This window comes from Suncus etruscus, chromosome 16, assembly GCF_024139225.1.
Source record: "Suncus etruscus isolate mSunEtr1 chromosome 16, mSunEtr1.pri.cur, whole genome shotgun sequence".
Taxonomy (NCBI): Eukaryota; Metazoa; Chordata; class Mammalia; order Eulipotyphla; family Soricidae; genus Suncus; species Suncus etruscus.
The window spans coordinates 64,248,072-64,320,160 of NC_064863.1; the positions used below are offsets into that span (position 1 = coordinate 64,248,072).

The 72,089-nt window shown below is 37.6% G+C and overlaps 1 non-coding gene across 1 annotated transcript; it reads left to right on the top strand.

Moving 5' to 3' along the window:
* The first annotated feature begins 41,332 nt into the window (after positions 1-41,332).
* Positions 41,333-41,466, top strand: LOC126033280 (small nucleolar RNA SNORA61). The gene has a single exon (XR_007504389.1). It is a non-coding gene; the product is annotated as a small nucleolar RNA SNORA61 (small nucleolar RNA).
* The last annotated feature ends 30,623 nt before the right edge of the window (positions 41,467-72,089 follow it).

A 72,089-nucleotide genomic window follows, 5' to 3' on the forward strand; every position in this document is an offset into this window, starting at 1 on the left:
TAAGTAATTGTATGTCTGGGGGACAATGTCTGAGAACTCAAGCCTATTCCACTGATCTGAGGGTCTGTCTTTATTCCAATACCATGCTGTTTTGATAACTATTGCTTTGTAGTACAGTTTAAAGTTGGGGAAAGTAATGCCTCTGATTTTCCTTTTCCCTAGGAGAGTTTTGTTGATGTCTTTGACCGTTGATTCTTCCTGGAGATCTCCTACCTGGGTCTCTGGGACTCCAATGATTCTTATGTTGTTTCTGTTGAGTTTATCAAAGACTTCTATTTTCATCTGTTCACATTCCTTGAGTACTTTTTCCATTGCCTGTTAGTTTGTCTTAAGGTTCTTTTCCAATTTCTTCTGTTGTGTTGAGTTTTTCTGCATCACATCTTCCAGTACTCTGATTCTCTCCTCAGCTGCTGATACCCTGCTGGTGAGGCCATCCATTGAGGTTTTCAGTTGAGATACCGTGTTTTTCAAATCTTTTATTTCAGTTTGGAGTTTTCTGATTTCTGTCTTTGTGTTCTGTTCAGATTTATCTATGCTTTCTTTGAGTTCTTCAAACATCTTCCATATTGCTATTTTAAGTTCCTTATCCCAGAGGTTAATCAGGTGGTTGGAATTTATTAGGTCATCGAGCTTTCATCTTCATTCTCTGTGCACGGTGTTTGCCTGTGAGGTTTCCCCATTGTCACTCTTGTAGTGTGGTTTTTCCTGCATATTGTTGTGAGGTTCATTGGTTAGAAAGAGTGCGCGGCCCCGAAGCAAACGCTCTTCTGCTGCCTCTAGTTGACAGTTTTCTGGGGGTGTGCTCCCTAGGCCTCTAGGGAGACCTTCAGGGATTCAGAAATACAGGCAGACAGGGGCATGAGAAGTTTCCCTTGAAGTCCTCAGAGTGAACAAAGGCATAGCAGGGCAGAGCCTCTGCAGGCCAGAGAGCTCAGCTTATTGGACGGCGACCCCCACAGCCAGAATTTTCTCACTGGGCAGCTTCAAAATGCAGTCTTTTGGGGGTGCGCTCCCTAGGCCTTGAGGAGACCTTCAGGGATTCAGAAACACAGATAGCAAAAGGCTTTGTTTAATTCATAAAGATAAGAAGCATAAGCATCACCATTTTTTCTACATACTTGTGCATTATGTATCTGAAAGCAGTCCTTTAATGATTACAGAAACTTTCAACTTTCTATAATGTATACTAAAAAACACCATGTGTATCTGAGCTAATCTTGTAAATAAGTCTTCTTTATAAAAGAAAATGAGATTATATGATTAAGGGGTTTAGAAATAATTGAAAGAGGGTTAAAACTATAACAGAGGCAGAATATAGCTATTGCCATGCCTTTAAAATAATGTCCCAAATAATTAATTTATGAAAATACTTCTTTGTAAGAAATAGTGGATAAATCTTTAAGTACCTGAAGGGCAATCTTCCCTGAACAAGATACTTTAAGCCATCTTTGGAAAATAGTTGAAAAATGCCTGTGCAACTCTAAAAAAACAATACTAAATAAGTGGATTGCAACAATAGTACAGGAGGTAGGGCATTTGGATTCAATCCCCAGCATCCCATAATATTTTCTTCCAAGTCCAACAAGTTCAGGATCCCTGAACACAGAGCCAGAAATAAGCTAGGTAGGTGCATAGCAGAATGTGACCCAAAATATAAAAAAAAAAAAAAAAAAACCTTTTAAAAAGGGGCCAGAGAGGTGGTGCTAGAGGTAAGGTGTCTGCCTTGCAAGTGCTAGCCAAGGAAGGGCTGTGATTTGATCCCGCAGCTTGGGGCAATTTCTGAGCACTTAGCCAGGAGCAACCCTGAGCATCAAATGGGTGTGGCCCAAAAATACAAATAAAAAAAACTTTAAAAAACTAATGTCTAAAACACATTTCAAACCACTCAAAAATGGAATGAACCACCTCTGGACATTGATATTTGTCATTATTAACATTTAACTCAGAAAAAAATTCTTTATCACTTCTTTTGTAGAGGTGATACATGGGTAAGATGGCTATATCATCCCAAAATTCCCTTCAACAAAATAATTCTGATCAAATATTTTCTTCCAAGGAAAATAAAAATCTGCATTGGTTTCCTATTGCTGCCATGCCAGATTTATTAATTTATCATTCTTTAGGTAGACTCTACACAGATCTCATAACTCACTGGAATAAAATCTCGGTGTCAGTAGGACTGACTTTCTTTTTTAAAAGGATACATTTCCAAGCCTTTTTCAAGCTATGGTCCCCAGATCAGCATCTTAATTTTATTTGCAACCTTAATTTCCCTTTGCCATAGAACATAGCATATTTATAAATTCTGGGGATTGTGACATGGATATTTTTGGAGGATAAATAATGAGGACCAGTCTGAGATCTCCATACAACAAAAAAACTTTAAGAAGTTAAACCAGTATATTCTACCAGTTTGAGCTGCACGTGATTCACTACTTTTCATAAAGATCACAAAAGACAGGAAAAAAAGTTAGTAAGAGCAAGGTTTATATTTATTTTTGAGACTCAGTCTCCACCTAACTCCAAAATAACAAAATAAAACATCAGTAACTAATTTCATACAGGGTTAATTTTGTGTCCTGATATAGGATACCAAAATTTAATAGGCCACTGAGCTCCAGCCATAGCTAAGAATATAGAGCTTCAGTGATTAAGCATTCAAGTAGAAATATCTAACCAGGAAACTTCCAACATTTGATTGGATATGACAAGAAAGTAAAAGTAAAAATGCAGTGCTCCTCTCCTTTTGTCATCAGCATATAACAGAAACTTGATGTGGTGTTTTCATTCACCCTCCTACAACTTACCACAGACTTCAGAGGTCTTTCCAGTCTGTGCCAATGCAGATCATAATAATAGTAGAAATGAGATATAAGAAAAATTGTTTGGGATGACATCTAAGAATTAAAATCCAGAATATACTCAATAACAACTGAAAAGGGTGCAAACACCAATTTCACAACTTTACAACTTTGATTAATTTTGTCTAAAACTGAAATAACTTCTAAATTTAAGAAAACATAAATAAAATAAGAGGATCAAACTCTTTGGAATGATGCAGCCTGAGTTCAAGTACCTCTACTTACTAATTTTATGAATAAGTACCTGCCATATATCCTCTCAACACCTTGGTACTGTCTCCTGCAAAAATAGGTTAGTAATAGGTTAGCCTACCAGCAGTGATTTCTGAGCACTGAGCCAGGAGTAATTTCAAGAGCTACCAGGTGTGACCCAAAAACCAAAAAAAAAAAAAAGACAAAATCAAATAATGTTAGTAAATAACATTTCTCAACCATATGATTTTCTGGTCTTTTTCTCTTTATGGATCTTTGTAATGGACACTCTTCACTTAATTGGTTGACAACACAAGGCAGGGCATAGTGATTTATAAAAAAAAATAAATAAATAACTTTTTAAAGGCAAAGAGTTTGAGAAATAACCTTCCACAAAAGAGTTGATATTAACCATGAATGTCTGTTCTTTGTCAACAGTAGGAAGAACCAAAACTATTAATTTCACCATAATGGGATTCCAGAGTTTATGTCTTTTTTCTTGAAGAGTTTCAAATTTCCAAAGCCAGCTTTAAAAACAAAATTTCACTTAATCTATCTTAAGCAATAGTACTATTGTCTTAATAAGATTTTAAATACTCGCCCACCCACTCCTTTTATTTACACCAATTCTTATTTTTACATCTCTATTTTATAATTGCGTGTTCCTGCAAAAAATATTAGTTGAAATTGGAACAGTCATTTATTTGAGCATGTATGTTGATTTTTCTTTTACAAAAGATTCTGGTAGTCTAAACTGGCACATTCCATCTAAAGAAAACATGAAATACCAAATTAGAATTTGAGACTAAGCTTCCAAAATAAATAAAAATTATACTTTAAGTTTTTTATTTTGGGTGGGTTGGGCCATTCCTGGCTCTGTGCTCAGAAATTACTCCTGGCAGGCTCTGGGGACCTTATGGGGTGCTAGAGATCGAACCTGGGTTAGGTGTACACAAGACAAATGACCTACCTGCTGTGCTTTAGCTCCAGTCCTATACTTTAAGTTTTTATGATGCAAAGTCACAATGACTCACTCAAGGTGGCAAAAATTCTTTGCTGATTTTAAGTAATAGAAGGGAGTTATTTAATTATTAGAATAAAAAATAGAAATGACATATGAAATATTAATATCTGTTTATCTTATTTGTAGAGCAATGTAAGTAGTGCTAAATTAACAAGTGCACAAGTAAAAAGAAGAAAAATGTCAGCACTCTCATTTTGAAAAGTAATTTCTAAATTAAGGAGAAACATTACTATTTGGTCAAATTTGAACTTTAAATATATCCTTTGAAAAATGTACATATTAGAATTCAAGTAGGTGATAATATGTTGCTTTTTTATGGTTTGTTTTTGAAAAATCTGCAGCTGAATAAAATAATAATGTTTATACTTCAAGTATATTTTAATAATTAATATTTCAAGTTTATATAACATTTATACTAATGAAATGTGATATTTTAAAAATTAGATTTTTACTTCAGCAAAGTAAAACTTTACTACATTTTATTAGTAGTAGTTCCCATTCTACTTGAGTTCCAAGAACCAATTAAGAGCTTTTAGAAAATTCTAATGTGATTATACTTATTAAGAGTTAATGTATTAACAAGTTTTCAAGCTTTGATTTTTTTGTTTAAAATGAGACCCACCTCTTTGGCAAGAGTTATAATCATTTAAATTTCTAAAATGTTGATTTCTCAAAATTCCTCAACTATTTCCTGACATAAATTCTGTTATTAATTCCCAGTGACTTCTCCAAAAAATTTATTGCTTCAAAAGCATAGTTCTTTTTCTCAGTATCTTCCAAATGAAAGCTATTTGCTTTATAAGGAAATGTGATAAATTAAAAAACCAAGAAACCTTAACAATCTAAGCTTCAAAATAATTCAAAGTATCTGAAATATATGACATCATAAAATATTTACTTGTGGGGATTTCAAGTAAAGTACGTAAAGTGAGTTTTCATTTTTCAAAACTGAACTCCTCTGTCTACTACTAAATATAAATCCTTAGGCACACTTTAGCCAATAAAAAAATAAGGAGTTAATCTAGAATTGATTATTTACATTCTTAAATTTTCCCATATTTCCATAATATTCAAATAATGAAGAAACAACATATAAAACCTAACAATGCTACCACACTGCTTCCGGATTTCCCTAAGGGAAACTATTCATCTGAATTGTTTACACTGTAAGTAATTGGAATTTATTGCTGGTTTCTGGTAAGAGTATTTTTGTCTAGGTATTTATGGTGCTTTGGTTTTTTGTCATTGATTTTGTGTATTTTACATTTTAGGGGTGTGTTAATGTTATCTGTTTCCACCAGATTCATCTGTTTTCACCAGATTCGTTGTCTTGGTGATGAGACATGCTGACATTTGAAATAAAATATAAAAGGTGAAAGAGGATTGAAGAACAGGTCAGCGTCAAATTTTAAAGAAATTAGAAGCAAAAATAGAAAAATAAAGTAAAAAGTGGTTTAAAAAAAGAAAACAGAAGAGATATGAGAAAGAAAACAATAACAATAAAGTGTAAGAAGAGAGAAAAAAATGGCAGAGAGATAGTAGCAGCAGTATGGCAGCAGTTAAGTACAGAGGATCGGGAAAATGTCTAGAGCAAACTCATCTCATAGTGACCAAAGTGTGAGGTTCTTAACCCGGCCAATGGATTCCCAGACACCTGGAAAACATGCGAGGCAGCTCACTAGATCAAATATCAAGCACCAGGGGGATTTCTGGGTAAAAGAAAAAAATTAAAAAGAATGGGGGCCTGAGCGATGGCACAGCGGTAGGGCGTTTGCCTTGCACATGCTAACCCAAGAGGGAACGCCGTTTGATCCTCCAGCGTCCCATATGGTCCCCCAAGCCAGGAGCGATTTCTGAACTCATAGCCAGTAGTAACCCCTAAACATCACCAGGTGTGGCCCAAAATCAAAATTTAAAAAAAATGGCAGCAAACAGCTTTAGCAAACAGAGGCAGTGCTGTAAACAGCGACTGCAGTCAGTGTTTCCAGAGACAGGAGTGAGTGTTGCCCTGAATTGGTCCTAAAGCAGGGCTGGAAATGGTGGAACATGGCAGCAGAGCTGGGAGTTGAGGACTATGTCATGAACCCATTAGTAAGGTCTAGCTCAGATTGTAGACATTAGCACAGAGTGGTGAAGCAGGAGCCAAGCTGCAATAGGAAAGTGCCGATTAAGAAGTACCAGTAGGAAAATTCGTTTAGTAGCAATATCCAGACGATTTTCGTTTAGTGGCATATCAAACGTTTTTTGGGGATATACTCGGTGTATAAGACGACCCCAGATTTTTGGTTGACTGTTTTTGTTTCAAAAGTCATTTTATATGCCAGAAAATATGGTATTGTCAGAAATCTAACCTGGGGATCAACTGTCTGCAAGCTGCATTCAGGGATTATTCCAAATGGCATGAGACCATATATGATGTCAAGGATCAAACTAGAGTCAGGTGACTTTTGCTACAGAGGAGCCAGTATCTCTACAGAGGTTGCATGAAGCAGAACTTAAAAACCCAATTACAAACATGTTTGTAACCATTGTGCTTAAATAAAGAAATTTAGAAGAAAAAAAAAAGAAGTACCAGTAGGACGCTACTAGACAGGTAACAGTGGGGTATGGCCAGGAGATGGAGTTGTTGTTGCTAGGAGACCATCTGGGAGTGCTTCCCTTACTCATTCTAAGATCAAACTCTGAGCCCACTGACTCTTAGCCAGACACATCTGCTAAAGAGGCATGGACATTAGCATTGAGGGAGTGAGCTAAAACTATGTGCCACAGGAAGGCCCCTCAGCAGCATGGCCGTGGGATGGTCAACTGAGCAGCGAGTTGGCAGTGAGGCTTATTTGCTTTCACAACCTCACGTTGCTCTTAAGCAAAGAGCCCCATCAAATCACATAAAAAACCACCACAATGGAAAGACAACATAGAACCCGACCATGTAGAGAATAAAGAAAGTAGTTCTTGGGAGTCAACCAACATCAGCCGCCTACATAGCTTCTCTAATAAGGTCTTTAGAAAGGAAAGATGGACAGTGTTAAAAGAACTCAAGGAAACCATGGAACGAACCAAATAAACAGCAAATAATACTCAAGAGGATATGAAAGTGGAATTGAGAAAACTTCTAACTGAAATAACAGGTCTGAAAAACTTCGTAGGTGAAATGAAAACTCACTAGAAAGCCTCACTAACAAAGTAACACTGCTGAAGATAGAACTAGTGAGCTGGAAGATAGACTGTATAACACCTCCATACAACAGAAGAAATTAGAAAAGAGCCTTAAACCAAATGAACAAAAGATAGAAACAATCCTCAAAATAAGCAAACAGACAATAAACTTTTGGGATAAAATAAAAAAGAACAACATAAGAATCACAGACAGGGTCCCAAAAAATGCCTATGAAGAAGCAAAGACATCATTGCTGAAAATTTTCCAGAGCTGAAGAGTGCATGCACCCACATCCTGAATTCCCAAAAAGTATCATCCAAGACCCAAAGAAAAGAACCCAAGGGACATCCTAGTCACGATGATTAAAACTAAAGAGAAGGGTAAAATTCTGAAAGCAGCAAGATCAAAGAGGGAAATTACATTCAAAGAAGCATACTTAAGATTTATAGCAGATTTATCACTAGCAACCCTCCAGGCCTGAAAACAGTGGTGGGATATACAGAAAAACATCAATGAAATTAATGCCTTGCCAAGAATTCTTCATTCAGCCAGGATTAAAGAAAGAATACATTGCTCCATGGGTAAACAACAGCTCAAGAACTTTACAGACCCAAATCCAATCTTTTTTTTGGGGGGGGAGGGGAAAGTTGGGCCGCATCTGGTGGTGCTCAGACATTACTCCTGGTTCTGTGCTCAGAAATAGTTTCTGGCAGACTTGGAGGACCATATTATATGCTGGGGATTAAACCAGGTTCCGTCCCTGGTCCGCTGCATGCTATCTCTCTGGCCCCTCAAAGCCATTCTTAGAAAAAAGAACTGAAGGCTGCCGAAGAGATAGCATGGAGGTAAGGCATTTGCCTTTCATGCAGAAGGACGGTGGTTCTAATTCCGGCATCCCATATGGTCCCCCAAGCCTGTCAGTAGCGATTTCTGAGCATAGAGCCAGGAGTAACCACTGAGCACTGCCGGGTGTGACCCACAAACCAAAAGAAAGAAGAAAGAAAAAAAAGAAAGAAAAGAAAGAAAGAAAGAAAGAAAGAAAGAAAGAAAGAAAGAAAGAAAGAAAGAAAGAAAGAAAGAAAGAAAGAAAGAAAGAAAGAAAGAAAGAAAGAAAGAAGAAAGAAAGAAAGAAAGAAAGAAAGAAAGAAAGAAAGAAAGAAAGAAAGAAAGAAAGAAAGAAAGAAAGAAAGAAAGAAAGAAAGAAAGAAAGAAAGAAAGAAAGAAAGAAAGAAAGAAAGAAAGAAAGAAAGAAAGAAAGAAAGAAAGAAAGAAAGAAAGAAAGAAAGAAAAGAAAGAAAAGAAAAGAAAAAGAATTGAAGAGTCTACATTAAGGTAGGCAGACCTCACAAACACACCAAACTTCTACAAAAATATGGCACAAAGCCCCATGACAATAATCTCTCTCAGCATTAACAGACTAAATGCACCAGTTAAGAAATACAGAGTGAAAAAAATGAATCAGAAAATTGCATCACCTTTTAATAAAATTGATTTGTATCAAATCAGCAGACCAGCTATCTTGCTGAATGAAACTAAAATATCCAAGTAAAATATAAATCATAAAGAAATTGTGATATACTAAGACAATATATCTGAGAAAAATAAATAAATCCAAAGATTTGCCAAAAGCATGTTAGTCAATCTGGACATCATTTTAGTACTGAAAGAAATTGAAGAAGACAGTAGGAAATGGAAAAATATGCCTTGCTCATGGATTAGAAGAATCAGAATTGTCAAAATATCATTTCTATGCAAAACATTCTATGTAATTCCTATTTAAATTCCAATGTTTGGGCCAGAGAGATAGCACAACAACAGGGCTTTTGCCTTGCACACAGCCGACCTGAGACAGACAGTGGTTCAAATCCCAGCATCCCTTATGGTCCCCCGAGCCTGCCAGGACTGATTTCTTTTTTTTATATAAATTACTTTATTTAAACAGCATAGTTACAAGATTTTTCATAATACAGTTTTTTCACAGATGCAAAGTTGTTTATAATTGAGTTTCAGTCATACAATGTACAACACCCTTCATCAGTGCACACTTCCCACCACCAATGTCTCCAGGTTTCCTCCCACCCTCACCCCTGCCTGACTTTGGGGCAGACATTTTATAGAAGTAAATATATGTTTAAAAATTCAGAAAACACAAGAGATCTGTGGGACATTGTTAAGAGGAATAATAACACTAATCATGATCTAGAGGAGAAAGACATTTTTAAATTGCTGTTTGAGGAATGGAAAGATGGTATAATGGGAAGAATGCTTGCTTTGCATGTGGCCAACCTGGATTTAATCCCTGACACCCCTTATGATCCCCAGCGTTACTAGAATTGATTCCTGAGTTCAGAGCCAGGGTTTACCCCCTGAGCATTGCTGAGTGTAGGCCACCCTCCAAAAAATGTACAGGACTGATTTCTGAGCACAGACCCATGAGTAACCCCTGAGTGCTACCTGGTGTGACCCAAAATCAAGTAAACAAACAAAATTCCAATGCTATGTTTTATTTCATTTTGTGTTTCTTTTTTAATTAATATCTTTATTTAGCACCATGATTACAAACATGTTTGTAGCTGCGTTTCAGAAAAAGAATATCCCCCTTCACCAGTGCAACATTCCCACCACCATCTTTCTCATCTTCCTCCTCCCCCACACTCTGCCTGTATTCAAGAAAGCCATTCTATTTCTCTCACTCACTAGAATTAGAAAATTCAGAAAATAGCTAAAGCAATTCTAAAAAAAAATGAATGATGGTATGACTTGTATTTCTTTACTTTGAGTGGTATTGCAAAGATATAATAGACTCAGAGACCAATAGAACAGGATTGTAAGTCTAAAGATAACTGTTGGGGAAACTGAGTCGTCACATGTAAAAAACTGAAAATGTAACTGTACCTCACACTATTCAAAAATTCTTTAATTTATGCATTTTCACATATAAAATGTCAGAAGAATAAATGTTTAATCAAAACATAAGAAATTGGAACAATAGTACAGTAGGTAGGCACTTGCCTTGTACATGCCCTACCCAGGTTCTATACCTGATATCTGATATGGTCCTCCAAGACCTACCAGAAGTAATTCCTGATTGTGGAAGTAGCCCCTGATCATGACCAAGTGTGCCCCCCCCCCAAAAAAAAACCAAATACAAAAAAGCAAAGAAAAAAATCAAAGCATGCATGCTCACTAAAAAATAAAATTAACAAAGAGTTGAATGCAGTATTCTAAAATTGAGGAATGGTTTTAGCTTCTATGACTAAAGTTTTGAATCTTGATAACTTTTATAAAATAATTACAAAAAAAGGGGCCAGAATGATAGCATAGTGGTAGAGCATTTGCCTTGTACGTGGCCAATCCAGGACAAACTTAGGTTTGATCCCCTGTGTCCCATATGGTCGCCCAAGCCAGGAGTAATTTCTGAGCACATAGCCAGAAGTAATCTCTGAGTGCCACAGGGTATGGCTCAAAAAGCAAATAAAATAAATACAAAGCAAAGATAAAGTACTTAAAACTAAAATAGCTAATTTGCTTACTCATCATGTTTAATATCTTGCATGCCAAACTTTAGATCAGGCACAAAGGATAAAATCATGTACAAAACAGATCAAAATAAATCACCTCATAGACTTTATATTTATCTAGAGCAAAACAGAGAAACAATGACAAGAAACAAGGAAGTTTCACGTGATAAATATTGTGTAGAAAAAATTTTAAAAAAAATCAAAAGATGATGGAGTGAAAAGGAAGGGCTTTTATTTTAAGCATGCATAGGAAAGTGCTAGAGTTGATAAGGTGACATTATTTGAATCAATCTTAATAAAATAAAAAATAAAATTTTAATAAAATTAATCTTAATAAAAATCTTAATAAAATGGGCCCAGAAGATAGCACAGTGGCGTTTGCCTTGCAAGCAGCAGATCCAGGACCAAAGGTGGCTGGTTCGAATCCCAGTGTTCTATATGGTCCCCCGTGCCTGCCAGGAGCTATTTATGAGCAGTCAGCCAGGAGTAACCCCTGAGCACCGCCGGGTGTGACCCAAAACCCAAAAAAAGAAAATCTTAATAAAATCTTTTAAGCCTTTAAAACAGTATTCTGAGAGGACTTGAGCGCCTACACAGCAGTGCTCAAGACTTTCTTTTGGCTCTATGTTCAGAGATCACTCCTAGAAAGGATCATGGGACTATAAATTGTGCTCAAGCAAAAAAAAAGGTAATTTTTAAATGTAATAAATAAAGGTATACCAAGTTCATAAAAATAAGGAATATAATTTTACAAAAAATATTAAGAAAAAAACAAAATTAAAGGTCTAAAATTTTTGTAAGAAAAATAATGCTAAATTACATCAAAGAAACTTGTTAAATCATGGTAAAATCTAGGATTAAGTAATGAATAGCCATTAAAACATAATACAACTACTCATGTCAGAACTTCAATTAAAATAGAATTGTCAGAATTTCAATTAGATCATATAATCTAATGTGAAAAGTATATGTTACTTTAATCCTAATGTATTATAAAGGAGCAAGAAATCCTAAATGGAGCAAAGAAAGCCTTTTCAACAAGTGGTGTTGGCACAACTGGCTAGCCACTTGCAAAAAATTGAACTTAGACCCCCAGCTAACATCATGTATGAAGGTAAAATCCAAATGGATTAAAGACCTCGATATCAGACCCAAAACCATAAGATATATAGAACAACACATAGGCAAAACACTCCAGGACATTGAGACTACAGGCATATTTTTTAATATAATTTTTATTTTGATCATAGTGGCTTACATATTGTTGACAATAATATTTTAGGTAAATATTTACATAAAATCAGGGGGGATTCCCATCACCAAATTGTCCTCCCTACACCTTCGTTTTTGTCCTATCTCCCATATCCTCTTCCCTCACCCCCAGGGCTGCTAGAATATGTGGTCCCCTATGTACCTATTTTACTACATAGTAGTCTTGCACCTGTTTGGTCTTGGTGCCTCCCTTATTTCCCCCTCTAATTGGGAGGCAGGACTAGCTAGTTTTTGTTTGAAGAAGAGAAAAGTAATAAACTGGGGTAAAAATCTAATACTCCGAAAGTGGGCGGAATCCTTCTAGAGGCTCTCATCATCGATTTGAGAGATGAAGGAGAAAAAGAAGATGAAATACTCCACCAGTACAAAAAGAAGTGTCAGATATCCAGTGAAGACTCCAACAATAACGATAAGCACCACAAAAAAAAAAAAAATACGCCATGGTCTTGAGATAAGAAACATGGCATGGCACATAAAAAAAGAAAAGAAAAGAAGAGAAAAAAATAGGTATAACTGGCTGGGGACAACAGCTTCAATAAACACACCCAAACAGAGAAATCGACCAAAAATAGATAGGCAAATAAAAATAATAATAATAATAATAAATGAAGATAAAAAATAATATATAAAAAATAGACAATGTTTTGCTGTTTGCTTTTTTGTTTTTTCCCTCCTGCCCTGGCACAGTAAATATTGGGGTCATTCGAAAAGGAATTCACTTGGCCTAAGAGATATGGGGTTTCTCCATCCTTGGAGTATATTGTCATGGTATTAACTATAGACTCTGTTCAGGATCATTTCCTCTCCCGGTGGTGTTTTTGTGGTGTTTGGAAGACTTCTGTTCTGTCCTGGGTGATACAATCAGACCTCTGTGTCTAGAGATCTCAGTATCTGCAGGGGTGGGACTTATGATGAAGTCAGTCTTTGTGGTTGTAGAAGTTCTGTTCCCTCAGTGTCATTTTAATCCATCTTCTGTGGTTGGTGGTCTTGGTCTTTGCACTGTACCTAGGATGGCACCTAGGATAGCGTCTTTCTTTGTGCTTCCAGAAGCCACATTCCGTTACAATTGTCTCTGCTAGACCTTTGGAACTGGGGATCGTGGTTATTGTGCAGGTCGTAGTTCAAACCCTAGACTAGGGCTTTTTTATTGTTCCCAAGATGTATACAGTCTGGTCATGGTTCTAGCAGCCAGTCATCTGTAAATTGCGATCTTGGCTTTTGGACCTACCAAAGGGTGACAAATCTTCTGATTTTGTCTTATTCTTAGCTGGTAAGGTAGAATAACCTGTTCTTAGGTCAAGATGTTCCCATTTTCCTCATAGTCAGAATATCATATTAGAGCTGGCACTTGTTGGTGTTCTAGCAGTATTAAGGCTGTCCCGGATGAGATTTGTTTCCTGTAGCTGTCGTGGAGAACTGTGCCGTTTCTATGTCTGGGATCCAGGGCTCAAGGCTGGACAGATGGTATCTAATCACCTGAGGTCTAAATTGATTCCACATGACATATTTTGGAGGTAGGAGATATCCCTGTATTATAAACAACTATGAGTTCCTATCTCTAGTAGATAAGAGCTCTTTTTTATATGTAAGATTTCCCCTTTTTTTAGTGTGCCTTTGCAGGGAGAAATGGTGCTACATTATATTGTCAGTGCATTTGGGCGTGGACAGAGAGGAAAACAAAAACAGGTCACATATCCAAAAAAGATAATAAAAAAAGATAGGAATAAAAATATATGTGCTCACATATGTATATGTAGGACATATTTTTAAAAAAAAAATTAAAAAATGAAATAAAGAAGTATTTAAAGGACCAAAGTGATGCAAAAGACTACCTTACATTTGGGGAAAAGCAGGTAAAGAGGGGGTGTAATACAGGTCTTATGCTTATGTTGGAAGTACAGGTTTTCCCATTGTCTTTTGGGTTTTTCTTGTGGGGTGTGGGTTCCCAGGCACCTTTCCATCACACCCCCTGACCTTCTTCAGATTGGCAAAGGTTTGCGGCAGGGAGGTCCTGGAAGAGTTCTTGTATTGGGACTACTTTTGGAACTAAGTCTGGTTTCAAGTAACAGTCCACATTAGGGGGAGATGGTAGGGAGGGCCGCGCAGCATGGGTCTGCAGGGGAGTTAGCTGCCTTTTCTTGCAGGAGACAAGGTGTGGGTTTGAATGGGTGTCCCTTCGGCTTGGGTGCTGGGTACTGGTTCGTTGGGGTAGGAGGTCAATCTTGATGCCTAATAGATTAAGGACTGAGGGTGAAGAGTTTTAATATGGTGGGAGGTCTGGATGGGATTGAGGGGTGAAGGGATAGTTGGGTTTCCAGAGCGGGGAAAGGGGAAGGAATATGGAAGGGGTAGGAAGGGAGAAAAGAGAAAATACATTAGAAAGAAAGGGAGAAGAGAAAAGGAAAAAAGTAGAGAGAAGAATAGAAAAGAAAAAAATAAAAAAAAGTAGTGAGAAAAGAAAGAATAGCAAGGGAATGCTAATTTGCTTGAATGTGTTCGATGGATAGAGCCTGTAGTTTAAGTCTGTATGTCGCAGTTACTGCTTCAGTGGTCTGACTGGTCACGTGCTTCAATTCCTAAAAGAAGGTATAACCTAGAGATAAAGTGTATGTTAAAGAGTTTTCTCGGGGCCATCTCGTAGAGCAAGCTAGGTATGGTATCTCGTGTGGTATCCCGAACTGCCATCTTAGTTTGTCCACCCTTTGTATCCAAGAACACCTGTGGACAGAAAAGCTGAGAGGTTATTTTAAATATAGTAAGATAAAGGCATTAAAACATAGTGTTATGGGATGTTTCCATTGGAGTCAGTGATTTCCCATGGTATTCTTTACCTGTGTTCCTGTATACGATCTCTAAGGGATTATTGTGGGCCCTTGTTGTAGAAGGCTGATTCTCTCTATGCTGCTGTTTCTGGTGTTGCTGTTTTCTTTGTGGTATAATGTGTAGTCAAGAGTTTGCGTTGTTCCTTTTTCATGTATTTTGGTCACTGCTCCCAAGTATATGTTGACTATTACAGTGTTTGGAGTGTCTACCCTGTTAGGCCCTGTTATTTGATTGTTAAGTATTAGTTGTGTTTGAGATGTATATTCTAAGTGCTTCAGAATAGTGCTACCATTCTGTGTTTATCTTTTGTCTTCTGACTTACTTTGTTTAACATAACATGTTCTAGGTTCAATCACGTTGCTGCAAAGTCTGTGATTGTATCGTTTCTGACTAAGACTACAGGCATATTTAAGGAGGAAACTGCACTCTCCAAGCAAGTGAAAGCAGAGATTAACAGATGGGAATATATTAAGCTGAGAAGCTTCTGCACCTCAAAGGAAATAGCGCCCAGGATACAAGAGCCACCCACTGAGTGGGAGAAACTATTCACCCAATACCCATCAGATAAGGGGCTAATCTCCAAAATATACAAGGCACTGACAGAAATTTACAAGAAAAAAAAAACATCTAATCCCATCAAAAAATGGGTAGAAGAAATGGACAGACACATTGAAAAAGAAGAAATACACATGGCCAAAAGACACATGAAAAAATGCTCCACATCACTAATCATCAGGGAGATGCAAATCAAAACAATGATGAGGTACCACCTCACACCCCAGAGAATGGCATACATCACAAAGAATGAGAATAAACAGTGTTGGCGGGGATGTGGAGAGAAAGGAAATCTTATCCATTGCTGGGGGATGCCGTCTAATTCAACCTTTATGGAAAGCGATATGGAGATTCCTCCAAAAACTGGAAATCGAGCTCCCATACGATCCAGCTATACCACTCCTAGGAATATACCCTAGGAACACAAAAATACAATACAAAAACCCCTTCCTTACACCTATATTCATTGCAGCACTATTGTACCATAGCAAGACTATGGAAACAACCAAGATGTCCTTCAACAGACGAATGGCTAAAGAAACTGTGGTACATATACACAATGGAATATTATGCAGCTGTCAGGAGAGATGAAGTCATGAAATTTTCCTATACATGGATGTACACGGAATCTATTATGCTGAGTGAAATAAGTCAGAGAGAGAGAAAAAAAAAACACAGAATGGTCTCACTCATCTAAGGGTTTTAAGAAAAATGAAAGACATTCTTGCAATAATGATTTTCAGACACAAAAGAGAAAAGAGCTGGAAGTTCCAGCTCACCTCAGGAAGCTCACCACAACGAGTGATGAGTTTAGTTAGAGAAATAACTACATTTTGAACTGTCCTAATAATGAGAATATATGAGGGAAATGGAAAGCCTGTCTAGAGTACAGGCGGGGATTGGGTGGGGAGGAGGGAGATTTGGGACATTGGTGATGGGAATGTTGCACTGGTGATGGGTGATGTTCTTTACATGACTAAAACCCAAACACAATCATGTATGTAATCAAGGTGTTTAAATAAAATATATAAAAAAGAAAACAAATGTAATACTGTCATATATGGGGAAGTAAATGCTTAGCTTTTTATAAGTATCTTGATATCTCACAGCAATTCAATTATAAAAATGTATTAGTAAAAATGGATCTTGGTTTTCACATATGCCAGTTTATATTATATTATATTATTTTTAAACTCAATATAATATTTTCTTTGTAAGTGCTTTTACATAATTCTTTTTTTTAATTTTTTTTAATTTATTTAAACACCTTAATTACATACATGATTGTGTTTGGGTTTCAGTCATGGAAAGAACACCACCCATCACAGTGCAACATTCCCATCACCAATGTCCCAAGTCTCCCTTCGCCCCACCCGACCCCCGCCTGTACTCTAGACAGGCTCTCCATTTTCCTCATACATTCTCGTTATTAGGACAGTTCAAAATGTAGTTATTTCCCTAACTAAGCTCATCACTCTTTGTGGTGAGCTTCCTGATGTGAGCTGGAACTTCCAGCTCTTTTCTCTTTTGTGTCTGAAAATTATTATTACAAGGGTGTCTTTCATTTTTCTTAAAACCCATAGATGAGTGAGACCATTCTGCGTTTTTCTCTCTCTCTCTCTCTCTCTGACTTATTTCACTCAGCATAATAGATTCCGTGTACATCCATGTATAGGAAAATTTCATGACTTCATCTCTCCTGACAGCTGCATAATATTCCATTGTGTATATGTACCACGGTTTCTTTAGCCATTCGTCTGTTGAAGGGCATCTTGGTTGTTTCCAGAGTCTTGCTATGGTAAATAGTGCTGCAATGAATATAGGTGTAAGGAAGGGGTTTTTGTATTGTATTTTTGTGTTCCTAGGGTATATTCCTAGGAGTGGTATAGCTGGATCGTATGGGAGCTCGATTTCCAGTTTTTGGAGGAATCTCCATATCGCTTTCCATAAAGGTTGAACTAGACGGCATTCCCACCAGCAGTGGATAAGACTTCCTTTCTCTCCACATCCCCGCCAACACTGTTTATTCACATTCTTTGTGATGTGTGCCATTCTCTGGGGTGTGAGGTGATATCTCATCATTGTTTTGATTTGCATCTCCCTGATGATTAGTGATGTGGAGCATTTTTTCATGTGTCTTTTGGCCATGTGTATTTCTTCTTTGTCAAAGTGTCTGTTCATTTCTTCTCCCCATTTTTTGATGGGGTTAGATGTTTTTTTCTTGTAAAGTTCTGTCAGTGCCTTGTATATTTTGGAGATTAGCCCCTTATCTGATGGGTATTGGGTGAATAGTTTCTCCCACTCAGTGGGTGGCTCTTGTATCCTGGGCACTATTTCCTTTGATGTGCAGAAGCTTCTCAGCTTAATATATTCCCATCTGTTAATCTCTGCTTTCACTTGCTTGGAGAGTGCAGTTTCCTCCTTGAAGATGCCTGTAATGTCCTGAAGTGTTTTGCCTATGTGCTGTTCTATATATCTTATGGTTCTGGGGCTGATATCAAGGTCTTTAATCCATTTGGATTTTACCTTCGTACATGATGTTAACTGGGGGTCTAAGTTCAATTTTTTGCAAGTGGCTATCCAATTGTGCAACACCAATTGTTGAAGAGGCTTTCCCTGCTCCATTTAGGGTTTCCTGCTCCTTTATCAAAAATTAGGTTTTTGTATGTCTGGGGAACATATTCTGAGTATTCAAGCCTCTTCCACTGATCTGAGGACCTGTCCTTATTCCAATACCATGCTGTTTTGATAACTATAGCTTTGTAGTACAGTTTAAAGTTGGGGAAAGTAATTCCTCCCATATTCTTTTTCCCAATGATTGCTTTAGCTATTCGAGGGTGTTTATTGTTCCAAATGAATTTCAAAAGTGTCTGATCCACTTCTTTGAAGAATGTCATGGGAATCTTTAGAGGGATGGCATTAAATCTGTATAATGCCTTGGGGAATATTCCCATTTTGATTATGTTAATCCTGCCAAGCCATGAGCAGGGTATGCGTTTCCATTTCCGTGTGTCCTCTCTTATTTCTTGAAGCAGAGTTTTATAGTTTTCCTTGTATAGGTCCTTCACATATTTAGTGAAGTTGATTCCAAGATATTTGAGTTTGTGTGGCACTATTGTGAATGGGGTTGTTTTCTTAATGTCCATTTCATCCTTATTACTATTGGTGTATAGAAAGGCCATTGATTTTTGTGTGTTAATTTTGTAGCCTGCCACCTTGCTATATGAGTCTATTGTTTCTAGAAGCTTTTTGATAGAGTCTTTAGGGTTTTCTAATTAGAGTATCATGACATCTGCAAACAGTGAGAGCTTGACTTCTTCCTTTCCTATCTGGATTCCCTTGATATCCTTTTCTTGCCTAATCGCTATAGCAAGTACTTCCAGTGCTATGTTGAATAGGAGTGGTGAGAGAGGACAGCCTTGTCTTGTGCCAGAATTTAGAGTGAAGGCTTTTAGTTTTTCTCCATTGAGGATAATATTTGCCACTGGCTTGTGGTAGATGGCCTTCACTATATTGAGAAAGGTTCCCTCCATTCCCATCTTGCTGAGAGTTTTGATCAAGAATGGGTGTTGGACCTTATCAAATGCTTTCTCTGCATATATTGATAAGATCATGTGGTTTTTATTTTTCTTGTTATTGATGTTGTGTATTATGTTGATAGATTTACGGATGTTAAACCAGCCTTGCATTCCTGGGATGAAACCTACTTGATCGTAGTGGATGAACTTTTTAACGAGGCATTGAATCCTATTTGCCAGGATTTTGTTGAGGATCTTTGCATCTGCATTCATCAGTGATATTGGTCTGTAATTTTCTTTTTTGGTAGCATCTCTGTCTGATTTAGGTATCAAGGTGATGTTGGCTTCATAAAAGCTATTTGGAAGTGTTTCTGTTTGTTCAATTTCATGAAAGAGTCTTGCCAAGATTGGCAGTAGTTCCACTTGGATAATTTGATAGAATTCATTAGTGAATCCATCTGGACCTGGTCTTTTGTTTTTCGGCAGACATTTAATTACTGTATTAATTTCATCAATGGTGATGGGGGTGTTTAGATATGCTACATCCTCTTCCTTCAACCGTGGAAGATTATAAGAGTCCAAGAATTTATCCATTTCTTCCAGGTTCTCATTTTTAGTGGCGTAGAGTTTTTCAAAGTAGTTTCTGATTACCCTTTGATTCTCTGTCATATCAGTAGTGATCTCTCCTTTTTCATTCCTGATACGAGTTATCAAGTTTCTCTCTCTCTCTTTCTTTGTTAGGTTTGCCAGTGGTCTATCAATCTTGTTTATTTTTTCAAAGAACCAACTTCTGCTTTCGTTGATCTTTCGGATTGTTTTTTGGGTTTCCACTTCGTTGATTTCTGCTCTCAGCTTTATTATTTCCTTCTGTTTTCCTATTCTTGGGTCCTTTTGTTGAGCATTTTCTAGTTCTATTAGCTGTGTCATTAAGCTACTCAGGTAAGCTCCTTCTTCCTTCCTGATGTGTGCTTGCAAAACTATAAATTTTCCTCTCAGTACTGCTTTTGCTGTGTCCCATAAGTTCTGATAGTTTGTGTCTTTATTGTCATTTGTTTCCAGGAACCTTTTGATTTCCTCCTTGATTTCATCTCGGACCCACTGGTTATTGAGCATGAGGCTGTTTAACTTCCAGGTGTTAAAGTGTTTCTTCTGAGTCCCTTTGGAGTTCACAAATAATTTCAGAGCCTTGTGGTCAGCGAAGGTAGTCTGCAAAATTTCTATCCTCTTGATCTTATGGAGGTATGTTTTATGTACCAGCATGTAGTCTATCCTGGAGAATGTCCCATGTACATTGGAGAAGAATGTGTATCCAGGTTTCTGGGGATGGAGTGTCCTATATATATCCTCTAGGCCTCTTTCTTCCATTTCTCTCCTCAGGTCTAGTATATTCTTGTTGGGTTTCAGTCTGGTTGACCTATCCAGTGTTGACAAAGCCGTGTTAAGGTCCCCCACAATTATTGTGTTGTTGTTGATATTATTTTTCAGATTTGTCAACAGTTGTATTAAATATTTTGCTGGCCCCTCATTCGGTGCATATATGTTTAGGAGAGTGAATTCTTCCTGCTCTACGTACCCCTTGATTAATATAAAATGTCCATCTTTGTCCCTTACAACCTTCCTGAGTATAAAGTTTGCATTATCTGATATTAGTATGGCCACTCCAGCTTTTTTATGGGTGTTGTTTGCTTGGATAATTTTTCTCCAGCCTTTTCTTTTGAGTCTATGTTTGTTCTGACTATTCAGGTGCGTTTCTTGGAGGCAGCAGAAGGTTGGATTGAGTTTTTTGATCCATTTAGCCACTCTGTGTCTCTTAACTGGTGCATTTAGTCCATTGACGTTGAGAGAAAGAATTGTCCTGGGATTTAACGCCATCTTTATTTCGAAATTTGGTGTGTCTTTTGGGTAGTCTTGTCTTAGATTAGGTCTTTCAGTTTTTCTCTTAAGACTGGTTTTGTGTCTGTGAAGTTTCTGAGCTGTTTTTTGTCTGTGAAACCATGTATTCTTCCGTCAAACCGGAAAGTGAGTTTTGCTGGGTATAGTATTCTGGGTGAAGCATTCATTTCATTCAGTCTTGTCACAATATCCCACCACTGCTTTCTGGCATTGAGTGTTTCTGGTGACAGGTCTGCTGTAAATCTCAGGGAAGCTTGCTTGAACGTGATTTCCCCTTTTGATCTTGCTGTTTTCAGAATTCTGTCTCTATCTGTGGGATTTGTCATTGTGACTAGGATGTGTCTTGGGGTGGTTTCTCTGGGGTCTCTTTTGGTTGGTACTCTTCGGGCATGCAGGATTTGATCACATATATTCTTTAGCTCTGGAATTTTCTCTTCTATGATGTTCTTGACCGTTGATTCTTCCTGGAAATTTTCTTCCTGGGTCTCTGGGACTCCAATGATTCTTAAGTTGTTTCTGTTGATCTTATCATAGACTTCTATTTTCATCTGTTCCCATTCTTTGACTAATTTTTCCATTGTCTGCTCATTTACTTTAAGTTTTTTGTACAATCTCTCCTGCTGTATGGAATTGTTGTGTATCTCATCTTCCACAGCACCAAGTCTATTCTCAGCTTCTGATACCCTGTCCCAGAGCTTATCCATTTTGTCATTCACTTCGTTTACTGACTTTTTCAGTCCTGTTAGTTGACATGTTATTTCAGTTTGGAGTTTTGTGATTTCTGTCTTCATATTTTCTTGGTTCTTATTAGTGTTCTATTCAACTCGATCCATGGTTTCTTGGAGATCTTTGAGCATCTTCCATATTGCTAGTCTAAAGTCCTTATCTGAGATGTTGATTAGTTGGTTGGTCATTATCTGGTCCTCAGAATTGTCATCTTCATTCTCTATGTCTGATGCTGGCCTGCATTGTTTCCCCATTGTCACACTTGTATTGTGGGTTTTTCTACGTGTTGTGGTGGTATTCATTATCTTTATGATGCAGGCAGCACACTCCTCTGGCTCCTCCCTTTCTGGATGGGCTGACTTGCCTCTAAGGGAGGGGAGTCCTCCCTGGATGAAGCCTCACACTGGGTCAAATCTTAGGCCCGAGCATGCAACAAAGAAGACAGTCCAGAGAGAAATGTTTGCTTCTGTGATATAGCGCCGTTCTTAGTGTGATTTTTCCTTCTTGTTGCAATGGTGTTCTTTCCTTAGAAAGAGTGCATGGCCGCGTAGTGAAGCGGAGCAGCCATGCTCCGCTGGAGCCTCTTTTTGCCCCAGTTGCAAGAGTTTCACGCAAGAGGACAGTAGACAGACATAGACAGGTCACACTCACAGTTTTTCACAGTTGGGCCCCACTGGGCGGGTGTACTTTCGCAGATTTTCCCCGCCTGGTGTCACACACAGGGAGCCGGCTTTTGCAAAGCCTTGCCGGTTTTCATGCTCTGTAGTCCCTCCCTGAAAATGGCGTCTGGGCGAGCGAGGTTTCTGGAGCCTCTTTTTGCCCCACTCGCAAGAGTTTCACGCAAGAGGACAGTAGACAGACATAGACAGGTCACACTCACAGTTTTTCACAGTTGGGCCCCACGGAGCCGGTGTACTTTCCGCTTTTACATAATTCAAGTGGGATTTGAAATGATTTTATATTGATAAATGCAACTCAAGTTATGGATATTAATAAGCTTTATATTAAAATCTAGAAAAGCAAGAATAAATTTATCTAAATTAACACTAGTAAATAACACTAGTTATTATAACACTAGTAAAAAAATTCATTCATAATCATAATCCTTAGTGAATCAACTGGGTAAAATGATAACTAGGATAATATTAATTCTGTCACTAATAAGTCAAATTTGAGTGATAACAGCTAATGTTCAACTCTATAGAGGACTTTTTCTTATACTCATTAAAGTATAAATATGATCACATATAATGCAAGAGAGTTGCATCCAACTACCCCCAGTTCAAGCCTTGCCACTGCAGGTGGTCCCAGAGCTATGCTGGGAAATCCCTGAAATCAGAACATAGAGTAAAGGGCCACCAGTGTACACACACACACACACCACACACCACACACACACACACACACACACACACACACACACATACACACACACTGACTCCTTGTAAACCCCCAGAAGTAGAAATTCTATAATTCCCTTTATTTATCAAACAGCATGTTAATAGTTTCAAAAATGAAAGAAAGAAAATGTAATCATGTAGAATTCAATCAATTCTCATAAATAACTCTAGATCAAAGAGGTAAATAGATTCACATAATGCTTTATATCAAATTAGAATACCACTGCATTCTAAAATATATTAAAGTAATAAAAGTTATCTGAAGAAAATTTATGCAACCAAAGTTTGTTAGTAAAAAAATGATTTTCAACAAAGTATTGAACTTAAACATCAAAAAAAAAAATCAATGCCTTTAAAAACTCTATGTAAAATGTAGAAAATACCAAGCTATTGAATTTCCCAGGTAGACAGGTCTGGGCTGATAAGACTTTTCTTTATAGGAGTGGGAAAATTCACCCAAGCTCTCCCCTACTGCTAGACCAGTAGCCCTCTCCCACACTAGACATTTTCTGGCATAGATATGGCCAGCTCTACAAATGAACGTCATCAAGCTACCAAGTCACCAAATTGTTCTAGTGTAATGTTATGGCAACTCAAAAATATTCATACTACTGTTAGATCAAGAGGAACACAGCATATTTGATGTGAAAGTTGCTTACAAGACCACCAAGTTCAATAAATGAAAACAATACACAGAAGGTTCAATTAGCATCAAACAGCTCCCTAAATCTTCAGTGACTTTAGTAGCATAATTATGATATTTAACAATTATTACAAATTATCTTTTACACATCCATTTTCTGATAATTCTAACAAGCAATTTTTATTTTCTTGTGATAAAATATACATATATTCTGATAATTATAACAAGCAATTTATATCATCTTGTAATAAAAAAGAGAGCAATTCATAAATAAATATTAATGAATTGGCAAAATAGTGAAACTGACTAGACTTATATCTTTAAATATATAAATAACAGAAAATAAAACTTTACTTCCATTTTGGTTGAAAGGATGTTTCTAGGATTCCACATGCTAAAGAACAATTGAGGTTTCTTAAAATGACAAGAACCCACAAAAAAAAAATTTAAATCTATGTCCCAAAAATTCTGATAATTTGCATCTTCATTCTCATTTATTACCAAGAATATTCTCTTTGAATTTTTTTCTCTGACCCACTGGTTGTTCAGCAGTGAGCTGTTTATTTTTAGGTCTTAAAGTTTTTCTCTGTGTCTGTAATTTACTTCTAATTTCCATGTATAATGATCTGAGACGGTAATTCTTACCAATTCTATCCTCTTCATTTTATGGAGGTATATTTTATGGGCCAGATTCAGTCATCTTGGATAGTGAACCATGTGCTTTGGGGAATATATATGTGTGTGTATACATATATATATACCATTTTCTAGAAATAGAAAACCCTATATATCCAATATATTCCATTCCTTTCAGATATATTCTTGTTAGGTTTTAGCTTGGCTGACTATCAAGGGGTGACAGGGCAGTGCCAAAGTCTCCCATTAATGTTGTGTTCTTGTTGATATCTTCCTTCAAACTTGTTACCAGTTGTTTTTGTTTTAACTATTTGGCTTGTCCCTCATTGGGTGAGTCTATATTCCGGAGAGGGATTTTTTCCTGTTGTATATACCCGATTGTTAAGAAATGTCCATCTCTCTCCCTTTTTACTTTTTAAGTCTAAATTTTGTGTCATCTAATATTAGTATGACCACTCCAGCCTTTTTAATAAAGTTAGTTTGCTTGAATGATTGTCCTCCAACCTTTGATTTTGAGTCTATGTTTGTTTTGATTATTCAAATATGTGTCTTGCAGAGAGCAAACCATTGGATTCAGCTTTTTGATCCATTTTGCCACTCTGTGTCTCTTAACTGGTACTTTAGTCCATTAATACTGAGAGAGATAATTGCCATTGGATTTAATGTCATTTTTGGTATGGTTTTGGTATATCTGTTGGTTGTCTGTCATAAAGTAGACCTTTCATTTAGTCTTTTTTTTTATTTGGTTTTTGGGCCACACCCAGTGGGGCTCAGTGGTTACTCCTGGCTGTCTGCTCATAAATAGCTCCTGGCAGGCACAGGGGACCATATGGGACACCGGGATTCGAACCAACCACCTTTGGTCCTGGATCGCCTGCTTGCAAGGCAAACACCACTGTGCTATCTCTCCAGGCCCTTTCATTTAGTCTTTTAAGGCTGGTTTTGAGTCTGTAAAGTTTCTGAGCTGTTTTTTTGTTTGTTTGTTTGTTTGGGGGTTTGATTTGTTTTGGTTTTGGTTTTTTTTTTTTTTACCTATAAAGCTGTGTATCCTTCCTTCAGTCCTAAATGTATGTCTGGTCTGGCTGGGTGAAGTACTCTTGGTGGTGATTCATTAACTTTGCAGAATTTTGTCATTATATCCCACCATGGTTTTGGGGTCTTGAGGGTGTCTTGTAATGTTAAGGATGCTCACTTAAATGTAATTTCCCTTTTGATCTTGCTGCTTTTAGTATTCTATCCCTATCTGTGGATCATCATGAGTAGGATGTGTCTTGGGGTGCTTTTCTTTGAAATTCTTTTGACTGATACTCTTTGGTCATGTAGAATTTATTTGCATGCACTCTAGCTCTGAGAATTTCTCTGCAATGAGTTCCTTGACTATTGATACTTTATGGGGGTTTCTTCTTGGGTTTCTGGGACTCCAATGATTTTTATGTTGTTTCTGTTAAGTTTATCACAGACTTCTATTTTCATCTGTTCACATAATTTGAGAACTTTTCCCATTGTATGATCATTTGAATTAAGGTTCTTTTACAATGTCTTCTATTGTATGGAGTTGTTGTGCATCTCATCTTTTGCAACACCTATTTCTGTCTTCAGCCACTGTTAATCTGTTGGAGAGGCTTTGCGGTGGGTTATTTATTTTGCCTAGCAAATTTTTCTGACCTGTTATTTCAGTTTGAAGTTTTTATATCCTCTTGATTCTTATTTGTGGCTCATTCAATTATTTCCAAGCTGTCTTTAAGTTCTATAAACATCCTTCATATTTCTTCTCTAAAGTCCTTACCTGAAAGGCTAAATAGGTCATTGGTGTTTCTTGGGTCATCAGAGCTACCATCTTCATTCTCTAAGCATGGTAGAGGCCTGCACTGTTTCCCCACTGTTATGGTCGCAGTGTGGCCCTTCTCTGACTCTGTCCTTAGGGCCAATCTACACACCTGAAGGCATGGTTTCTGGGAGCCTGGCCAGCTCGCTCAGGCAAAGCCAGCTCTGCTTCTCTGGCATAGTTCTTTTGCCACTCCACTCACCTTTTAAAACTCCTGAACTTCTTGTTTTACCACCCAAAACTGGTAAAGCTGTGTAACGTCATATCTCACCTCTGCTGGCTTGAAAACATGATTTGAGGCAGGGATCTGTCTCAACAGTCTAAAGGTGTCAGAGTAAAGGTAACTGTAATACTGGCAAAACTAGCTAATATTGACACTTTGCAAAACTGAAGTGGGATGACAATCTCAAAGAGTCCTGGATGTCAGTCACACTCTCTGACTCCATTTGAGAGTGCCTCTGAGATCAATTGCTTGTTTATGAGGTTATGGAACTTGGAGCTAATTAACCATGAACATTTAAAGGGCATTTTTCTGCTCCAAGTAAGTGAAATTTCTTTTAGAGACCCCACATACTAGTCTGGCTAGAAGAAAATTTAAGATGTTTGTTTTACTTAGTTCTGTGAAGAAGTCTTGCAGACATAACCATGTGACTATAAAGAAATGGAATCAACCATTTCATCTGTTACTGAGGAAAAAGCAATTACAAGAAAATCAACAGGAGTGTCCAGAGCTCACACATAGAATTTCACAAGGAAAATTAGAACAGTTATAAACCTTAGGTTTTATTTTCTCTGTTGTATATAAAACATAAATAATAATCTAAGTCAGTATATCCAGGAGTTTTCAATACTTCAAACCATACAAACAAAAATCAAACTCTGTTGGAACTCACTGTAGTATTTTTGATCATTATGCTGATTTATGTAAAAGGTCGATTATTCCCCTTCTTTCCTAAGAATATAATTACATTTAAACTTTTAACTGGTGGAACAGCTCTCACAGTAAATTCTGGAAGACTGTTTCTGATTTTGAATTCTTATTCTAATTACCCAATAAACTCTTTCTCTAACTTTCATTGAGACCATTTATTCTGTCAACACAAACCTCATTGTTTTCAGCTTACTGTAACCTCAGATAGTGGTATGAGATAAGAGAAAGTGCAACCCTGCCACAATGACAGGATTCCTTACTGTGACTTGTAAAGCAAACAGTCATTTTTGTTTTCTGGAATTTGTTTATGTCTGGGGCAGTATCTCATGTTAAAGATTATTACCAGGATAAAAACTTTCTTTTAAAACAGGAGTTTTACTGTTAGAGAAATAGTATAATGGGTAGGGCATTTGCTTTGCACATGACCAACCAGATTTTGATACCCAGCATCCTACATGATTTCTGAGTGTACAGACAAGATTAAAACCTAAACATCATCATTGTGTCCCCCCTCCCAAAAATAAAACTAAACTAAAGTGGTGTTCTTGGTGCACAGCCACCATGCCTCCAGAGTGAAATGCCTGATCAAAAGTTGGAGAGTTGTCAACTCTGCACCACAGACAAGTGAATAATTCTATTAACAGATTATTCAATTGATGTTCCAGATGAGCTTCCATGAAGATATCAAAGAAAATTGCTGGGGTATAAAACTTTTCGTTGCTTATACTTTGAATTTTATGATCTACTAAGCATTGAAGCTTCTCAATATCATCATCTATGGGACAAGAATGGCTTAAAAAATAAAATAGGGACTGAGTGGTGGTGCAGTGGTTGAGAGTTTGCCTTGCCAGCAGCTGGCCTAGGACAGATGTGGTTCAATACCCCCAGCATCCCGTATGGTCCCCCAAACCATGAGCAATTTCTGAATAACCCCTGAGCATCACCAGGTCTGGCCCAAAAACCAAAAAATAAATATAAGAAAAGAAAATAATAAAGAGTATATTGTTACAACAAATAAAAGATGACTGCAGGATAGTGGCTATGTTTTCCAAGTTTGTCTCCAGTTTAAATCCTTCTTCCCTAGTCCTTGGGCTCTTCAGAACACTGGGTCAATCAGAGTTCTGCTATCTTGTTGTAGGAAGAAACTCTTCACTATTGTCCATTTCAGATGGAAAGTTACACATAAATAAAACTGATCTATTTGGGTTTCCAAAGACTTGTCTGCTGACTTGACATGTTCTTTGCAAGTGTAGTTCTAGATTGTTGCTAAGATTCTTGATCCTAGAGCTTTCTTTTCCTTTTCTTCAAATAAAATAAGTTCCCTCCACAAGTAATGTTAATGATGTGCTTAGTATAACTCAAAGTTTTTCAATAAGAACTAATCACAAGCTATAATTTGAGTCTCTCAGCTCCTTCCAGGAACTTTAACCCCACCTATATTTCATGATGCCTTACTGAATACATTCACTTTAAATCTCTTAATAAAATGTACATTTTTATTTCCTTTAAGTATACTTTGGAACAAATTTGCTATTTGTACAATGTATTGCTTTGTTTTTTCTATTTTCAAGAGTAAACATAAGTGAAAAATAACCCACTAACTCCTCCAGTGTTCAAAAGAAAGACCACAGGAAAGCAGACTATACCTCTTTCCCTGCGTAGAAGAAGCCATCTTCTTTCTCATTTGTTTGCAACTCCTCTGACATAACATGTCATCATAAGGCAAACATCCAAATATAATTGTGCCACCCACCAGGAATTATTCTATATTCTGGAAAACCACAGAGTCTTTCACAAGTCTTTCTTTGACCTCCAATCAATAATGATTCACCATATTACCGATTGCTGGAAGTTCAAGCCAGGACTATCTTGGGTTGGTAAAGAACACTAAAATAACTCAAATGGTTTGTGCAAGGGCTAGATCACATTTAGGTACCTCATTAACCTGCCATTCCTAAAGCTACAAAAACATATATTCTCCTTTCCAGCCCACCCTGAAATTTTTTTCTAATTTTCTTCTACACTCAGGAAGAAACATGTGTTGATCATCAGTTTCATTGCCCAACCAGATATCCAGATAAGGAATGAATAGCTTGCCTTTTCCATTCAGATACTTCCTAGTCTTTGAAGTGCATCTCTTATTATTATTACTACATTGCTGGGTTTCTGTACATAATAAACCTTTCACCACAAATGTTATATTCTTGGAAAAAAAAACAGGATTCTGATGAGTCACTCATTTTTCTTGTGCTCTTATGAAGAATGGAAACTCAGAATGGTGGGAATTCAGAGATATGCCAGTTTTGCTCTATCTTAGAAAACTTTATCAGAGGTAAATTAGTATTCTCTAGCAAAATTCTAACATAAGAAAAAAATTTCTTTCAACATTCTATAGCAAGTATTTAATGGTTCCTCCATTTGTCCTATGTCATTTATCTAATCAACTGAAATTATGCTTTTACTATCTTTATAAATTAAAACTCAGTGAACCCTACACAATAAAATGGTCCAAGAGCACTGGTGTAGCGGTAAAGTGTTTGCCTTGCACGCAGCTGATCTAGGAAGTACCCTGGTTCGGTTCCCTGACATCCCATCTAGTCCCTCAAGCCAGGAGCGATTTCTGAGTGCATAGCCGGAAGTAACCCCTGAATGTCAACGGGTGTGGCCCAAACTAAAAAAATGGTCCAGGGCCAGGAGAGATAACACAGCGGGCGTTTGCCTTGCAAGCAGCTGATCCAGGACCAAAGGTGGTTGGTTCGAATCCCGGTGTCCCATATGGTCCCCCGTGCCAGGAGCTATTTCTGAGCAGACAGCCAGGAGTATCTCCTGAGCACCGCCGGGTGTGGCCCAAAAACAAAAAAAAAGAAAACAACAACAAAAAAAAAGGTCCAAAGAACGGTTTTCCTTTTTTCTTCAGTGTATTAAAAGTCTTACTAAATCTTTTCTTCTGTCAGTTTTCTCAGTTTTTGTATACCTAAAATCTACCCAATAATGCCTTACAAACTTGCTAAAATGGGTTATTTAATCAGAAATTGTTCCATCTTACAGTCCTACCTTTGTAGATAAGTAACTATGTTGCTGAGCCAGAAATATTAGATTCTATACAAAAGGTATCTGAAATTCCTGGATTTTATGTCAAGAATAACTTTAGAATTGTCTGACTAAGAAGGAAACCATATATTGCCAGAGATCTGACCATTTCAAACTCCAGCCTTGAGCTTCACATGTCCCTGATGTTTTCTTATCAGTAAAGATCCATCAAACCTCTGCTCAGTCCAAAATGACTCTTTGTTAGTCCAAATTCTGCCCATTAACCACAAGCATTGCACCCCTTCACTAACATTAGTGCAAACCACAATGTCAAGAGAGAAGAGAGAGAGGGTGGGTGAGAGAGAAACTGGGGATATTGGTGCCAGAAAATGTGCACTGTACTGAACCCCCCCCCAAATAGGAGAAAAGAGAGAGAGAAGAAAATGAATGCTCCAGATACAAAAAGTGGAAAGGGCATCAGGGACGGTGAGAGCAAAACTGGGGACATTGGTGGCAGGAAATGTGTACTGCTGAAAGCTGTTGTACATTGGATAACTGCAACTCTATCAAGGAAAACTTTATCTGTGGGGAGGAAACTATTATGAACAACCTTGTAACAACAGTTTTTAAATTTTTAAAAAATCAGGTTTTTAAAAATAGAGGAAAAAATAAAAGACTCATTATACGTTGTCCCCATCGAATTAATCCTTCCTGAAATGCATCCTTTTGGGGTGGGTTTGGGGGAACATACATACCTCAGGAACATTAAGGACAACAGAGAATCCAGACTACTCCAAATTATTTTTCCCCAGCATTCTGAATACCTCTAACCAAAAAAAAAAAAACCTTCACTCCCAATCAAGGTTTAAGCCAAAGTCTCACAGTTTGCTGCTGAAAGAATTGGCTGCTGGCACAGAATGGGAACTAGGCATTATCCAACATGATTTTGTCTCAAGACTTTGAAAATCCCTGTGTATTGCAAAGGTTTAATTCTGGTTTATTATTCATTTCTTTCCCATCTCTCTTCTAACTTAGCCTTACAAGAGAAAATCATATGATTACTGAATGAATTCTTGTATAGGATTTCATGCCTGTGTAAGAAAAAGAACTTGTTTTATTTCTATTAGCAATTTTGATCAGAACATAAGAGTATTGGAAATACTAGAAGTTAAAATTTTCTGGTAACTAAATTTTCTTTGATTTCTTTATAAGCTACTTTGCAAATCAAGTAAGAGTGTGAGAAACATGGGAAAAAAGTTTAAAACAACCTATTGATTTCTATATTTTAATTTCTATATATTAATGTTTATAATATGATATATTGTTAATTACTTGCTGCAGAAGATATCTCAAGCTTCAGTTATATTTATGCATATATTCCTTATAAAATCACAGCCAAACCTAATTACCACCTTTTTTACTACAATCCTAGGTTCACTAAGTTGCGTTTTATTTCTGCCCACTTTCATTTCATACAAAGATATATATCTGGGTATGCAATAGAATTGGCTTGAAAAACCATATATTTCCTACCTGGATCTATGCAAGTAAATGTTTGTCAACTCCAGTCTAGAAAATTATCAATAAAAGGATATGGAAAGAGGCCTGTTTGTTTTTTCTTTCTAATCCTTTGGCCACAATTTTAGTCCACAGGGGAAAGGTTGGCAGCCTAAGAAATTTTGTTAAAATATTACCTTTCCTTGTGAACAAAAGATAGCCTCAAACTGCTTCTTTGATCTGTGCCCAACCACGTGGTTGTTATGAAGATTAAGTGAATTATTAACTCTAAAGCACTCAGACCCAAGATAATAGGACTCGGTAAAGGTTAACAGGAGTTCCAGACCTAACATCCACCACTTATGTTTTTCTACAAGGCAGACAATTAGGCCTGAGTTCAGCAGAATGGTTTTTCTGATGTTAGTCAAACTTGCTCTCACATCTGCAAGCAATTGCAGGTCAAATTTAGATTATTCTGCCTAGATAGGCTGCTATTCCTGGATGGTTCCATTCATGTGCTGGTGACTGGCTACCTATAATGAAATTAATAAGGGCATATGTCATTAAGTAAGCTGCCTATTCCACAACAGGCTAGCCTGGCTTTTCACAGACAGACAGAAAAATTTTTCAAAGATACTGAAATAATGACAGTTTCTTAAGGTCTAAGCCCAGAGCTGTAATAGCATTACTTCTACTCAATTTTATTAATCAAACAAATCACAAGACCAGTTTATCTGATAGAAACCAATGAGTCACTTTGCAACAGAAAAAATAGGAATCTAATTATTTAAACAATCTAGGAGTTAGGAGATAGCTCAAAGTGTTTGCTTTTCAAGCAGAAATCTCAGAGTCGATCCACAGCACTGCACAGTTCCCCACTAACTACCAGAAATAGCTCAAAATAGAAAGTCAAAAATAGGAAACCTAAATGTAAATATTAAAAAATTTAAATACTGCTTAAATGCTATGTGAAATGGCTCTTTTCCATTTGTATAAAATTTAAAACTTTATGTGAACAGCTGTCTTCTAGAAAGAAAAGTCTGATTATTTTGCCTTTAGTAATATCTAAATATGTGTAATAAATAATCAAATTTAGTTGATCTTCTCTTTTCCATCCACAACAACATGTTGAGCTTATTCTGGATATTAATTCCTCCTTAAGTAAGACTACAAAGTAAAATTCTAATTTTGTTTTAAATGCATAAAATAAAAAAATTTTTATCACCGTATTTTTTTCAACTTGTCATAAATATATTCACAGAATGCAACAGAATCTTAAAATAAAAGAGTAACCCGACTTTCTACTAGAAAATAGAAACAGTGGCAGGAGAAATAGCACTGTGGTACAGCATTTGCCTTGCACATGGTTGACCCTAGAATGGACCTAGGTTCGGAACCCAGAGTCCCATATGGTCAACCCCTCCCAAGCCAGGAGGGATTTCTGAGCGCAGAGCCAGGAGTAACACCTGAGCATCATCAGGTGTGACCCAAAAACCAAAATAGATAGAAACAATAAATAATGATGATAATTGGAAGAGTCTAACAATGTTCTGGGACCTCCCCAGTCTTTCTCTCTCTGAATATGTAAATCATTAAGAACTTAAATGATTATATATCCAAGATCAGATTTACCAAAACGTATTATTTATATCTCCACCCCTCACTTTTTAGATTCATTAGTGCTTTCAAGAAAATTATCTGCACATTTCTGGGGCCTTACAGTTGTCAGTGTTTCTCAAACTTTACTGGTGAAGTTGTCAATACTTTTCCTATTAATAGGAATTTTTTTAATCCTAAATCCTCAATCACTACCCTTCCTGATCCATTTTGAACATATTCTATAACCCACCTGCATTCTTTTTTTTAATCTATTTTGGGGGTGGTTTTTGTTGTTGTTGTTGTTGTTGTTATTTTTTGGTTTGGGGCCGCACCTGACAGAGCTCACATGTTATTTCTGGTTCTGCACTTAGAAATACTTCTGGCAGGGTAAGAGGACCATTGGGAAGCTGGAGATTGAACCCAAATTATCCCCATGCAAGATAAATGCCCAAACTGCTGTGCTATCACTCTGGCCCCCTGCATTTTTTTCCTTTGCTTTTTCCTTTTTTTTCTTTTCTTTTTTTTTTTAATTTTCCAGTGCAGGGGTTTAAACAACACAAAGCAAATATTCTAACACTCAACTATATTCTTGACCCCTCCACCTATTTTCTAAAGACTAAGTCAAACCATGTTAAATAGTTGAAAGTATCTTTTGAAAAGCAACTAGAAAATGAACATATTGACTTTAATCTTAAGGAATATAAGAAGATAAATACCTATGTTAATGAGGATGTGTCTTTGTAAAACAGTTTAAATTGGGGAAAGTAATGTCTCTCATATTCCTTTTCCCAAGGATTGCTTTAGCTATTCGAGGGTGTTTATTGTTTCAAATGAATTGTGTTTGATCCACTCCTTTGAAGAATGTCGTGGGTATCTTTAGATATTACAAAGCAATAGTTATCAAAACAACATGGTATTGGAATAAAGACAGACCCTCAGATCTGTGGAATAGGTTTGAGCACTCAGAGAATGTTCCCCAGACATAATTTTTTATAAAGGAGCAAGAAATCCTGAATGGAGCAAGGAACATCTCTTCAACAAGTGGTGTTGGCACAACTGGTTAGCCACTTGCAAAAAAGCGAACTCAGACCCCAGATAACATCTTGTATGAAGGTAATATTGAAATGGATTAAAGACCTTGATATCAGACCTGAAACCAAAAAATATAAGGAACAATACATAGGTAAAACACTCCATGACATTGAGACTAAAGGCATCTTCAAGGAGGAAACAGCACTCTCCAAACAAGTGGAAGCAGAGATAATCAGATAGGAATATATTAAGCTGAGAAGCTTCTGCACCTCAAAGGAAATAGTGCCCATGATACAAGAGCCATCCACTGAGTGGGAGAAACTATTCACCCAATGTTCATCAGATAAGGTTAATATTCAAAATATATAAGGCACTGATAAAAATTTACAAGAAAAAATATCTAATCCCATCAAAAAATGGTGAGAAGAGATGAACAGATACTTTTTCAAAGAAGAAATACAAATGGCCAAAAGGCACATGAAAAAATGCTTCACACCACTAATCATCATCAGGGAGATGCAAATCAAAACAACAATGAGGAACCATCTCACACCACTGAGATTGGCGCACATCACAAAAAATGAGAACAAGCAGTGCTAGCAGGGATGTGGAGAAAAAGGAACTCTAATTCACTGCTGGAGGAAATGCCATCTAGTTTAACCATTATGGAAAATGATCTGGAGATTTCTCCAAAAACTGGAAATTGAGCTCCCATATGATCCAGCTATACCACTCCTAGGGATATACCCTAGGAACACAAAATACAATACAAAAATCTCTTTCTCACACCTATATTCATTGCAACACTTTTTACAATAGCCAGACTATGAAAATAACCAAGATGTCCTTCAACAGATGAATGGCTTAAGAAACTGGTACATATACACAATGGAATATTATGCAGCCATCAGGAGAAATGAAGTCATGAAATGTTCTTATACATGATGTACATGGAATCTATTATGCTGAGTGAAATAAGACAGAGGGAGAGAGATAGACACAGAATAGTCTCACTCATCTATGGTTTTTAAGAAAAATTAAAGACATTTTTGCAATAATTCTCAGAGACAAAAGAGAGGAGGACTGAAAGGTCCAGCTCACAACATGAAGCTCACTACAGAGTGATGAGTGCAGTTAGAGAAATAACTACATTGAGAACTATCATAACAAAGTAAATGAATGAGGGAAGCAGAAAGCCTGTCTAGAGTACAGACAGGGGTGAGGTGGGGAGGAGGGAGATTTGGGACATTGGTGATGGGAATGTTGCACTGGTGAAGGGGGGTGTTCTTTACATGACTTAAACCCAAGTACAATCATATTTATAATCAAGGTGTTTAAATAAAGATATTTAAAAAGCTCATAGATCAGTGAGATTATTGTATGTCTCTCTCTGGTTTATTTCACTCAGCATAACAGTTTTCATGTGCATCCATGTATAGAGAAATTTCATACTGCATTTCTCCTGATGGCTGCATAATATTCTATTGTTTATATAGTTTCTTTGGTTTCTTTTAACTTCTTTAGCCATTCATCTGTTGAAGGGCACCTTGGTTGTTTCCAGAGTATGGCTATTATTGTAAATATTGCTGTAATGAATTTAGGTGTGAAGAAGGCATATTTGTATTGCATTTCTGAGTACCTCGGGTATTTATATCCCTAAGATTGGTATAGCTGGATCAAATGAAAGCTCAATTTGCATTTTTGAAAAAAATCTTTATTTTTTTTTCATAAGGGTTGGACTAGTTGGCATTCCCATCAGCAATGAATGAGAGTTCCTTTCTCCCCACATCCCCGCCAGCACTGATTGTCCGTGTTCTTTGTGATGTGTGTCAGTCTCTGTGGCATGAGATGGTACCTCATTGTTGTTTTGATTTGTATCTCCCTGATGATTAGTGGTGTGGAGTATTTTTTCATGTGCCTTCAGCCATTTGTATTTTCTCTTTGACAAAGTGTTCTTTTCTCCCCATTTTTGACGGGATTAGATTTTTTCTTGTTAAGTTTTGTCAGTACCTTGTATATTTTTGATATTAGCCCTTGTCTAGTGGGTATTGGGTGAATAGTTTCTCCCATAGTGGGTGGGCTTTGTATCCTAGGAATTATTTTCTTTAATGTACAGAAGCTGCTCAGTTTGATAGAGTCCAATCTCTTTATCTCTGCTTCAACTTGTATGGATAGTGCTGTTTCCTCCTTAAAGACACCTTTGGTCTCAATGTCATGGAATCTTTTGCCAATGTGTTGTTCTATATACCTTATGTTTTTGAGTCTGATATCAAGGTCTTTAATCCATTTGGATTTGAGCTTCGTACATGGTGTTAGATGGACGTCTGAGTTCACTTTTTTGCAAGTGGCTAACCAGTTATGACAACACCACTTGTTGAAGAGGCTTTCCTTGCTCCAGTTTGCATTTCTTGCCCCATTATCAAAGATTAGTTGATTGTATGTCTGGGGAATATTCTCTAAATACTCAAGTCTATTCCACTGATCTGAAGGTCTGTCTTTATTCCAGTAGCATGCTCTTTTAATTGATTTCTGTACTAAGCTTTGCTATTTTCTTCTGCCTACCTATTTTTTCCTAATTTTATAAGTTGTGTCATTAAGCTTTTTATGTATGCCCCCCCTTTCTTGCTGATGTGTGCTTGCAGAGCTATTAATTTTCCTCTGAGTGCCCCTTTTGCTGTGCTCCATAAATTCTGTTAATTTGTGTCTTCATTGCCATTTGTTTCCAGGAATGTTTCAATTTCCTCTTTTTTTTTTGTTTTGTTTTGGGTCACACCCATCATCACTTGATCCTATTATTGACTTTGGCTTGGATATTTAGTTCTGTGCTCTTTCATTTTATTTTATTTTATTTTATTTTATTTTATTTTATTTGGGGCGGGGTCACACAGCAGCACTCAGCAGTTATTCCTGGCTCTATGCTCAAAAATCGCTCCTGGCAGGCTCAGGGAACTATATGGGATGCCGGGATTCAAATCACCAACCTTCTGCATGCAAGGCAAACTCCTTACCTCCATACTATTTCTCCAGCCCCTTGATTTCCTCTTAGATTTCATCTCTAACCCACTGGTTGTTCAGTAGTGAGCTGTTTAATTTCCAAATCCTTTTCTGTTCTCTCACCCCTAATATGTTATTTCTCCCTACTTAACTCTTTATATTTTCAGTTCTTAACCCCTCAGGAACCAGAATGTTCTCCCTACCCTAACCAGCTGCCTACCAATTCCCAAAGCAAAAAGACACCTTCCCAGACTGCCTTGCCTCAACCTGGGAAGAAGCTGCCACTGACACTGCTGCTGATTTGCTCTCTGGCTCCTTTTCTCTCACTTCCCTTTGCTGTGATTGTTGTTCACTACTGAATGTGGTTTTTGAGAAACTCCCAGCATGAGGACACTTCCTGATCGCGACTGCTGGGAGCCATTTTTCAGACTCCACAAGACTGTGTTGCACACTGAAGCTGTGCTCGGATTTTATCCCCCCTCCCCAGATTATTATCCCATCCCCAGATTATTTTAAAAGACTTGCTGGGTACATTTCTTTTATATATTTCTATAGAAGCATTTCTTTAATAGGTATAATTCTTGTTGTGTATTTCCTTGTGTAGAGGTAGTATTCCCAATTCCTACTAGACACTTCTAGCAGTTAAGTTTCTCTCAGGTTTTGAGTTCATGTTATAACTAAGTTATAGGGATTGATTAGCTTGTTAATTTTATCCCCATATGCACCAGTTGTATCATACGGCATTGTTTCTTTTTGCATAGGCACATTAAAATGGGGAAATCTTACATATAGAAAGAAGTGAATCGAATTTCTACTGGGGAAGGCCCTAATACTGCCCTAGCACACTCTTGTTCCATAGTAGGTTCATGTGTCACCCTAAAAACTTGGAAACAGTTGAGGCCAGCAAGGCTAGCCAAGGAAGGACCGTGATTCGATCCCCCAGTGTCCCATATGGTCTCCCCAAGTCAAGGGCGATTTCTGAGCGCTTAGCCAGGAGTAACCCTGAGCTTCAAATGGGTGTGGCCAAAAAAAAAAAAACAACTTGGAAACAGCAACAACTTGCTTTCATGGCAAGGTTCCCTGCCTCACCACTGAATGATGAGAAGAAACCAGAAGACATTTCATGACACCCTGACTTGTACATAGGATCTATGCAAAAAACAAGATCTTTAATTACAGAAACCTGACTATGACAACCATGACCAAGAAGAACTTTTACTGGGAGTATGAACAAAGACTTTGGGATGAGACAATTTAGTGTGCCCAGGGCCTGTAGTTTGTCTTATGGCAGAATGTTTCCTAGGTAGGGACACCTGTTTTTGGCCAAAGGTTTTTCTTTTTATTTTCCCCAACTTTCCAACTTTTAAAAAATGCCACACACACACACACACACACACACACACACACATCTTTTTATTGTTTGTTTTCTCTTCTTTTCTTATTTTTATTTTTATATTTTCAATAGGGGTTTCTGCCTTTTTCATAGAACCTTGGGATATGTGATACTTGTTTTACCTATTATTTCTGCATTTTTCTATAAAATTAAGAGGAAAAAAAAGAAAGGATGGGAAGAGGGAACAAATGATCTCAAGTGCATTGGTGAAGAATGAAAAGTCCCAAACTAAATATCCAAACTAAAGTCAACAACCATAGAATCAAGAGACTTAACTTTAACTATATAAAGTTAAATGGGCCTGTTATACTAGTAGGCCAGGGGCAAAGGGTGGTGGCCTAGGATGCACTTTGGGTTCATTCGTGGAAGGAGATTGACACTGATATTCACTGAATATCTGAAATTCAACTATAAAGGACTTTGTAGATCACAATAGTTTCAATAAAGTAAAAAAAAATTTTAATTTAGAAACTGTCATAATTTTCACTCTATAAGACGCACCTGACCATAGTTTTTATACACTCTCCTCCCCTGCACTCTGGCTTCACCTCTAGGTGGCATTTGCTCCTAAAGACACACTAGGAGCAGGGAGAGCTTCTTATGGTACAAAAAAGTACAATAATTGTTTTAGCATTAATATATAGCCAAGCACTTTATACCAGCTTTCCTTCCCTCCATGCTTCAAAGTCCTTTTTCCCTCAAGTACCCTTCTATTATAACTCCCCAAAAAGTACTGGCACATGCATAGTTTGTTTACATAATTTTGCTTAAGTTGCTATGGAATATGAGCTCGAAAAATGTTGCTGTATCATATTCATTTAGAGTGTCTTTCAAGCAAATGTACCATTATAAAGTCGATGTGGCAAGCAGCAATGCTATGCGGAGAATATCAGATATTGTTATGCAAGTCTTCATTTGAAATTAATATTCTAAAGATTTGGGGCTGAAGAAGATGTATTCATGCTCAAAACTTAAGACAGATTTATATCAGGTGAACCAAACTGTAGCACATGATTGACTATGATTTAAAGTAGCCCTTCTGTAATATAATTTATAATATAAAGAAAATTAGCAAAAAATAACTCATCAAGACACATTATATAAGCCTTATAGATTTGTGTATAAAGCGTGAGTCTATTTGGCTAGGCAAAGACTCCATTATCATAGTAATCTGAAAAGAAAGCATTCATCACTACTTCCACAAATAATTATGTGATATGAGAACAGACTAGCATCAGATTTTGTAACAGATCCAGGTTCTTGAGTCTGATTGAGCAGTTCCTTTTACCTTTGCTCTTGACTCATTCCTGCTACCAATTAATTTCCCATAGCCTCATGGCCTCAGAGAAGCTAACCAAAGAAAAACTATGGAGCCACTGGAATCTAATTCCATAATGATTCAGCAAAGATACAAATTAATGGTTGCTAAATCAAACATTGTAGTCCACACTGACCCTGTCCAGTTCTCAGTATGTATTAACCTCCTTCTGAAATCCTCCAAATATATTTATTTCCCAAGAGTTACCAATATTACTAAGAAACACTGTAATTCTTACAATTATTGGTTTATTATAGATATCCAGCTAACACTCATTTGCACTGTTTGCCTGTATTAAAGGCTGCTGCCTGTTACCAAGGCATTCTAGCAATCTCTCAAGTTAATTAATGTTTTCAAGCATTTATCTGGAAAACAACAGTAGCTACTAGGTAATTGCAATTGGTTACTGCAAATTACAGGGTACCATGGTTACTTCATCCTCAACACTATCAACATCATCATCATCAATATTTATTGAATTCAACTTCAATATATTCTATTCCATTAAATATGCAAATCTATCCTCACAGTTTTCAAAAGAAGGCTGATTTAAGAAAAAAACTATAGAAGGCCATACAGAGAGCATGAAGGTAGGGTGTTTGCCTTGCATGCAGAAGGACAGTGGTTCGAATCCTGGTATCCCCCATGGTCCCCCAAGCCTGCCAGGAGCGATTTTCGAGCATAGAGCCAGGAGTAACACCTGAGTGCTGCCGGTGTGACCAAAAACAAACGAAAGAAAAACCTATAATTTTATCACTGTTTCATGACACTTTTCAATAAAAACTCATATCCTTTTTAAAAACTAGAAACATGGAGGTATAGATATAGATTTTACTTTATTTAATAATCTAGTAACCTGAAAAGAAAATTTAGCAGTCTAGCACTATAAGATCTCTCAGTATTTGCTAAATAAATGAAGATATAAAAGCATGAAAAGTTATGAAATAAGTATGCAAATATTTGTGCCAAAATCATACAATATAATTTCATAGTAAGAGGAGTTATTTAAAAGTAGCTGATACTTCTTGAATGAGTATGCCTGGGTATAACATCCTCCTCCATACATTTAGTTCAGAGAAAATCAAGTCTGGGGGAAAGAGAAATAGTACAGCAGTTTTAGCTCTTCCCTTGCACACAGCCAATTTGGGTTGGATTCCTGGCACCCTATATAGTCCCCCTCACACTGCAAAAATAGGATCCAGAGTGATAGCTCAAAAGGCTAAACACATGCTTGCACATAGGAAGGAAGCCTGGGTTCAATAACTTATACTGCCTGGTCCTCAATACACCTCTAAGAATAATTATGAAAGAACTAGGAATAGGTCCTGTTACACAATATTTATGGTCTTTCCCACTTCAAAATTATGTTTTTCACCACATCCCCATAAAATTGTTAACCCTGATAAATTTGATATCCAAAGATAAACACGGACCCAAAGAAAAAATCTGGAAAACAATTCGGTAACCAAAAGATAAGCTTAAAAAGTCAAGAGACCTCCAGTTCCCTTTCTTATTGGATCTTAATACTGACCTTTATGGTTGTAAAAAAAGGAATAGTAAATAATGAAACTGGCCTCACAGGACTCATAGTCTGCCATGTAGCACATGGACTCATTTCAAACAAGGTAATAAAGGAAACAAAAAGTCAGATACAGCTATACTTATATTTTTAAAAATCTGGACAGAGAGAGAGTATAGCAAGTAGAATTCTTGCCTGGCATGCAACTGGCATTGCATATAGTCCCCTCAGAATGGGCAGGAGTGATTTCAGAGCACAGAACAGAGAGTAAGCTCTCACATGCCCACGAGGTCCCAAAACCAAATAAAATAAACCTTAACAAAAAATAAATATAACAAGTCAAGTACTTTATAATGATCAAACTAAAGACTTACTATTCATTAATATATGTACAACAAATAAAGCAGTATCAAAATATATAAGCAACTGCTAGTAGACCTGAAAAGAGAACTCTGCAGAAGCACAAATGGTTTTTTGGAGGGTTTTTTGGTTCGTGGTTTTTTTTTTGTTGTTGTTTTTGTTTGTTTGTTTGTTTGTTTGTTTTTGCTTTTTTAGGTCACACCTGCATTGCTCAGAGGTGACATCCTGGCTCTATGTTCAGAAATCACTCCTGGCAGACTCGGGGAACCATATGGATGCCAGGATTTGAACCACTGTTCTTCTGCATGCAAGGTCAATGCCCTAACTCCATTCTATCTCTCCGGTCCCACAAACAGAATTTTAATCCTTCATTCTTATCAACTGATTGATGAACCAGATTAAAATCAGAAAGTAAATTGCCCTAAGTAAGAAAATTGAATAGATGAGTTTAAAATATATCTACAGGCCTCTCAGTTTGGTCCCACTCACCCACCCATCCCCAATAAAAGTCAAGTCAAAACAGCTTCTCCTCAATATATTAGTAGTTTTACCAGATTCAAAACATATTAAATATCATTTTTGATCACAGTATAAAACCAAAACTCAAACACTAAAGAAAATTAAAAAAAAAAAAAAACCTCAAGCATATGGAGACTAAAGAAAATTCTAATGAACAACTACAAGATTACTGAGGATATCAAAGGAGAAACTTTTAAATACCTTGAAAAAGCAAAATGGCAAGGCAAGCAATGACAAGCAAAGATCCCCCAACAAAGTACAACTTGGAATCAACTATGTATTATCCTTTCACAATCTGGTTTGCTTGAGAAACACTTGGTTCTCTATACCTGTGCAAAATATGTGATTGTGGAGGCAAATGGAGTAAAGGATCAATGGTGAAGAAATTCCTAAATGGTGAGGTACACATCAGTTATCACTAATGTGGACCAACCTCCCAGGAGAATTAAGGATAATACATTGAGATGGCAATTAATCCCTTCAATCAAGTGCTACAGGCAAGTTCTCCTGGGTGTGGGGTTAAAAAAAAAAAACAACAACAACAACAAAACCCTAAGTCATTTTTCAAGTAACAACTGAATTGTCTGAGTATTCTCCCTTCCTATGAGAATAGCATATCCATTAAGTCACACCCAGAGATAGACTCTGACACAGACTATTAGTAGACATAGAATAGGAACCGAGAGTGACATAGAAATTAAGGGGAAGGGGCCGGGAAGGTGGCGCTAGAGGTAAGGTGTCTGCCTTGCAAGCGCTAGCGTAGGACGGACCTCAGTTCAATCCCCCAGCGTCCCATATGGTCCCCCCAAGCCAGGGGCGATTTCTGAGCCAGGAGTAACCCCCGAGCGTCAAACGGGTGTGGCCCAAAAACAAAAAAAAAAAAGGAAATTAAGGGGTAGCATGGCATTGCCTTCTTAGCAGCTTCCCTCATGCACCCTTCTCTAGCAGGCAGCACTCGGATGGTTTTCTCCCTGGTGCCATACTCTCACCTTCCCCCATTATGGAAATAGAGACAAAGGAGAATTCCAACACTGAAGCTACAGTGCCACCTGCAGGAAAACAAAAGGGGAAAACCCAGATGCAAAGAAAAAAAAAAATCTATAGGTTATCCATGTTAAATCTTAGCTGGAATTCTTCGAAGGGAAGGACAAGTATTCAGAGACCAAACTTGATGATGCTAAACTGACAGTAGTAACAAAGAATGGAGAAGAGACATCACAACAAAACTTAACGAAGTTAAGGAATTTTAACTAAACAGAGAAGTAAACTTCAAGATTTTGTTGTTGCATGCTCAGGGTTTATTCCTGGCTCTGGACTTAGGAATTACTCCTGGCTCAGAGTTCAGCTATGTGCAAAGCAAACACTCTACCTGATGTACTATCACTCTAACCTCTCCAAAAGTAAAGCAATACAAGTTTTTCCCTAAAATAACTTGAAAGTTTCAAAGATATTGAGTATGAAGACAACATTGAAACTGACAAAGTATAGAGAACAACGCAAGTAAACTCAATCTTGCAGAAGAAAGAATATTTATTGGATATTGATAAAAAAAATATCACAGCAATGACTCAAACAGAAGAGAAAGAAACAAGCTTTAGGAATAAAAGGAAGGAAATGAACATGAAATATAATCCAAAAGAAGGATAAGTATCAGTTATGTATGTATCAGATGAGAGATAAGAAAATAGCCAACAACCATATGAAATGCTTGCTGAGAATATCCCAAATCTACCTACTATACCATCATTCTGGCCCTTCTCATTTATTAACGCGCCTCCTGGAGGTACTCTGAACTGACTACTGGTGTTTCCCTCAGCCTCCTTCTGGGTTCCAGTGCCATTACTGATCATCTTCCATTTGGGGCCAGCCAGTTTTGTGTCTGGGAGGAAATAGAGAGCCTCACGTCTTAATCTCTTCCAGAAAAAGCAAATGGGACTGTCTTTTGAAGCCTTTTCTCAACCTCCTTCCGGGTCCCAGTGCCACACTGTTGATCCTTTGTCCCTTGAGAACAGTCAGATCAGGGAAACTCTTGTCCTAATCCTCTCCACCAAGTATGAACAGGGCCTCCTTCCAGCCTTCCCTCTGCCTCCTTCTGGGTTTCAGTGCCATTACTGAAACACCCCTCCTTCCTATCTGCCCTCCTTTTCCCAAACTGAAGTCATTTCAATTTATATTATAGAACTGACTCCTAGCTCTGTGTTCAGAAATCACTCATTGAGAGGTTCAGGGGAGCATGTGGAATAACAGGGATGGAAGCCAGGTCAGCCATATGCAAGGCAAGCATCCTACCTACTCTACCATCACTGCACCCCCAATCCTCCTCAGTTTTTTGATGGCTTATTATTATTATTATTATTATTATTATTATGTTGAAGCTTTGTGGGTGATTTATATGTCTTGGCTATTAAACCCTTGTCAGATAAGGCACATGAATGTTTTCTCCCATTCAGTATGCTATTGTTTTATTTTAGCCATAGTTCTTTTTTGTTTTACCTTATTTAAAGTGAATTTTACATTTTTATTTAAAAAACTAATCACATACTTGACATAAATCAGCCATAGTACATTTGTTTCTAGATAAGTTAAAACAGTTATAAAAAAATAGAAAGAATACAAAAGAAAAAGGAAGAGAACATTTAAAAAAAAAGAAAAAGAAAACATACAGTAGCAAGCACATTTGTGATGATTATTATATCTTCAATGAAGCCATTAATGTAATGACAGAAAGTTTAGTTAGCTCTTATTGTTAGCTGTCCATTCTGTTACATTGTTCCTATGACAGCATCAAACAAACGAAGTTTTCCAGAAATTCAAAGCACTATTACTGATACAGCAACTTTTAGGGTATGTACTCAGCTGTCAGGTCTTCTGGAAGAAGGTGAGGGTGAGGGTGCTAGCACTCACTCCAAAAGGCCCTGATGATATCAGTCCCAAAATCAGAATACCTGAAATGTGATCAGATTGGTGTCCCTGAAGAAAATTGTAGAGGGTAATGAGGCTGGGTCATCGAGAAAATGATGATTCTGGGTAATTGGGACAGAAGGAGTGGTTTCATCAAGACAGGGCTTGACCTGCTCTTTCCTCTGAGAATGGCCAGCTTTCTAAGTCATGGATCGGTATACCCAAGATTTTTCATTGCTCAGATTACACTTTATTCAGGAAAATAGTCATAGTTTCTTTAGCCATGCAGAAGCTGTTGAGTTAGATATAATCCAATTGTGTATTTTTTCCTCTTGATTTCCTTGCCAATAGAAATCTCTATAAAACACCATTGAAGTCAATTTCATGAGCTGTTTTATCTCTGTTTTCTTATTTGATTTTTCAGCTCTCACTGGGAACCCAAGACCATGTAATTGTTAGAATTGCTTCAGTGCATGTACATTATCAGGGATTAAATCAGGACAACACTCTTGTGGTAGGTGCTTCCTAAACTTCTGGGGCAAATTTTAGGTACTTCTTGCTGGGATCATAAACAGTGTCCATACTTTCCTAAGTACTTATGTGTTTGTGGGTGGTACTTCAAGACCGTAGGGGTAAATTTTAGGTACTTGTTGCTGGAATCACAAACAGTGGGACTGTCCTAAGCACATGGTACCTCAAGATCTTGACATTGTGAGGCAAGTAATTTAAACAATTCAGTGAAATTTTGGGCCCCTCTTCTGTATGCTTTTTCCCAATTTTATTTTGTGAGGTCTGATTCTAATATCTAAGTTCTTAACACATTTTCAGGGAGCCAAATCCAGTTGTGTTCAGGGCTCACTCCTGCCTCTGCTCTCAGGGATCATTCCTGTCAGATTCAAAGACCATAGGAGGTGCTAAGGATCAAACCCACATCAGCTGTGTGAAAGGCATGTACCTTACCCATTCAATTATCACTCCAGCCCTGCAAACTACATTAAATAATATAGGTCTTGGGGAGAATAATGAACTGGGTTTGATCCCAGATATCACAAGGTCTTGTGAGCCTCACTAGCTATGGCACTGGAGGCCCAAGTATCATCAGACGTGGCCTAGATCCAAAAAACTTCAATGTGCGTCTTGTGGTCTTATGGTCCTAGCATCAACAGTTCTGAGCATCATCATTCCTAAGATGGTGAATAAAAAAAGAAATAAACTGGAAGAGTACCAAGATTCTAACTTGGGCAAATAACCGAATGCCATGAGTTGAGAAAATATCCAGCAAAGAATAGGGTAAATTTTGGACAGGAGAACATTTTGAAAAGCCTTTGGAAGCATTCAGAATTTGAACAGACATTTTTTTTTATCATACCATTAATAAGTATGGAAGAATAAAGTTCAGAACAGTGCAAGAATTAAACAATACTACCAACGATATGGGTTCAAATCAGTCTTTACTCATCCAAAGTAGTATGTTGTCATTTTTGTCCCTGTGCTTATTCCGATTTGCAATTTCTAGGTTATGTGCCAGATATTTAAAACTAAAGCGCATTGTCATCCCTCACGAAGTGTCTCTAGTGCCAACATACCAAATATCAGCAATTATATTTATAAAATGTTTTCATCAAATAAGAAAGATAAAAATTTATATAATTCTAACTTTGCTCTCGGATCTGTGAAAAAAAACAAGATCACTAATTACAGAACACTGACTACAACCACCACCAATGAGCAGAACTGTACAAAAAACAAGATTTCTAATAACAAAGAATTGAATGACACCCACAACTGAGCAGAAAGTTACCTAGAACCATAAAGAAAACTTGGGGTTTGACAATGAAATGTCCAGAACCTGTAGTCAGTCTCATGGCAGCATGCTTCAAGGGCGAAGACACCGGTATCTCTTAAGTCAAGGGAATTTTCTTTCTAATTTCCCCAATACTTACTATACCAATGCAAAAAAAAAAAAAAAAACCTGCTACATCAGCCCCTCCCTTTTTTATTTTTTCTTTTACTTTTTTTCTTCTTTTAAATTTATATTTATATCTTCTAGACAAGGGCTCCTGCCAGTGCCACGTTCATTTTTTTTAACAGAACCATAGAACATGAATCAGCTTGTTCTGCCTCATATTTCTATGGCCTCCTACAAATTGAGAGGATAAAAAGTGAATGATACCAGGGGCAAAGCAGTCTCATGAGTATTAAGTGAAAATAAATAATGATCAGACATAAACACCAAACCTAGAGTCAATGACAATAGAATCAAGAGACCCAAACTAAAACAAGCTATACACAAAAATAAACCTGTTACACTAGCAATCCAGGGGGCTCAGGGTGGAGGTATGGAGTGCATGCTGTGAACACTGATGGTGGGAATTACCCTAATTTATTGTCACATTAACCTTAAATATAACTGTGAAAGGCTTATAATTCACATTGGTCTCAATAAATATTATTTTTAAAAATGTGTTAGTCTATACATCAAACTAAAAAGCTTCTGCATGGCAAAAGAAACCCTACATAACACAAGAAGAGAGTTAACTTACTGGGAAAAAATCTTTTCACCCAACATATCAGATAAAGGGCTTATATCCAGATTATACAAAACACTCAGAAAGCTGAGACTCCCCAAAACCAAATAAAGCCATAAAAAAATGGGAAGATGAAATGAATAGACACTTCTCGGAGGAGGACCAAAAAATGGCCAACAAATACATGAAAACACGCTTACCTTCACTCATCATCAGAGAAATCCAAATCAAAACAACAATGAGGTACCACCTTACACCAGTGAGAATGGCTCACATCAAAAAATAATGGGAACAGCCTCTGTTGGCGGGGATGTGGTATGAAAGGCACTCTCATCCACTGCTGGTGGGAATGCCCCCTAGTCCAACACCTATGGAGAACAGTCTGGAGAGTGCTCAAGGAACTCAGAATTAAGCTGCCATTTGACCCAGCAATCGCTCTCCTAGGTATCTACCCCCAAGTCAGAAGGACATTCATCCCAATGTATGTGTGCACCCCACTATTTATCGTAGCACTCAGTATAATAGCCAAGTCTTGGAACCAACCTCGATGTCCAACAACAGACGAGTGGATCATTAAGATGTGGTATCTATACACAATGGAATACTACATGGCAGTCAGAAATGATACAATCATGGACTTTGCAGCAGCATGGATGGACCTAAAACATATTATGTTAAACAAAGTAAGTCAGAAGATGAAAGATAAACACAGAAGGATAGCGCTATTCTGAAGCACCTAGAACATACACCTTATATACAACTAATACTCAACAATCAAATAACAGGGTTTAACAGGGTAGAAACTCCAAACACTGTAACAGTCAACATACACTGTTGAGTAATTGTTGTAATATTGTTTTTGCCTGTCATCCCACCTGGATCTTCCAGGTGGGGGTGATTAAGGAATGAAATAAAAAGCTTGTTGGGGAGGCATAGGGGGCTCTTTTGCCAGAAGTAACTGCTGGTTCGGTTTGCTTTTTGGAGCTGGCTGCAACTGACAAAAGACTTTCTTTGCTGAACCTTTGTTCCCCTAATCTTTTGCATTCGTTGATTATTCACGTCGGATATTATTATCAAAGTCTCCCCCAAAAGGGGGGACAGAAGAATGGGATTCAATTTATCTTTTTGGGAATCATTCTTAGACTTGGAGACCATCAACAAGGGGTTTGACCTACCCCCACATTTGGCGCCCAGAACAGGTGAATCTGGACCCTCTGGAACTGTAAGTGAGATGTTTCATTGGAAATTACCTCTGGAGATCCTTGGCTGGTTATTATGGATACTCACACTCACTATGCCATCTGTTATTAAATACATCGGTTTGGCATTACTCAAGTGCATTACTCTGCTTGGATATAAACCACTTGGTTTGATACTAGTAAATATCATTGTCGTTGGATGGTTGCTGCTTACAATTCAATCAAAAATTTCTACTCCAATATTTGCATTGCTTGAATGGTCTCCATTAGTCATAGTTTGTGGAATTTCTGTGTTGGCTAATATGACTACCATATGCATAGTCATTGGCTGGTGGTTAGGAAATAGACAATGTGGAAATTGTAAAGTGATGACTAGTATGGACAATAAAAAAAAATTTCCTACGAAAATTCAGACTAAGATACAGGCTGATAAATCTGACACTGGCAGCAAAAAAAATTGCCGGTAAAAAATCAACTCGGACACATAATTTAGATACTCATAATCCAAATCAAAATCTTGACACTGATGATCAGCCTCCAGTGCTAAGTCCACAAGGGAGTCCTGATTCTGTTCACAGTATGAACTCACATGTTAGTGCCAACTCAGACAATGAACCACATTCTAGTATTCCACACCTCAGGCATCAGAGTCCTGTGCAAGGTACTTCTGCTAATCCGGCCTCAACTCCATTTCAAACAGTATATGTTTCAAATTATGAACCTCTTGAAATGGAGAATGTGGAACGTTTTAAGAAAGCATGTAAAGAATTTGGGGCTACCTCTCCATATTGTCAGGAGGTACTAAGCATGTGGTGTCGAAAATCAATTTGGACTCTGCATGACTTTAAAAAACTTGCTGAAATATGCCTGCCATCTAAACAGCGAACTGAATGGGAAATGTTATATGCAGAGGGTGTGAAATCCAAACTATATAGTCCAGATGGAACCAAAAAACGAGTGGCAGGGGTTAATCTCTCATATGAATTATTAATGGGAGAAAATCAATATTCAGATATACAGACACAAGCAGCTTTACCAAAGGAAATCTCAAAAATAATTAAAGACGTTGCATTATCTGCATGGGAAAGAATTGATACTAACAGTACTGGTGAGGGAACCTTTTTAAGAATCATCCAAGGTCCCCAAGAGCCTTATGTAGAATTTGTGGCTAAACTCAAAGATGCTTTAAAAATACAAGTTAAAAATGATGAGGTGAGGAAATTTCTAGAAAAATGTTTGGCTTATCATAATGCTAATTCAGCTTGCAAATTGGTATTGGCTCCATTGCAGGAAAAAGCTGATTTAAATGAATTTTTATATGTATGTAGGAATGTTTATGATATACCCCATTCATTAACAAATTCAGATCAGGTGCAAACCTTTGCAATTACTAAAGGAAATAAACGTCTTTACCAAAGGGGACAAAAACTTGCCCGAAAACCAGGTCTCTGCCCAAAATGTAATAAGGGTTACCACTGGGCGAAAGACTGTAGATCCGGAAATCCCCCTAATAATAACATAGAAAGAGGTTTTAATACAAACCCTAGGAGACAATTTGCCTGTTACCATTGTGGAAAACAAGGCATATTAAAAGGAATTGCCATCTTTTGTTAAATTCAGTTCCTCCAGGATCTACAATTAAAAAAACAGGGAAACGCCTACAGGGCCAATCCCCAGTCCCTTACAAATCAGGGGCAAAGTCATCAAACCATAATTCTCTCCAGCCCAGCCCAAGAAGATTAATCTCAATTAATGAATTAACACATGCCACTGTGGGCAGTGCTGGGCTTGATATAACTTGCCCAGTGGACATTACAATTTACCCAGGAGAATGCCCTTATATGTTACACACAGGCATAGTGGGACCACCACCCCCAGATACAATGGGTTTGATTCTGGGCAGAAGTTCCCTTAATGTAAAAGGTATATCAGTAACCACAGGTGTTATTGATTCAGATTCAAAGGGAGAAATTATTGTAGTTATCAATGTGCCAGTTACTTGGACTTTCAAAAAAGGGGAGACGATTGCCCAAATAGTAATAATACCTTATGTTAAATTTGGGACTTCAGATAAGATAAGAACTGGAGGTTTTGGAAGCACAGATCCAGGGGCTGCCAAAAACCCATTAGTGGCTCTGATTACTAAATGTAAAGATGAAAATCCAATGATTAAACTTAATATAGAAGGGCAAGTCTTCAATGGCATGATAGACACAGGTGCTCAGATCACTGTAATTTCTGATAAAGAATGGCCAAAAAATTGGTCTCTGCAAGAAATTCCATATTCATTAAAAGGAATAGGAGGCCTGAGTTCTTGTTTGTTAAGCACAAGAACCATGGTATTTTATGGCCCAGAAAATCAGAAGGCTATAATCAGACCTCATGTGGGCCCATTCTCACCATCCCTGTGGGGCCGTGATTTGCATAAACAACGGAAGGCAGAATTCCATATTCCATTAGCTCAAGGTGAGCCTGAACCTTCTTCTGAATTAAAAACCCAAAAATTTTGGTAGGGGCCACTGCCAGAAAAACCCCAGCACCAATAAAAATAAAATGGAAATCTGATGAACCAATTTGGATAGGCCAGTGGCCCCTTAAAACTGATAAATTAAAGGTGCTGACAGAATTAGTGGAAGAACAGCTAAAATTAGGACATATTGAGCCTTCGTTTTCTCAATGGAATTCACCTGTATTTACCATAAAAAAGAAATCTGGTAAATGGAGATTGTTAATGGATCTGAGAGCTGTAAATTTACCTATGGGAAAATTACAGACAGGTTTACCATCACCTGTAGTAATCCCTAAGGAATGGCCACTAATTATAATTGACCTAAAAGACTGCTTCTATCATATTCCTATTCACCCAGATGATAAACACCATTTTGCATTCTCAGTTCCTTCTATTAATAATACTCACCCTTGCAGGCGTTTTCAGTGGACTGTTCTCCCTCAGGGCATGCTAAATTCACCAACTATGTGTCAATATTTTGTGGACAAAATTTTGAGCCCTGCTCGTAAAAGATTTCCCCAAGCTATAATTTATCGTTACACTGATGATATTTTAATTACAATGAATAATGAAACAGATTTACAGAAATTATATGCTTATGTGATCAATTGTTTGCAAATGGCAGGACTGAAAATAGCTTTAGAAAAAATACAGACCATGCCACCATATCAATACTTGGGCTTTATTCTGGACAGAACATCAATGCGTCCACAAAAAATTTCCATAAAAAAAGAGAACCTTAAAACGCTTAATGACTTTCAGAAACTTTTGGGTGATGTAAATTGGCTCCGCCCAGCACTAGGAATCTCAAATGCAGAGCTGTTTAATCTGTTTAAAACTTTGGAAGGTGGGTTTCTTTGCTTGGCAGACACTTGGGGGCCTCCCCAGGCATCCCCTGACGGCTTGCCTCGGCTGAGGTGAGTGTTTGGGGGCCGGAGTTGCAGATCAGGCTGACTGCTGGACCCCTAGGCCCGGCAGACATTTTGGGACCTCCCCCAGCCTGCATCAACCTGGGAACTTTGACCTGATTCAGCATTAATCTCTTCAAGGCGTGTCTCGCTGGGGCTGTGAGTTTTCTGTTGGAGTTGTGGATTGTGCTGGTTTCTTTGCTTGGCAGACACTTGGGGGCCTCCCCAGGCATCCCCTGACGGCTTGCCTCGGCTGAGGTGAGTGTTTGGGGGCCGGAGTTGCAGATCAGGCTGACTGCTGGACCCCTAGGCCCGGCAGACATTTTGGGACCTCCCCCAGCCTGCATCAACCTGGGAACTTTGACCTGATTCAGCATTAATCTCTTCAAGGCGTGTCTCGCTGGGGCTGTGAGTTTTCTGTTGGAGTTGTGGATTGTGCTGGTTTCTTTGCTTGGCAGACACTTGGGGGCCTCCCCAGGCATCCCCTGACGGCTTGCCTCGGCTGAGGTGAGTGTTTGGGGGCCGGAGTTGCAGATCAGGCTGACTGCTGGACCCCTAGGCCCGGCAGACATTTTGGGACCTCCCCCAGCCTGCATCAACCTGGGAACTTTGACCTGATTCAGCATTAATCTCTTCAAGGCGTGTCTCGCTGGGGCTGTGAGTTTTCTGTTGGAGTTGTGGATTGTGCTGGTTTCTTTGCTTGGCAGACACTTGGGGGCCTCCCCAGGCATCCCCTGACGGCTTGCCTCGGCTGAGGTGAGTGTTTGGGGGCCGGAGTTGCAGATCAGGCTGACTGCTGGACCCCTAGGCCCGGCAGACATTTTGGGACCTCCCCCAGCCTGCATCAACCTGGGAACTTTGACCTGATTCAGCATTAATCTCTTCAAGGCGTGTCTCGCTGGGGCTGTGAGTTTTCTGTTGGAGTTGTGGATTGTGCTGGTTTCTTTGCTTGGCAGACACTTGGGGGCCTCCCCAGGCATCCCCTGACGGCTTGCCTCGGCTGAGGTGAGTGTTTGGGGGCCGGAGCGCGGCCGCTCCGCTGCACTTCGCGGCCGCGCACTCCACCTCGCCAATGAGTACCACCACAACACGTAGAAAAACCCACAGCGTAAGCGAGACAATGGGGAGACTACGCAGACCAACTTCAACCATAGAGAATGAAGATGGAAACTCTGATGACCCAACAACGACCAACTACCTAAGCAGTCTTTCAGAAATGGAGTTTAGAGACGAAATATGGAGGTTGCTATCAGATATCAAAGAAAGTATAAATCAGAGCACTAATAAAAATCAAGAGAATATGAAGACAGAAATCAGAAAACTCCAAACTGAAATATCAGATCAGATAACAGGTCTGAAAAACTCAATAGACGAATTGAAGAACATAATGGATGAGTTTTCCAACAGGTTAACAGCAGCTGAGGATAGAATTAGTGCTTTAGAAGATGAGATGCATAACAACTTTACACAGCAGAAGAGATTAGAAAAAAACCTCAAATCAAATGATCAGACAATGGAAAATTTACTCAAAGAATATGAGAAGATGAAAATAGAAGTCTTTGATAAGCTCAACAGAAACAACTTCAGAATCATTGGAGTTCCAGAGACCCAAGAAGAAAATCTTCAGGAAGAATCAATGGTTAAGAACATCATCACAGAGAAACTACCAGAGCTAAAGAAAACATGTGACCAAATCCTGCATGCCCGAAGAGTACCAGCTAAAAAAGACCCCAGTAGAAACACCCCAAGACACATCCTAGTCACCATGATGAAACCCACCGATAGAGATAGAATACTGCAAGCAGCAAGATCGAAAAGGGAAATTACATTCCACGGAGCATCCTTGAAATTTACAGCAGACCTGTCACCAGAAACACTCAAGGCCAGAAGGCAGTGGTGGGACGTAGTGGCAAAACTCAATGAAATAAATGCTTCGCCAAGAATATTGCACCCAGCAAAACTAAGTTTCAGGTTTGACGGATGTATACACGGCTTCACAGATAAACAACAGCTCAAAATCTTTGCAGACTCAAAACCAGCCTTAAAAGAAAAACTGAAAGATCTACTCTAAAAACAAGACAGAACAAAAAACACACCAAACTTCTACACAAAGATGGCAATAAATCCCATGACAATTATTTCTCTCAATGTCAATGGACTAAATGCACCAGTTAAGAGGCACAGAGTGGCGAAATGGATCAAAAAACTGAAGCCAACCTTCTGCTGTCTACAAGAAACACACCTGAATAGTCAGAATAAACATAGACTCAAAATCAAAGGCTGGAGGAAAATCATTCAAGCAAACAACACCCTTAAAAAAGCGGGGGTGGCCATACTAATATCAGATGACACAAACTTTATACTCAGAAAAATTGTAAGGGACAAAGATGGATATTATGTACTAATCAAGGGATTTGTACAGCAAGAAGAAATCACTCTCCTAAACATATACGCACCGAATGAGGGTCCAGCAAAGTATTTAATACAATTGTTGACAAATCTGAAGAAGGATATCAATAATAACACAATAATTGTGGGAGACCTCAACACAGGCTTGTCAACACTTGATAGGTCAACCAAATGGAAACCCAACAAAAATATACTAGACCTGCAAAAAGAAATGGATGAAAGAGGCCTAGTAGATATATATAGGGCACTCTATCCTCAGAAACCTGGATACACATTCTTTTCCAATGTACATGGATCATTCTCCAGGATAGATCATGTGCTGGCACATAAAACATACCTCCATAAAATAAAAAAGATAGACATTTTGCAGGCTGCCTTTGCTGACCACAAGGCTCTGAAGTTAGATGTGAACTGCAAAGGGACACAGAAGAAAAAATTTAACACCTGGAAGTTAAACAGCCTCATACTCAATAACCAGTGGGTCCGAGATGAAATCAAGGAGGAAATAAAAAGGTTCCTGGAAACAAATGACAATAAAGACACAAACTATCAGAACTTATGGGACACAGCAAAAGCAGTACTGAGAGGAAAATTTATAGCTTTGCAAGCACACATCAGGAAGGAAGAAGGAGCTTACCTGAGTAGCTTAATGACACAGCTAATAGAACTAGAAAGTGCTCAACAAAAGGACCCAAAAATAGGGAGACAGAAGGAAATAACAAAGCTGAGAGCAGAAATCAACGAAGTGGAAACCCAAAAAACAATCCGAAAGATCAACGAAAGCAGAAGTTGGTTCTTTGAAAAAATAAACAAGATTGATAGACCATTGGCAAAACTCACAAAGCAAAAGAAAGAGAGAAACTTGATAACGCGTATTAGAAATGAGAAGGGGGAGATCACTACAGATACTGCAGAGATTCAAAGGGTATTCAGAGAATACTTTGAGAAACTCTATGCCACTAAATATGAGAACCTGGAAGAAATGGATAAATTTCTGAACTCATATAACCTTCCACGGTTGAATAAAGAAGAGGTAGCATATCTAAACACCCCCATCACTATTGAGGAAATTAAAACTGTAATCAAAAATTTACCCAAAAACAAAAGCCCAGGCCCTGATGGATTCACGAATGAATTCTTTCAAACCTTTCAAGAGGAACTACTACCAATGCTGGCCAGGCTCTTTTATGAAATCGAAAAAACAGGAATACTTCCAAATAGCTTTTATGAAGCCAACATCACCTTAATACCAAAACCTGATAGAGATGCTGCCAAAAAAGAAAATTACAGACCAATATCCCTGATGAACACAGATGCAAAGATCCTCAACAAAATCCTGGCGAACAGGATCCAGTGCCTCATCAAGAAGATCATTCACTTTGATCAAGTAGGTTTCATCCCAGGAATGCAAGGATGGTTTAACATCCGTAAATCTATTAATATAATACACAACATAAACAACAACAAAAATAAAAATCACATGGTCATATCAATAGATGCAGAAAAAGCATTTGATAAGGTTCAACACCCATTCTTGATTAAAACTCTCAGCAAGATAGGAATAAAAGGAACCTTTCTCAATATAGTCAAAGCCATCTACCAGAAGCCAGTGGCAAATATTATCCTCAATGGAGAAAAACTAAAATCCTTTCCTCTAAATTCTGGTACAAGACAAGGCTGTCCTCTCTCACCACTCCTATTCAACATAGCACTGGAAGTACTTGCTATAGCGATTAGGCAAGAAAAAGATATCAAGGGAATTCAGATAGGAAAGGAAGAAGTCAAGCTCTCACTGTTTGCAGATGACATGATACTCTACTTAGAAAACCCTAAAGACTCTACCAAAAAGCTTCTAGAAATAATAGATTTGTATAGCAAAGTGGCAGGATACAAAATTAACACACAAAAATCAATGCCTTTTTATACACGAATAATGATAGGGAAGAAATGGACATTAAGAGAACAATCCCATTCACATTAGTTCCACACAAACTCAAATATCTTGGAGTCAACCTGACTAAAGATGTGAAGGATCTATACAAAGAAAACTACAAAACACTGCTCCAAGAAATAAGAGAGGACACGCGGAAATGGAAACACATACCATGCTCATGGATTGGCAGGATCAACATCATTAAAATGGCAATACTTCCAAAAGCATTGTACAGATTTAACGCGATTCCTCTAAAGATACCCATGACATTTTTCAAAGAAGTGGATCAAATACTTCTGAAATTCATCTGGAACAACAAACAACCTCGAATAGCTAAAGCACTCCTTGGGAAAAGGAATATGGGAGGCATTACTTTCCCCAATTTTAAGTTGTATTACAAAGCAACAGTTATAAAAACAGCATGGTATTGGAATAAAAACAGACCCTCAGATCAGTGGAATAGGCTTGAGTACTCAGAGAAGGTTCCTCAGACATATAACCACCTTGTTTTTGATAAAGGAGCAAAAAATCCTAAATGGAGCAGGGAAAGCCTATTCAACAAGTGGTGTTGGCACAACTGGTTAACCACTTGCAAAAAAGCGAACTCAGACCCCCAGCTAACACCATATACAAAGGTAAAATCCAAATGGATTAAAGACCTTGATATCAGAACTGAAACTATAAGGTATATAGAACAACATGTAGGTGAAACACTCCAGGACATTGAGACTAAAGGCATCTTTAAGGAGGAGACAGCACTTTCCAAGCAAGTGGAAGCAGAGATAAACAGATGGGACTATATTAAGCTGAAAAGCTTCTGCATCTCAAAGGAAATAGCGCCCAGAATACAAAGGCCACCCACTGAGTGGGAGAAATTATTCACCCAATACACATCAGATAAAGGGCTAATATCCAAAATTTACAAGGTACTGACAGAACTATACAAGAAAAAAACAACTAACCCCATCAAAAAATGGGGAGAAGAAATGAACAGACACTTTGAAAAAGAAGAAAGGCAAATGGCCAAAAGGCACATGAAAAGATGTTCAACATCACTAATCGTCAGGGAGATGCAAATCAAAACTACTATGAGGTACCACCTCACGCCACTGAGATTGGCACACATCACAAGAAAGGAAAACAAGCAGTGCTGGCGGGGATGTGGAGAGAAAGGAACTCTTTTTCACTGCTGGTGGGAATGCCGTCTAGTACAACCTTTATGGAAAGCGATATGGAGATTCCTTCACAAACTGGAAATTGAGCTTCCATACGATCCAGCTATACCACTCCTAGGAATATACCCAAGAAACACAAAAATACAATACAAAAAACCCTTCCTTACTCCTATATTCATTGCAGCGCTATTTACAATAGCCAGACTCTGGAAACAACCAAGATGCCCTTCAACAGATGAGTGGCTGAAGAAACTGTGGTACATATACACAATGGAATACTATGCAGCCATCAGGAGAGATGAAGTCATGAAATTTTCCAATACATGGATGTACATGGAATCTATTATGCTGAGTGAAGTAAGTCAGAGGGAGAGAGAAAGACGCAGAATGGTTTCACTCATCTATGGGCTTTAAGAAAAATGAAGGACATTTTTAACAATATCTCAGAGACAAGAGAGATGAGGGCTGGTAGGTGCAGCTCAGGACATGCAGCTCATCACATAGAGTGATGAGTGCAGTTGCAGAGATGATTACACTGAAAACTATCATAAAATGTGAATGAATGAGGGAAGTAGAAAGCCTGTCTCGAGTACAGGTGTAGGGGGGTGGGGAGGAGGGAGATCTGGGAAATTGGTGGTGGGAATGTTACACCGGTGAAGGGGGGGTGCTCTTTACATGACTGTAATCATACAACTATAATCATGTTTGTAATCACGGTGTTTAAATAAAGATAAAAAATAAAAAATAAAAACCCAAAAAAAAAAAAAAAAAAAAAAAAAAAAAAACTTTGGAAGGTAATCCTGCATTAGATAGTCCCAGAAATTTAACACAAGCTGCTAAAAGTGAATTGGACATTTTCTTGAACAGACTACAAAAATCATTTCTCTTAAGATTTATCCCTGGAGAGAAGGTATTTTTATTAATTTTCCCTACAAAAGAAACACCTACTGTGGCTTTAATGCAACAGGCTGGTCCTTTGGAATGGGTGTATTTACATAACAAACAGCCTCAGTCTGTGATATCTTACCTGCAACTAATCTCAGAATTGATTATTAAAGCAAGACTCAGATCAATATCTTTGTTAGGTTTTGATCCAGATATAATAGTATTGCCAATACCAAAAAAGGAAATTGAGTCAATATTGCCTCTTAATGAATCTCTACAAAGGGCTCTCTCAGATTTTACAGGAGAGATTTCTTCTCATTATCCAAAAGGAAAGACCTGGGACTTTTTGAAAAAGACTCAGTTTGTTATCTCTTCAATTGTGAGGGATTCTCCTATTCCCAATGCAAAAGTTTTTTTATGTAGATGGATCAAGTGGGGGACGGGGCGGAATAACCGGGGAAAATATGAACATAACAATAGAAACCAAATATAAGTCTGCACAGGAAGTTGAATTAGCAACATTAATTTATCTATTAGAAAATGTATCTGAAGCCATGAATGTCGTTTCTGATTCTTTATATGTTGTAAATTTATGCCCGGTGATAGCCACTGCCTCCCTCAATTTTCATAGTCCTATTATACAGAATTTATTAAAAAAAGTTACAACACATTATTCAAAAAAGAACTGAACCTATCTTCATCACACATATTAGAGCTCATTCAGGCATTCCAGGGCCAATGGCTCAAGGAAATAAAACTGCTGATTTGTTGGCAATGCCTATATTTAAATCACCTGTAGAGGAACATTCAGCCTTACACACAAATGCTCGTCGTTTACATGTAAATTATCAAATTCCATGGAGGCAAGCGAGAGAAATTATAAAAAGATGTAACATATGTGCCCCGCTAGCACAAAAGACCCATATAGCAGGAGCAAATCCAAGAGGCTTGCAGTCTAACGAATTGTGGCAAATGGATGTAACTCAAACAGACTTATTTCCCAAAAAACCATACCTTCATGTGGTAGTGGATACATATTCTCGATTTATTTGGGCAATTCCTATGTCTTCCCAAAAATCTAAGGCAGTTTGCAGTTTTCTTTTACAATGTTTTTCTGTTATGGGTATTCCGTATTCTATTAAGATTGATAATGGACCCTCTTATATAAGTAAAACTTTTGAATTTTTTTGTAATGAATGGCAGATAAAACATCTTAAAGGAATTCCCCACAACTGTCAAGGACAGGCAATTGTGGAAAGAGCCCATAGAACTCTGAAAACTCAATTGCAAAAGAATAGAAAAAGAGGTTTAATGCCAACGGAGCTGTTATCTTTGACTCTCATTACACTAAATTATCTAAATTTACCTCAGGGAGAGAGCTATACAGCAGGGGAAAAACATTTTAAAGAAGATAATCAAAGACAAGAAACAACAAATATTCCAATTTGGATAAAAGAGGATAAAAAATGGATTGCTGGTTATCTCCTCTTGAGAGGGAGGGGTTATGCTTATGTTTCTACAAATGACAACCCTCCTAAGAAATTTTGGGTCCCCTTGCGCCTCGTTAGAAATCGGACTGGCGCTGATGATCAAGGTCAGGTTGCTGGGACTATAGATTCCTCCCCACATCAAGTACAGAGTGCTCAAGATACTGACAGTTGTGGTGCTGCTGAGGTGACTGGGAAAGTAAGTGAGGGATTAACTTTCATACCCCATATTCTCAGTGAATCTGACAAAAGTGAAAAATCCTTACAGTCCGGACTACATATAGAAAAACAGAAACCTGTTTTCACTGGATTACAAAATTTGGGTAACTCATGTTACATGAATTTAATATTGCAATTCTTGTATAATATTACAGACTTGACTCAGTATTTTTATCAAGAGCATTATAAAAAAGATATTAACAGAGAAAATCCAAAGGGACATAAAGGTAAATTAGCAGATGAATTTGGTCATCTTATCAAAATCATGGGAAATGGATGCCATAAGTATTTCAATCCTGAAAGTTTCAAAGCAACAATAAGTTTACTCAATGACCAATTTGCTGGACACAACCAACAGGATCCTCACGAATTATTAATGTTTCTTATAGAAGGACTACATCAAGATTTGCTTAAAAATTCAATAACAGATGAAACTGTACACTTTATAGACAATGATAAATATGAACAATTTAGAGTTTGCAAATCTATTATCTATGATACCTTTCAAGGACAGTTTAAATCTATACTACAGTGTCTTACATGTTACCAAAAGTCTGAGGTTTATGAAACATTTGTACAGTTGTCCCTGGCTGTCAAGTCTGCAGATAAATGTACTTTACAGGAATGCCTTGTTGAATTTTTTAAAGAAGATTTGAGAGATAACAATAGAATTCACTGCAATAATTGCAATACTAAAAGGGATTTTTCAAAGAAAACATATTTATGGAAAATACCTCCCGTATTGATAATTCATTTGAAACGTTTTGCTTTTGATGGAAAAAAGATTAAAAAATTATACACTTATGTGGATTTTCCTTTGGAAGACCTTAATTTAGCAGAATTCACTCAAGAAGATAATAACAAGATTGAAAAATATAATTTATCATCAGTATCAAATCATTTTGGTCAAGTTCATTATGGACATTGTACTTCATATTGTAAAATTGTCACAGAACAGTATTGGATCAATTTTGATGATAAGAAGATCAAGAAAATCCCTATTGCATCGGTAAAATCTACAGCAGCATATATCTTGTTTTATATTTCTCAGAGATCTACTATGAATACTTAATGATCATTTCCTTTATTTGTCAATTATTATTGATGTTTTACTGGTCATTTTTTAAATATGATTCCTTAATAGGAAAGAATACGATGAATCCCCATTGTGGTTGTTTGTATGATGTATTTATGCCTTAATTTCAGTATTGTTTTAGGCCACTATTAATTAGAAGATTTTGCAATATATTGATGTTACTTAAGACCTATATGAAAGAAAGATTCTTAATCATGTTAATGTTGCTTTATGATTGTGTATCGATATATGTTCATTTGGCAACTTTTGACTTTTCATTGTAACATCAGTGTTTTATTGCTCTCAACATAGATTTTGAGATGGAGGAATAAATATAGTTTTGATATAACCATAATTTTGTGTAGACTCTGTTCACAGTGCTCATTATTGATGACATTATAATTTATTGTTTCATATTTGCATTATGGAATTTTATGGTCATGTTGTACATGAAATTCTTGAACGTCTAGATTTACTCGACTTTGATTTAAAAAGTTTTTTTTCGTTACTATAATTTTTTGTTATTTTGAAATATTTATTTAAACAGTTTTTTCATTATTGTATTTTTAAAGTGTTTTTTCTTTTTTCTTTTTGATTTAATTTAAATTTTTTTGGGCTTTATTTTGATTTCTGTCTAATAGATACTTCTGGTAATTATAAATGAGTGTTATTCTTATAATTTTGTATAGTATGTATTTGTATGTTTATCGGTTTTGTAATTTTTGTTTATGGTTTTCTTTTCCTGACACTTTATGCCTTAATTTATTATTTCTCACAATTCATCTTTTCGTCCTAGCTCTTAATATTTTATTTGTAGGAATCTCATCACAATTGTAAGCCTCCTGATATCGAACTGAGGAATACATCATTAACTGTTCCAGTGCTGTGTCCTATATCAAGTTACAACTCGTCTTTCCTGATTCATCAAATGTCTTTGATTGGACTTTTAGGAGTTCTATACTCCTTATTTTTTGAGAGTAACTTTGAACCAGGTAAAAATTTTTTTAACTTATATATTTGTATTTTTTATGATTAAAATATTTTAAAGTATATTTAATTTATGATTAGTGTAATTAAATGTTTTTAATTAATTGAAATTAATGTTTTTAATTTTATAGTATTTAATATTTCATTAAAGCTTTGTAATTGTAATTATGTAGTGTTGTATTGTATTGTATATTATTATTGTATTGTATTGTATACTATTATTGTTTGCTTACAAAAAAGGGGGAATTGTTGAGTAATTGTTGTAATATTGTTTTTGCCTGTCATCCCACCTGGATCTTCCAGGTGGGGGTGATTAAGGAATGAAATAAAAAGCTTGTTGGGGAGGCATAGGGGGCTCTTTTGCCAGAAGTAACTGCTGGTTCGGTTTGCTTTTTGGAGCTGGCTGCAACTGACAAAAGACTTTCTTTGCTGAACCTTTGTTCCCCTAATCTTTTGCATTCGTTGATTATTCACGTCGGATATTATTATCAAAGTCTCCCCCAAAAGGGGGGACAGAAGAATGGGATTCAATTTATCTTTTTGGGAATCATTCTTAGACTTGGAGACCATCAACAAGGGGTTTGACCTACCCCCACAATACACCAGGGAGCAGTGTCCAAAACACATGAAAGAAGAACAACACAAATTCTTAACTACACATTATACCACAAAGAAACCAGCAACAGCAGAAGCAGCAGCACAGAGAGAACAAGTATGTAATCAGCTTTCTACTACAAAGGCCCATAATAATCCCTTAAGAATCTTATACAGGATTCAGGTAAAGAATACCATGGGAAATCACTGACTCCAACGGGAACTTCTCATAACAATATGTTTTAATGCCTTAATCTTACTATATTTAAAATAACCTCTCAGCTTTTCTGTCCACAGGCGTTCTTGGATACAAAGGGTAGACAAACTAAGATGGCATCTTGGGGCCCAGTCACACGAGATAACATACCCAGCTTGCACTACGAGAATGTCCCGAGAAAACTCTTTAACATACACTTTATCTCTAGGTTATACCTTCTTCTAGAATTTGAAGCACGGGACCAGCCAGAACACCAAAGCAGCAACTGTGACCTACAGACTTATTCTACAGGCCCTACTCATCGAATATATTCAAGCAAACTAGCATTCCCTTGTCCTTTTCTTCTTTCTTCTCACTACTTTAATTTTTTTCTTTTTCTTCTTTCTCTCTTCTTCTCTTTTTCATTTTAATGTATTTTCTCTTCTCTTCTTTCCTGCCCCTTACATATACTTTCCCCTTTCCCCCCTTTGGAAATCCAACTATCCCTTCACCCCTCAATCCCATCCAGATTTCCCACTTTATTAAAACTCTTCACCCTCAGTTCTTAATCTATTAGGCATCAAGATTGACCTACTACCCCAACAAACCAGTACCCAGCACCCAAGCAAAGAAACAACCAGTCAAACCCACACCTCGTCCCCTGCAAGAAAAGGCAACCAACTCCCCTGCTGACTCATGCTGCCTGGCCCTCCTTACCAACTCTTCCTAACGTGGACTGTTACTTGAAACCGGACTTAGCTCTAAAAGTATCCCCAAAGCAAGAACTCTTCCCAAGACCTCCCTGCCGCTAAGCTTTTCCCAATCTCAAGAAGGTCAGGGTGTGTGATGAAAAGGCGCCTGGGAACCCACACACCACAAGAAAATCTCAAAAGACAATGGGTAAACCTATAGTTCCATCATAAGTTCAAGACCTGTATTGCACTACCGCTTTACCTGCTATTCCCCAAATGTAAGATAGTCTCTTGCACCATTTTGTTCCTTTAATTACTTTGTTATTTCATTTTTTAAAATATTTGTTCCTTTTATATATATATAGGTGAGCACATATATTTTATTTCTATTTTTATCTTTTTTAGGTGTGTGACCTGTTTCTGTTTTCTTCTTTTTCCACCCCCAAATGCACTGGCAATATAATGTAGCACCATTTCCCACTGCAAAGACACACTAAAAAAGGGAGAAATCTTACATATAAAAATGAGCTCTTATCTGCTAGGGATAAGAACTCATACTTGTTTACAATACATCTCCCATCTTGAAAATATGTCACATGAACCCAACTTAGACCCCAGGTGATTAGACACCATCCATCCAGCCTTGAACCCAGAACCTTGGATCCCAGACATAGAAATGACACAGTTCTTCACGATAGCTACAGGAAACAAATCCCATCTGGGACATCCTCAATACTGCTCGGATACCAACAAGTGCCAGCTCTAATACAATATTCTGACAATGAGGAAAATGAGAACAACTTGACCTATGAGCAGGTTATCCTACCCCTCCAGCTGACGATAAGACAAAATCAGAAGACTTGTCACCCTTTGGTCAGTCCAAAAGCCAAGAGCGCAATTTACAGATGACTGGCTGATAGAACCATGACTGGACTGTATGTATCCTGTGACCAATAAAAAAGCCCTAGTCTAGGGGTTGAGCTATGACCTGCACAACAACCAAGATCTCCAGTTCCAAAGGTCCGTCTGAGACAATTGCAACAAAATGGGTCTTCTGGAAACACAATGAAAGACGCTATCATAGGCTCCATCCTAAGATCAGCACAAAGACCAAGACCACCAAACACAGAAGATAAATTAAAATGACACTGAGGGAACAGAACTTCTAGAACCACAAAGAAAATCTCCATCATAAGTTCCACCCCTTGACCTGTGCAGATACCGAGATCTCTAGATACAGAGATCTGATCTTATCACCCAGGACGAAGCAGAAGTCTTCCAAACACCACAAAAGCACCAAGGAGAGAGTAAATGAACCTGAACAGAGTCTACAGTTAATCCCATGACAATATACTCCAAGGGTGGAGAAACCCTGTATCTCTTAGGCCAAGGGAATTCCTTTTCAAATGACCCCAATTTTTACTGTGCCTGTGCAGGAGGGAAAAGAAAAAAAAAGCACAAAACAATTTTTTTATATCTATCTAGGTTTTGTCATTTCTTCGTTTTGGTATGGTTATTCAAGTTGTTGTCTCCATTTATATTTATTTATTTTCTTCTTTTCTTTTTCTTTAGGTGCTATGCCATGTTTTTTATCTCAAGACCATGGCTTTTATGTGGTGGAATAAAGGCCTCAGGTAGATACACCTAAATCCAGGATAGAGTCACATCTGCCCCCCTTTTTTTTTACATAAAGACAAAAGGCATAATTTATGTGGCTTCCCCTAAGCCAATGGTGGGTAATATTTCCAATGCAACAATGTAATAAAGTGAAAATTAACATACCAGCCCTTATTAAAAACATAACATTTCTGCATAATATACCATACATCTGTAACTTAAAATTCTCTTAATGCTTTTTTACCAAGCACTATTCCAGAACTTTCATGTTCCTATACTTTTAAACTATATTGAGGGAACTTTCTGTTCCTATACTTTTAAACTATTTGGGGGAACTTTTGTTCCTAAAAAAACCTTTCCTGCACACAAATACTACAGCATAAATGCATAACATACATTTTAAAAACAGACTCAATACATTAAGATACACTGTAAAACATTTTGTAATTGAAAATATTAACTATGGAAAGCAATAAGGCACATTAAATCGAGGTGGAGTTACATCTCCCCCTTCTCTGAAAAGTAAAAGAAGCTTTTGTAATCCTGACCCTGCCTTTCGCCAAATAGATAAGGCTTTGACCAGAGGGGATTAGGGCCTTTGGTCTTTTGCTCTTTGAGCCTTTGCCAGCATGGAGGTCAGAGGGGAAGATGGCTGAAAGGAGTTAAGTTGCAGGGCAAGCTATGAATGGCTAAATGCATAATTGGCTATGATATAGGCCACACATGTGGTGGATAGGGCATGAATTAAGTTGATAGTTCCTGATGTCTGTCTCTGGATGAGTCTGATTCCGCCGAACACCTAAGCTTGGGACCCACCAGCTGAATGGGGGTTGCGAAGCCATGTGGCCGGGGCCTAAGAATAAAGGCCTCCATGCACCATCCACGTCCATCCTAAGAGTTTAATGCAACATCCTGGCGCCCTCAAGGTGGATCTGAATCCTGAATCCTGGACCCAAGAAAACAGTGATGATGGTGAGATTTCTGCTTTTTAATTTACTTTTGGCTCTTTTTGGATGGACTCAGCCCAAAACCCTGGGCCACGTGAAGCCATGTTCAAAGATGGCCACGACCCCATCTGGGGCCAATATCACAAAAACAGGGGAGGTGAAAACTCGTATCACTCCCATCCGTGGCTCAGAACTGAAACTTTGTTGCCAAAAATTCTTTTTCCAAAAACCTCCACCGAGGGAAAAGGAAAAGGTTCAGGGAAAAAAAAAAAAAAAAAAAAAAAAACCTTCCCTAAATGGACTGACTACTGAAAATGACCTTTGGCTTGAATTTGGATTTTGACTTTGAAAATTTTGGACTGGACTTTTAACTTGAATAACTTCAAGTTTGAACACCCAAATGTGCCCGGTGAAGCTGTGGCCGAGAGCAGTAGCAGTAAAACCTGCTTCCAAAATGCCGCAGCTGCAATCAGCCAACAACGCACCAACAACATGGCAAAGAGCTACACTTCCAAATTCTGCCCGCTTGTGGAGACGGCAGCTGTAGCCAGCATCACTCTTCAGCAATTCAGGTTGATTTCGCTGCAGCCAAAGGTCGGGTGGGGCAAAGAAGCAGCTGAGCACCCTCAGCGGGAAACAAGTTTGGGAAACAAGTTTCTGCTCGCACCAGAGGCAGTAGCGCATGAAACGGTAACAGCGAACCCAGTTCCGAAGCAGCTGCTGCCTGGCATCCCATAAAGGTAAAGCGACTTGGGAGCGGCAAAGTGGCGCAAGCGAACCGGCCTGCACAGCATCTAAACGTTTGGTTTTAGGTGAAGGAATTTTACAAGTGCTGTTGGTAATGGAAAAAATTAGGTACTAGTGTAAAAAAAATTTTAAAAAGGGGAGTAATAACAGCTTAGCCCAACAAAAAGATCTGATTTCTAACCGCCTGCTTCTAACTTTGTCTTAAGTCATTTTCTTTAAAATTTAATGTGCTTTATTGCTTTCCATAGTTAATATTTTCAATTGCAAAATGTTTTACTGTGTGTATTTTAATGTACTTAGCCTGTTTTTTAAAATGTATGTTATGCATTTATACTGTAGTACTTGTGTTTAGGGAAAGTTTATAGGAACAAAAAGTTCCCCCAATATAGTTTAAAAGTATAGGAACATGAAAGTTCCAGGATAATGCTTGGTAAAAAGCATTGAAAAAAAGAATTTTAAGTTACAGGTATATGGTATATTTTGAAGAAATGTTATGTTTCTTAAAAGGGCTGGTATGTTAATTTTCATTTTATTACGTTATTGCTTTGAAAATATTACAGAGAAGGGGGAGATGTAACTCCACCCTGGATTTAGGTGTATCTACCTGAGACCTGCCCACTTCTGGGCGGGGTCTTGGGAAGCGGATATTACATTAACCTTACCTGCTAGAACCCTCCCATTTCCTGGGAGGGGTATTGATAAGGGTAGATAAGGCTTTGACCAGAGGGGATTAGGGCTTTTTGTCTTTTGCTCTTTGGGCCTTTGCCAGTATGGAGGTTCGAGAGAAGATGGCTGAAAGGAGTTAAGTTGCAGGGCAAGCTATGAATGACTAAATGCGTAATTGGTTATGATATAGGCCACATATGTGGTGGATAGGGCATGAATAAAGCTGATACTTCCTGATGCCTGTCTCTGGATGAGTCTGATTCTGCCGATCACCTAAACCTGGGACCCACCAGCTGAATGGGGGTTGCGAAGCCATGTGGCCAGGGCCTAAGAATAAAGGCCTTCATCCATCATCCAAGTCCATCCTAAGGGCCTGATGCAACACATTGTGCTCATATGGAATGTAAATTTCAGTATGAACAGCTGTTCCTTCCCCAAAGTAAACCAAATGAATATTACAATAGCTAAGTCTGGTTTTACTGATACAGCATCTTGATGTCCCCAGACAAAAAACAATATAGTTAAGTTTATTTACACACATCGAATATAAGAAATTTGAGGATTTTTCTTATATTTCTTCTACAGCCCTGAACTATTTCCTCCTGTATTTCAGAAATAAGATTTGAATGTGTATTATTTATGCATCAACGCTCAACCAACTCAAAAGTTAGTCTATAAAAGCATAAATTTGTTCATTGGTATGTGCAAATAAGATGAAAAGTCTAACTTTACTCATTCAAGAAAATTTTTTACTCATTACCCAAATTATAGATGTTTTAAAGTAAAATTCTTCCTATCATAAGAATACAAAAGGCAAATATGAAAATAATAAGACAAGGCAAGAATAAATAAGACACATCTTCGATAGATCACTGTTTGGTTCTTTCTCCCAAGAAGACACAGACACAATATTTACTAGTTGGTCTTCTCTGTATAATCTGAAATATCAACCTTGCTTTTTATTGCCAGATCTTAAAAAAATATTAGAATCCTCAGAAAATGATCTGCCTGAAAGGTAAAAAATAAATTAATTGGACTTTTATCCCAGCAAGAGAAAGAATTTTAAAAGCACTCCAGGTTTATGAAATTTTATTTTGCCCTTTTGCAAAATATGTTTTTTCTCAGAGGGACCTTTATGGCCTCTTCTAATAATCACTTTCTCTTCTTTGTTTTTTAAATCTTTGTCAACTTTTTTGCTACTCTCCAGTTAATACATTTGGCATCTTTTTCTGCATCCAGAAAAATATTATAAAATAAAAACAAAAATCCTTTTTTCCCCTGAACTATTGTGTAGAGTCAGTTAATGACTACAGGTCTTTGTTACCACCTTCCAATATGTAAATTCCCACACATTGTAGTATTAAAGGAGCATAAAATTAAACAGAACTCTGAAAGACCACAACACATTTTCAGAAAGTGCTTATGGATTTTTTTTTATAAAAAGACAGTGTCCAAAGAAATGAATTGAGGAGCCTAACAATTATCCATTACAAAGAAAAACATCAGAATTGATCTGTTGCTGCTTTGACTAGGCATAGAGTTGGTTTACCTAACTCATTAAGTTAGGTAAAACTTTCTCAGCAGAGAAGTTTGGAAATGCCCTGAGCAGGGAATGAGTTTGATTGGTTGTAGAACAAAGCAAGCTTAATATGTGAACAAGAGAACACTGAAACAAGTGAAATGGGTAGGAAATGAGGGAGAAGAGCCAAAAATGCAAAGCTTTATCAATTGACTACTTAATGTCTAGGATTCTCAGCAAGTATCAAAAAAGTACAGATCAAAACACTTCGGAAATTACCATGTATAAAAACAAATATCTCCAAAATTTTAAAATAGGGAAAACTGAATATGAAGGACCTGTTAGAAAGATAATAGAATACATAAAGCAAAGAACTGGTATTATCCATGCAAAAATGCATAGAATATTCAGAACATTAAAGCTAGGGTACAAACTGGGATGTACAGCTAGAAAAATAATTATATAGCCTATAGGGAAAGTTTCTTCTCTTTATCAATGAATATTACTTAAAATGTAAACTTTTAAGATAGCAATGAGATATTAAATTTATTGCCCATTTTTGCTTTCAAAATATAGCATAATTCTAGGCATAAAATGAGCACCAAATATTTGGAGGCAAGAGAGAGAGCAGCCTCATGCAAGGCAAGTACTTTACCTGCTATACTATTTCTTGGCTTCTATTCAGGTTTTTTAAATTATGTTAAAATTATATAAAAATAAATTTATCTGGAGTGCATGCTTTACATGCATAGATTCAATTCCCAGCACCATATGGTCTCTGAAGCACAGAGACTGGAATATCACAAGATGTGCAACAAAAGGCAAATAAAATTAAATATTGTTCTATTTCAGAGAAGTTTATTTGAATCCCTATCAAAGATACTTTCTAAATTCCATATTTAGTCAAGTATTCATCCTTAATGAAATGGAAAAAGAAGGATGGACTGAATCAGTGATGAATTGCAGATCCCAAGTGAAGGAACTAAACTTCAGCTGTAACCTTATACTACAGACCCTACTCATCGAACACAGTCAAGCAAACTAGCATTCCCATGCTCTTTTCTTCTCTCTTCTCACTACTTTCTTTTTTTATGTCTCTTTTTCTTTTTAATTGATCTCTTTTCTTCTCTCCTGCCCCTTCTATATACTTTCCCCTTTCCCCCCTTTGAAAATCCGACTATCCCTTTACCCATCAATCCCACCCAGATTTCCCACCTCATTAAAACTCTTCAACCTCAGTTCTTAACCCATTAGGCATCAAGACTGACCTCCTACCCCAACGAACCAGTACCCAGCACCCAAGCAAAGAGACAACCAGTCAAACCCACACCTCGTCCCCTGCAAGAAAAGGCAACCAACTCCCCTGCTGACTCATGCTGTATGGTCCTCCTTACCAATCCTTCCTAACATGGACTGTTACTTGAAACCGGACTTAACTATAAAAGCATCCCCAATGCAAGAACTGTTCCCAAGACCTCCCTGCCGCAAATCATTTGCCATTCTCAAGAGGGTCAGGTTGTGAGATGAAAAGGCGCCCAGGAACCCACACACCACAAGAAAATCTCAAGACAATGGAGAAACCTATACTTCCATCATAAATATAAGACCTGTATTACACCACCTCTTTACCTGCTTTTCCCCAAATGTAAGGTAGTCTCTTGCATCACTCTGTTCCTTTAATCACTTTTTTATTTCATATTTTAAATCTTTTTTCTTTATATATGTGTGTGTGTGTGCGCGCGTGCGCGTGTGTGTGTGAGCACATATATTTTTATTTCTATTTTTATCTGTTTTTGGGTGTGTGACCTATTTCTGTTTTCTTCTCTTTCCACCTTTAAATGCACCAGCAATATATTGTAGCACCATTTCTCCCTGCAAAGGCACACTAAAAAAAGGGGAAATCTTACATATAAAAATGAGCTCTTATCTACTAGAGAGAAGAACTCATACTTCTTAGTTCAACCTTTATGGAAAGCGATATGGAGATTCCTCCAAAAACTGGAAATCGAGCTCCCATACGATCCAGCTATACCACTCCTAGGAATATACCCTAGGAACACAAAAATACCATACAAAAACCCCTTCCTAACACCTATATTCATTGCAGCTCTCTTTACCATAGCAAGACTCTGGAAACAACCAAGATGCCCTTCAACAGACGAATGGCTAAAGAAACTGTGGTACATATACACAATGGAATATTATGCAGCTGTCAGGAGAGATGAAGTCATGAAATTTTCCTATACATGGATGTACACGGAATCTACTATGCTGAGTGAAATAAGTCAGAGAGAGAAAAAAATTCAGAATGGTCTCACTCATCTATGGGTTTTAAGAAAAATGAAAGACACCCTTGTAATAATAATTTTCAGACACAAAAGAGAAAAGAGCTGGAAGTTCCAGCTCACCTCAGGAAGCTCACCACAAAGAGTGATGAGCTTAGTTAGGGAAATAACTACATTTTGAACTGTCCTAATAACGAGAATGTATGAGGAAAATGGAGAGCCTGTCTAGAGTACAGGCGGGGGTCGGGTGGGGAGGAGGGAGACTTGGGACATTGGTGATGGGAATGTTGCACTGGTGATGGGTGGTGTTCTTTACATGACTGAAACCCAAACACAATCATGTATGTAATTAAGGTGTTTAAATAAATTAAAA